Source organism: Cuculus canorus, chromosome 4, assembly GCF_017976375.1.
Source record: "Cuculus canorus isolate bCucCan1 chromosome 4, bCucCan1.pri, whole genome shotgun sequence".
NCBI classification, from domain to species: domain Eukaryota; kingdom Metazoa; phylum Chordata; class Aves; order Cuculiformes; family Cuculidae; genus Cuculus; species Cuculus canorus.
In genome coordinates this window covers 23,237,555-23,309,643 of record NC_071404.1, presented here as the reverse complement: position 1 = coordinate 23,309,643, position 72,089 = coordinate 23,237,555, and the positions used below count along the sequence as shown (strand labels likewise).

The window sequence follows — 72,089 nt, the reverse complement described above, 5'->3', positions numbered from 1 at the left end:
AAGGTGCCACAATAGTGTGTGGAGGGTTGGAGCACCTCCCATACAAGGACAGGCTGAGAAAATTCGGCTTGTTTAGCCTAGAAAAGAGAAGGATCCAGGGAGACCTTATAGCAGCCTGCTGGTATTTAAACAGGGCCTACAGGAAGGCTGTGGAGGGGCTCTTTATCAGGGGGTGTAGTGATAGGACAAAGGGTAATGCTTTTTAAGATGGAAGAGGCTAGATTTAGACAAAATATTACAAGGAAATTTTTTTACCATGAGAGTATCAAGACACTGGAACAGGTTGCACAGAGAAGTCATGAACACCCCATCCTTGGGGTGTTGAAAGCCAGGTCAGATTGGTCTTTGAGTAACCTGAGCTAGTGGAAGGTGTCCCTGCCCATGGCAGGGAGGTTAGAAATCAATGATTTTTAAGATCCCATCCATCTTAAACCACTCTATACTTCTATGATTCTTTGAAAAATAAAGAAGAGAGACATCACAATTGTTTTCACAGTGGTTCCACCAAGATCTTCCTTGCTCCAGACTTTCATTCTGACCTCAAGGGCCTCAGATTCCTGAAGACAGATCTTACCAGGAAAGATTGAGACCAAGAAAGCATGGTGTACCTTAACTTCTTCTGTGTCATTTGTTAACCATTTCCTTGCCCTTTTCCGCACTAGGCCTATGTTTTCCCTTGTTTCCCTTTTACTTTTTATGTATTTGTAGAATCCTTTCTTGTTGCCTTTCACATTCCTCACCAGATTCAACTCTGGTCAGCCTCGGCTTTCCTAAACCCATCCCTGAATAAGTGGAGAGTCTCTCTATAGTCCTGGATCACCAGCTTCTGTGTCCACCTCTTGTACACTTTCTTTGTATGTCTGAAGTAAATCAGGAGCTCTTTGCTCACCCATGCACACCGCCTCCCACCTTTAATTATTTCCTATTTTTTAGTAAGGACCTTTCTTAAGCTCCAAGGAAGTCATCCTTGAATGGTTTTCCATTTTGTTTAGATATAGATAAATGTGGCTTTATTAAGATCCAACAGATTTCTACCTTGTGGCCTTTAGCAACAAAGAAATAATGTTGCACAAAAAAGAAAACTCTATTGTTAAAAACTTGGATATGTAGATTCAGAGATTCACTCATAGTAGGGCAAATGTAATGAGGAAGCACATATAAACAATCACGGGCCATTCAATACTTTTCTTGCTCGATTTTTGTAGCCTTGAGTAAAAGCTTTGAAGATAGAATACTCTCTTGTTCTATTGGATTACTACTAAAGCTCCTCAATGAGGCAAGAAACCTGTTTTTACTATGGAAATGTGTGTTTATGCATTAATAGAAAATTCCTCATATTCTGCAGTTTTGTCATCAAAATTGTCTTCTTACATGCATACTGTATAGTTAAGTAACTAAATAACAGTCTTTTGAGGAAGAAGTGATATTATTAATAGTCACAGTTTAATTTAGAAGAAGGTATGGAATTCCTCTAATATATTCATTAGTTATTTTGTTGACGCTTAACCTGTCCACTGTAAATACTGTCAGGTATTTCACTAACAACTACAATAGGTTTTCCCCTATTCAAGATCATGGTGATAAGCCTCTCAAGTATGTTAACTTGCTCCATTGTCTTTCTTGGATAAAAACCATCTAGTCATCCCTAACTTTGCCATGCTTAGCACTTTTCTCACCACGCTGTGTTAGCAGACACAGAGATATGGAAAGCTTGAGACCTTGCCAAGAGAGATCATGGCAGAGAAAGGATTACATTATAAACGTGTGATACACTTTGAACATAATACTACATGCATTTTATATACGTATTTTCTGGCTGTATCTGATTAAACTTGCACGGTCAAGTTAAAAGCGAAAAATAATCAGTAACTTGGATAAACTATGTTATTTGACTTCAAAATTCCTAAAGTAAGACGGGCTTACTTTTCTTTAAAGGAACTGAGATAAAATGCAATATTGGGGCTAGATTGTGGAATTGTGTGATACCTTGTGATTTCAAGATAATTAAGAAATAGAATTGGGAAATATTCAGTTTTATAGTGTATGCTTATACTTTCCTTTCATTTGCATGGTTGGCTTAATTTCTTTTCTTCTGAAGTGGTTACAAAATTTAGACTTTGTGTTTAGGAGTTCTTTCTTTTTTTTCTTGACTAAAGAATTCTCTCCAGGAACTGTTTTATTTCAGTTAAATCTAGATTTTGGAAAGAGTTGCCTACTATTTGGTATGATGGTCACTCACACAAAAAGAAAATAGAAAAATAAATAACTTAGTGTCTTCTACATTAGTCTAAAAATAATATCAGATGTTTCTTTTCTTTACTTTTAAGTATCAAAATCTATAGCATAACTTTGGAGGCAGTATTAACGATGCTTCAGCCTCTCTACCCTACTTCTGTAGAACTGTAGTCTTTCGTTCTTTTTTTTTCATTTATTTAAATGACACAGCCAAGTAACCAAAGGTATAAAAGTATTGTACATTAATCTCATATTAAAAAAAAATAAAAAACTCTTGTAAAATTCTATATTTTTGAGTACATACTTACAAAAAATGTATTTTCTTCTTTCTTCTTTGCTGCTTTTCATCTAGTTACACTTTCATAGATTTCTAGACTTGTCACTTTTTTACAGTTTTTAATTTTTACTCAGAAGTATATTCGATAAATGATCTTTCTTTGAAAAAAGGATTTACTTGGGGTAAATGCTAGTCAAGAACATTTTCAAATTTTTGTCTACATCTTCACAAACAGATCTGTTATGACAGACTGATGTCACATTTGGCTCAGTGGTACGTGTAAGCAAAAAAAGCAAACCAACATGGCTTCAGACTGAGTGTTTTAATCACCAGCTGGCTAAGACTGCTAGACTATATATTTGCCAAGGAAAGATTACAGAGTAAAAAGCCCTAATCCCCATACCACCTCCAGATATTCATGAATTAATGCATTAGTTCATAAATAAATTACATACTCAAACCTCTGTTTAAACTCATGTTCAGTCATTTGCTCGTATCTCTACAGGTATATGAGCATTCACTCAGATTTCTTCAATTACTAGTCATCAACACCAGAAGGAACTCTCTTGCCCCACTCTCCTATAAACACAACACAATAATACATTTTTAGTAAACCAAATGAGTGGTTGGATAACAATGAACGGGCTACATTTTTAATATTTCCTGAAATAATATATTAATTATTGAGAAGTATATGTTAAAGGTTACATTCTAATGACAAAAAGATAATGATACTTAGGATATTAAAAATTTTTAATGGTATTTTTCACTTTTTCTATTACTTTTTAGGGGTCAGTGGTACAATATTTTCTATTAGATTTTACACTCCACGGTATCTGATAATTAAGGACAAAACCATCATTATTCAATTATTCATTTCTCTGAAAGGTATAATAGAGTAGGTGGCTTTTATATTGATGGCCAGTCATTCATTGGATATCTCTGGGAAGAGTAGCAAGCAATTATTTGTACCCGTAGGACTGTCAAAGACTGGAAAAGATTTGGTGATTCTAGCATCATTTTTATTGTCTGTCTCAGACTGAGGAGGAAATTTCAAGTCCTGGGGAGAAGCAGAATTGTAGGCGTTTCTCTTTTTTTAACATTCAATGCATGCCTTGGACATCTCTACGAGGTTAGTGCTGTTTCTAGGCATCAAACTCTTATACATTTACCAGGAAAGCTGAACAAGAAAACTAACTAAATAAAGATTCTCTCCTCTTTCCATGATTTGTCAAGAAACGTTATTAGTTTTCTTTTTAAGAAGAATAAATTAGTAGAAAAGCACTTCTAGGAGCGTAATAGGGTCAGACAATTCAGTTTCAAACCACAGATAACTAACTATATTCTACCTGATGAGGCTGAGGAAAGGAAGTTAGTAGATACTTAAAAGAAGTGTGAGGGCTTTCCAGAAAGAAAAAGAAAACAATTGGCATTAACACCTACATTCACTCTTCCAGTCCACAAAACACTGGCCAGCTAGGAAATGTGTTCTTCTGAAATGACTGCTATTATAATCTCTACACTGAGACTGCTGCCTTCTGAAGATATCTCTCCAGAACAGACTGAATGCTCTTTCAAACACAGAGGTGATTATTAATATATATTACTACATCTGCAATCTGCAGCTAACAGGTTGTATCTTCCAGTCCTATGTTACTGTCATCACAACATTGTTTGTAAAACAGGATAAAAGTATTTTTAAGGTCTGGTCTTTGCTGAAAGGAAGTAGATAATTTCGCATTTAGCAAATATGTAGTAAACATAAAACTGAAAGTTACAAAAGCACCGTGGGTTTTTTTTCTTTACTTACTTCTACTGACATTGCTGTTGTATATTATCTTCTTTCAATTTTTGCAGCAAACACCCACAGGTATCTTCTTCCTATTTCTTCACCAGTAATGTTTTGCTTTAGGCAACTGAATGTCTGCAAGAAAAGATACATAAAAGTAGTTTTTCTGATGTCTTGATGATCAGAGTGTTATGTCCAAGTATAGAAAGGTGACTAGAATAAAAAAAAAAGTGCTTTTCATAGCATGCTTTGGAAGACAAGAGGTTTACATTTCTAATACAGTATGATTTCTGGACATTTAGCCAACAGTAACAGTGAAGAACCCTTGGTACTGCCAATTTAAAAATTAACTGTGTCTTGCTAAAAATTTCGAATGAGAAGTTTAATTTCAAAATAAAAATTACACACTTCACAAAATAAAGGTACTTCCCTGGGGGGCTTTGAATAAACAGAACATTTAAGATTGTAGAGAAACAAAAATGTTGGAAATTATAAATATTTATTTTGGCCATTGGCTTCCTGAAGTAATTACAAAATTTTTATTTTGATGTGTTGATTGCTGTCACTTCAGAGAAAAAAGACTAAATTAAAAAAAAAAAGTGAGCTCCTCAGCTGTTATAAATCACCACCGCACAGTTAAAAGACCATGTATTTTACACCCAAAAAAAGAAAAGAGTGAGCTGTGCAACAAGATCATTAATCCTGTGGAGCTGGAAAATACCTCAAGTTTTTCAGTCTTAAGAATCTAAAAAAAAAGTGCCCAGCAATAAGTCAGTGCATTATGAAATTTAGCCTGCTATCTTATTATTGTAAGCCTAAAATCAGTGATGTGGGATGCTGAAATCTTTCATATACCGAAATCTTGGTTTGATCTATAAATACAGGTTTTCCTGTTACTGTTATTATATAAACCAGGAGTGACTACTGATATCAGTGGAATTACTCTGGTACAGAGTTGGTGGAGATTATAATGATCAATTTACAAGGGAAAAAAATTACTGTACATAACTATATGCATATAAATGTATATGTGTTTCCATGCATGTGTGCCATACAAATATAAATTGCATATAGGCACTTTCATATATATTAAGTATCTTTCAAGCTTATATATTTTTTTAAAATTATGAGTGAAAAAAGAGAGTTTTGTGTGATTAGGCAGACAACATACAACATTTTCAATATTAAATCTACATTCCATGGGTCCCTTTCCTGCTGTTGCCCCAGGCTGTAGCCCCTCAATGACACTTGTCACAATCTATGCCTACTAGTTTAGGCAAAAGAAAATTTCCCATTATGTTCCAGACAGCAGGACATTAATAGAGTGGGTGTATCAGTAAACGGCACTTGAAAGATCACTCATGTGCTCCATGGATATTTCATTAGCTCTTTTTTGCTGAACTCAGGTACTTAGAAATACTGTGTATTAGCCATTTCAGGTATTTAGAAATGCTGTGTATTAAAAATATACTAGTCCATCTTTTATTCCCCCACCCCCATCCACCTCCTTCTCAACACCCTAAATTAATCTCAGTATATTTACCTCTCTTTCTCACAGGTTTTGCTTTCAGTCTCATAAGGGGTACAAAACAGCCATATATTACTCATGAAATGGATATTTTAACAGTTAATTGAATTTATTTTCTCAGAATTCACAGATTTACATTTATTTATCAGAATGGAATTCTTATAGGTATAAACTTTAATATCTGGAAATTAAAGTCTAAGAAAATCTTAGGCATGACAGTAAATCAGAGACACAGTAAATCAGAGAGAGGACAGTATATGATTTTCAAAGTCTTAGTAAATTTCTGCTCCCTTTAGTGATCAACATAATTCTTAGAAGTAACACTGTAATCAAGGATATACATTAACATTACTTAGTATTCACAGTGAATCAACACAAAAAGGAAGATATTATTTTCAGCAGGAATCTTATATTCTAAATCTGCTGTAGCTGAGGCAACGTCAAAGAGCAGTTGGACTCAAAAAGCTGTTGATTGTATTAAATTCAGTAGTGCTAACTCACCCAGGGCAAGTATCACCGTCACAGATCTGAGCAACATGCACACCTTCATATTTCCTAAAAATTATAGCTTTTATTTTCAGTCAGGATGAGGTTAAAAATTCAATAGTCTCACTGTCTTTCGTGTTGCCAGAACCACTGTAGTGCTACACAACTAATTGAGACAAAACCACAGCCATTAAGATAGCAAAATACATCATGAGAAGCTGTGGGATTTGTCACACACACAAGTATGTAAGCTTCATACATACTGGAGTATTTTAGAAGCAGAGAGGCATCTAAATAAAGGAGCTTTCTAAAGGCATGTCTAGTGGGATTGCAAAAAAGAGCTATTCTAAGTGCTGTATACATAAATTGAAATTCTTTGTATGTATTTTCCATCTGGACAAGAAAAGTGAGAAATGGTGAAATCCCTTGAAAATTTATGTTTCTCCATTTCAAAAGGCCAGAAAATTCTTTTCAAAAGGAATGAAACATACTTTAGAGGCTACAATTCTGAGTTGTTTAAACACTGTAATACTGTTGAGATACAGATGATTTCTTTTTTTTTTTTTAAATGTTAGCCTCTTATTAGAGTAGGATGATTGTAGATATTCTCTCCTTTTGGGTTAGATTTAGACAATAAGAGTACTACTATATAGAACAAAACCAAGAAGTTCCAAGAAAATGAGGTAAATCTCATTCTTAGATTATTTTCATAATTATTTTGTAAAGAAATTAAGAAAAAGATGATGCAGAAGAAGACTGATAAGGCCTACAGGTAATATTCCTCAGGTCACTGTTGTTAAGTTTGCTGATCACTCTCCAGCCTGTTGGTTTTCACAGAAAAAAAAATTAAAAATTTACCACCATGCCCCTTAATTCTTAAAGGATATATCATGCTTTATTAGTGATTGTTAGTTTACAAAATACTTACAAATGAGATATTATAAAACTATTACAGAAGTGGTTGTATGTGATGAGAATAAAACAAATTTCAGAAAATATCTTACTAAAAATACCAGCTTTTGAACTGCTGGAAAGCCAACAAAAAGAAAAAGTTAAACATTAGAAAAACACAATTAAATACAGCCTGTGCTAAAGAACATGTTTCTGTTGTATACAGAAACATATAGAACAAATGGATTTATCATTTCACCATGACTGCAAATACTCCATCAATACATCTGAGGGATCTAAGATATTGCCTTTAAATATAAATATTCCTGTTTTAAATATAAATATTCCTATGGGTCCATTGAGACTTCATTAATAGTAGTGAAAAATCTCTCTACATGTCTTAATCAACTTCATCCTGGTAACAGATGTTAAGATTCTTATTAACGGTCTCCTTGCTGTTGACAGTTTTTGAATATACCACCATTTTCTCAATATTTTTTAGTCTATTGGATATACTACTATTTCCTCAACAGATTTTAGTCTGTCTAGGACTTCTAGATAATGGGCTTGAAAGAGTTTCCACGTGTGCATGGCAGATGAACTTAAACAGCTCTGACATTCATTGCTGGAAATAATGATGGTGCTGAAATACTAACTGCCATATGTTTTCCAGAACCTTTTTATTAAAAATCCATAGTGAATATAATTAATGAAATCCAGCTTTTAGTCACAAAATCACAAATTCAGTCTCATATTGTGTTAGAGATTCCCATTTGTTATACATGATCTCTGATAAAGGTACTGCAGACCAAATTTTAGTCCTAAGTTTAACTAGCATTTTCAGTTACAGATGGAGTAGATCTAGCAAAATTGATAGTAACACCGGGCTTTTTGAAAGATTGCTTTTTGCCACATAATTTGTCGGGCATGACGCAATATATACACATGCACACAAATCTATGCTATGTAGTCTCTTATCAGGGCTCAACTAATATCATGACAGATGATATTTGTGCACTTGCTTTTGACTGCCAGATATTAACTGATTAACTAAGAAGTCTGCAAAATTAGTTCTAATTTTATACATGAAAATATTTTAAACCCATGTTTTTTAATACATTAAAAAGCCACTAAAATAACTTGTATTTTAGTTATTTGCAATTTTGAAGATATCTATGTGCTGTGTTTAGAATATTGAATAAATATATCACTGAAATTTAAGCCTTGTTTAAGCCTAAATTTGAGACATCCAGTATGACTTTACCAAGGACAAGTCCTGTTTGACCAATCTAGTGGCCTTCTATGATAGAGTGACTTCATCAGTGGGCAAGGAAAGAACTATGGATGTCATCTACCTGGACTTCTGTAAGGACTTTGGCACAGTCCCTCACAACATTTCTCTCTCTAAATTGGAGAGAGATGGATTTGATGGGTGAACTATTCAGTGGATGAGGAATTGGTTGGATGGTCACATCCAGAGGGTAGTGGTTAACATCTTGATTTTCAGATGGAGATCAGTAACAAGTGGTGTCCCTCAGGGGACTGTTCTGGGACCACAAATGTATAATATTTTCATCAATAATATAGTGGAATTGACTGCACCCTAAACAAATTCAATGATGATATCAAACTGAGTGGTGTGATTGAAATACCTAAGGGACAGGATGCTGTCCAGAAGGACCTAGGTGAGTTTGAGAAGTCAGCCTGTGTGACCATCATAAGGTGAGGCAAGGTCTTGCACACAGGTTTGGACAACCCTCAGTATCAATACAGGATGGGGATAGGAAGGATTGAGAGTAGCCCTGCTGAGGAGGATTTAGGTGTACTGATGGGTAAAAAGCTGGACATGAGCTAGTAATGCACACTCACAGGCCCAAAGGCCAACCATATCCTGGGGCCGCATCAAGAAAAGCATAGCCAGCAGGTCAAAAGAGGTGATTCTGCCTCTCTGCTCCACTCTCATGACATCCCACCTAGAGTATTGTGTCCAGCTCTGGAGCCCTCATTACAGGAAAGACAGAGACAGACATGTTGGAGCAGGTCCAGAGAAGGGCCACAAAGGTGATCAGAGGGATGGAGCACCTCTCCTTTGAGGACAGGCTGAGAGAGTTGAATTTGTTCAGTTTGGAGAAGAGAAGGCTCTGGGGAGATGCTATTATAGCCTTTCAATGTATCGTGTTAAATAGATAAGATTCTGACAGGTGTCTGAGGGATGCCCTCCCATTGGCTCACAGTGTTCAAGATGGACACTCTTGCTTTTTAAGATTTTCCTCAGAGAGGAGCTTAAATGTAGCTGGATTCATCTCTAGTGCCAGAACTGGTTGATGGTTTATGACTAAACGATTATGTGTATCTATGTGCTTATACGTGTTGTAGCCTCTAGTCATAATTTCGTTCCCTGTAAGAATCTCCTCAGAGACTGACGCTGTCATGTTAAACAGATGAGATTCTGACAGGTGGCTAAGGAGGCCCTCCTGTTGAGTTACAAGGTTCAAGAAAGACCCCATTGCTTTCTAAATGCCTCTCAGAGAGGACATCTTGGTGCAGCTGGATCAGTCTCTAGTCCGAGACTTGGCCATTTGTTTATATCTAAAGGATTATGTGTGTGTGCTTACATGTGTCTTTACCACAAGTCAGAATCCAGTTACTTGTGAGACTCTCCTTAAAAACTGGTACTCACAGGGTTAATATGTATGGCTCCCAAACGGGTCATCCAGCAGCCTTGCAGCAAAGCCGGTTAGAGAGACAATTTTGCAGTGCTGTAGGCAGTAAGAAGTGTAATTCAAGTGACAGATTAAATTTCCTTGATAAATTCACTGCTTAGTGTTTAAACACTTGTAACCAGTTAACAATTATATATAAAATAAGTAACAGCTAGTTACTTACTGGAGTTAGTATTTTTTTCACAGGGAAATATCTGACAATCAGAGGTTGCCAATTCTTACCAAGACATTTCTTCTTGGTGGAGAAAGAGAGGTCCAGGTCTGTCGACCCGTCTGTCAGACAAGGTGGTCATTTTTTCTTCCCCGAAGAAAAAGAGTTTCAGGTATCAATTTTATACCCTTTGAAAATCTTTCTTGGTGGTGTGGGGACTGATTCAACTTGTATGTGTCGATTGGCCCTTGGCAAGGCAGCTTGTGTCCTCAGAAGCAGGGACTTGACTGCTCACCACACATTTGTGGGGGAGAGCTCAATACGTACTTTTGCCGGTGTCTGTGTTTTTTATCTGATTTAACACCAAGCTGTGAGCCCTTTGCCCCACCCCATGCGCCACTTAGCTGATATCAATGTCAAGCCACCTCCTGATCTATCTGTTTTACCAGATGCATTGTCTGTTGCCAGTTGCTCACTTTACCAACTGCTTTCTTTTGCAAAAATCAAGCTTATTTTGCCCCATTCCTGGAATACTCAAGGTCCGGTTGGATGGCACTCTGAGGAGCCTGATCTGGATGAAGATGTCCCTGGTCACTGCAGGCTGATTGGACTAGGTGACCTTTAAAGTTCCTTTCCAATCCAGACCATTCTATGATTCTGTGATGCTATAAGTATTTAAACTTAGGTAATGGACAATGAGAAGTAACTATATTGATTTCCACATTGTCATGTATTTATTGCCTATTACTGTCATGTAATGAGATTCCAACCTGGCCCAGAAGTTATGATGATTTAATCTATATTTGTAGCATGGGAATTCTTATATTTCGGAACAGAATATCGGAGTATTTCAAATTCTTTACGCATGGTGATTGCAATTTTATTTTCTTAATTTTCCAGTTGAATAAATTAAATCAAATTCTTGATGCTCATGGGGACACACTTGTTACATGAGATGCTGCATAATTTTATTGTCTCTTAGGTAGCAGAAATTTTTAGGTGTCTTCATTAATATTTACAAAGCCCAATAGCTTCCTGAATCCATCTCATACAAAAAGCCTAAGGAAGTTCAGAGGAAGAAACAAAGAAAATTCATTTCTTGTCAAGAAAGCAAAAAAGAATCACTGCTTCTGCATCCAGTATTCAAAATTATAGTTACAAAATACTTAGCTTTAGATTGAAAAAGTGGGCTTACAAATCATTTTAGAAAGTAATAATAAATTATTAACATTTATTACTAAACAGTCAGGAGAATACACTTCATAAACACTTTGTAATTTCCTAGAGTAGTTCACTAGATTTCATACAAAAAGTGACAATTCATTTACGGAATATTTTTATCAAATTCAAAAAGATATAAATCAGAACAGACACAAAAATATGACTTTTTGACATGGTCAAAATATTCATAGTAGCCTCTGGTGGGTTGACATTGGCTAGGTGCCATACAGTCATCCATTCACTGTCAAGTGAGTCAAGATAAGGACGGGAAGACTACTTATTGATACTGTCATAGGCAAAGCAGATTTCAGTTGGTAAAAATTAATTTCAGTTATTGCCAATTGAAAATTGGCAGATGATAAGAAATGAGGAAAAATTAAGACAGTTTCCCCATCACCTTGTTTTCTTCATCTCCAACTTTGATCTTTCATTTCCAGCTCTTTTACCTCCCACCTCAAGTAGTGCAGAGGGGTGGGGAAGAGTGGGCTGCAATTAGTCCATAACAGTACCTCTCTGCCACTCCTTCCCCTCATGTTTTTCTCCTGCTCAGGCAGGGATCCTTCCCATTAAGTGCAATCCTTCAGGATAAGCTTGCTCCAGTGTGTTCTCTCTATAGGCTCCTTTCAGAGGATATCCACTTAGTTTAGCATTGAGTCCTCCACAGACTGTAGTGTGAAGGTTTCATAGAATCATAGAATCATAGAATCATAAAATAGTTCGGATTGTAATGAACTTCAAAGATCATCATAACTGTATTCCAATACAATTTCAGAATTTATTTTTAATAAATATTTTTTCTGTTTAAAATACCCCAAATATGTGTACTTATTGTCCATACAAACTACCATGCTTGCAAATTCTGAAAGGATCCTATGACCCCTGCCAAAGATGTTTATATAGCAAAAAAAAAAAGGAAATAGAAAGAAGAATTAATGTCAGTAGTATTTCAGAACTAAATGTTAATTGCTTTTTCTCTCTTGTATTACACTGATACTTGTTGAAAGAGTGCTAAATATTCCTATTTATTTTGCACCACTGTAAAACAAACCCAGTCACTTAATTTAATAACCCAGTCATCTATTTTGAAGTTAATTCAACATCTTTTATATTCAGAAAAGAAAATGTGACTTTCTACAGAGAATTTTAAAGATAAAATATTTCATTAAAAATTTCTAAACATTTATGCAGTTTGAAATAACGCAAAATTCTGTTTTGATTACATACATGCTTTAGATCAAATATCTACCATATGTGTGCTATTCAGAATAATGAACTTGTCGTATCATGCTTGCTGAGAAAGTAAAGCATGTAACTTAGGAATTTCTGTAATTTAATCTTGAACACCTTAAAGAGGTTTTACACACTTATTTTCTCTGTAATTAACAAGGGAAAAAGTCTTCCTTACCGTTGTAATTTTTCCACTAGTTCTTTTTCTTCTCTGATTGGTGCAGGCACAAAATTTGCTAACAATTGTACTTATTTCCTCTATAAAAATATGTGTAATTAAGGAAATATCTGAAATATGAGGGGAAAAGAAGCAAATTCATATTTAAAAACGTTCTTGATACTACTCCTTGTTTAGAAACCAGTATTTCTAGAACATTACAAATAACAAAGGATAGATCTTCAGACAGGGAGAACTACTATGTTGTTAAAACCATAGAATTTTATACGGTTTGTTAAATCATTATTTCTGTTTTAGGGGCTCCTACATGTTTACACTTTCCTCTCTTCATTCAAGGATATCAAGAATATAAGGGGCAGAGTGGGATGTAGAAAATAAACAAAAGCCAGGTACACAATTGTGGGCTTCTTTCTTTAATCACATTTAAACGGTAGAACATAATGTACCCGAGATGCTAAACCTAGAGCATTACACTAGCAACAAAGAGCCTCTCTTACTTCATGGAGCTTACTAATATCTCTCACATAGCTAGAAAAACAGAACGTTAAGATGCAGCACACCATAAAAAAGGTTTTAAGTGATCTTTTTAAGGATTTTAAACTTCACCTCAGAATTAAACATGAGGATTTAGGGCTTTGCCTTACTTCCTGCCGCGAAACAATGAATCATCTGTTGACAATGAATTTCATTCATAGCAAATAAAATGTTAGGCTACTAATGAATAATCTGAAACAGAAATAGAAAAAGTATATTAAAATGTTTTGGTGACAAATATATAAAATCAGCTTTTTGCTAACGTACACATATTTTGTAATTTAACATACCCTGGATCTAAAATCTGTACCAAGCATACCATTCCTAAAGAACACTCCTGCCAATGAGGAGGACAAAAGAGATATTCTTGACACAAGTATGTCTGAAGTATTTATCTAATTACATTTGCAAATCAAAATAATGTATTACTAACTCATTAAGGTAGTGACTTAAAGAGTAAGATAGCGTTTATTGCTCAGGGTAGCTAGTCTATCCATTACCCCCATTTCACAGCAACATAATTATCATGAATCCAAAATCCTCTACTACCCTCATTTCCACGGACTGCTTTCTCCCTCAATTTAGTGCTTAGCTGCAGAATTTACCGACCCTGCCACTGATTCTCACCAAATTTTTTGGAAAAATTTGCTAACTGCTATCTTTACCCATTATAGTCTTTTCCCCTAATTTTAAGGAAAGCTTGTCTGATCTACAGGTTTTCAAATTCTGTCCCACAGAGAAATAGATTTTTTTGCAGTGCAGTAGTGTATTGCGAAAATGAAATGGACAAATTTACATTTTCATTAAAAAAGTGAAATACCCCACATCTTATAGTACAGATGAATCTCAACTGAATGTTTTTACCTTTCTATGTTGTTTTTAATCTTGAAATTGGAAATCTATCCATTTTCGGTTAACAATTTCTGGATGAAAATCTCTAGGCTGAATATGTTCTTCTGAAGGTCTTATAATTTTTTTAAAATTTTGTTATGACAGGATTCATTTCTGGCTTTATACTCTAGATTTTATATATAAAAAAAGGAAATATATACATATATGTAAGCTATACAGACAGAAAATCACTTTTGGTGAACTGCAAAACTCTACTGTAGTTTTCCCATTAATAAGGAAAGAGTAATTTCCATCATAAAACATTTTATAATCTATATATTTATTCAGAGAGTAAAAAGAGTCTAAAGAAAAATAAACAAAGCCAAACAATGCAATTTTAAAAGAATTACAGTAAGCTTTAAAATGTTTATTAGTACAATTTTTCCTTTCCTCCCATCAATAAATGAATCTGCCATATGAAATAAGTCCTTAAATGAATCCTTGTAGGAAACCTTAAAGAAAGTGAAAAGTTGTAACTAAATCAATAATAATAATAACAAAAATCTTTCAATTGACTGAAGTGGCTTTCTTTCCAAGCAATATATCACCAAGTATGGTTGTCTGAAAAGATTCCCATAATATTGCTCTCTTTTAAAAAACAAAACCAAAAGGGAAAAATTGGTTTTCTACGGGAGAAATTAATGTGCAGACACAACCTGTACTAGCTTTAATTGTTATAACTCCAGAAAAATAATGGATAAAGGGAAGAGAAAGAAGTCTGTAAATTAATTACAGGATGTCAGAGGAAATAAATTGTTAAGAGCACCTCAGAATACCGCTACTACTAGCATTACAGGTGAGGTTGAAATCATGTGGTGGGTAGTCTGATATAAAGTCTGCTAATCACTATGCCTGCCTTCAACATCAGACTGGGAAAGAACTTATTCATATTTGAGAAGTCTTGTTTACATTAGTCTTATTGGTACCTGAGCAATCAGAAGAATCTATTTCCTCTCCATTAAAAAGAAGTGTCTTTTTTGTGGCAGAAGTATCTAAATAAACTTTGAGATTTAAAAAAAAAAAAAGGGAAAGACTAAAACTGTAAATTCAATATAAAATTATATGATTATTCTGAGATTATTTGAGCTTTCCCGTGCAGTCATGTCTACTCTGACATATTTAGGAAGGAAGAATGCAAGAGAGGGAAATAAATAGAAAATCCTTTTTTATTTTCATTGGGTATCTTCTAGTTACTCAGTACAACAGAAGTAAGTTGCAAAAGGTGAATAATGCTTAAGCAGTTAATACGTAATGGAAGGAAATAAGTAGAAAATTCTTTTAAAAGTCTGTTTTTTTAAAAAGGAATCTTTAAAAATTTTGTAATTATATGCTACCTTTCTAGCTTACATGGAAATGCATTTCTAATTACCTGTTTAAGTACTTGGATAATATCTGGCTAAATTTTAATATAGTTATATAATCATCAATATTAAACCCAGAATCTGAAGATCCTTGGTTACACTGAATAACTGTCCCCATGACTACCTCCACTGAAACTAGTGTTAATTGTGGTAAACTAACATCTCATTCAACTTGAACACCTTAGTAAAAAAAAAAAAAAAAAAAAAAAAAGTAGTATGTATTAGAAAATATCATATGACAGGAATATGCAATAATCCTTCACTGTGTAATATGTTCATTTGAATATCTGGAGCTGGTTTGGTGTTTTGAATGAAGTATGCACAACTGCCGTGTTTTCATTTGGGATATCTTATTAGCTGGTCTTAGTTTATATATAAGAAATGTATCTTACCAGTTAAAAGTGACTGATCAATGCTGAAGATTTTAACTTTTATGTAAAAGACTGACCTACATTTTCTAGTGACACGGGAGGTGAGCTGAGGTGGTGAGCCAAGAGGACAAATACATTTCTCCAGGCTGAATCGATGCAAATTTCTCAACAGCTTTCTGTTCTGTGAATGGTATTTTCTATATTTTCCAAAGCAGCTAATCTTTACTGTATATATAAGAATAGGCATTAATATACATATAAAAATTCTTGTGAATCAGTATGGAACTTAAGTTGTAGGCCCTACTAAGTGGACATGCTTGATAGGTCAGTTTCTTCCTTTTCTGTTGCCCAGGAGAGCAACTGCTTGGGTGTGTTTTTTCTGAAAAAAATCTAAAACTTTGTGATATAATTGTACATGCTAGTTTCAAATATTGTAGTCGTTACAGCCTTACAAGTATTTATGTTATTGTTTGGATAAGTAATAACTTTATCTTCATGGATATTCCTGTGTTATTTTTGAATTCTGCCTGAGTGGAACCAAGGTAGAGAGTCCATAAAGCCAGGAACAAGGGGAGAACATAGCACACTTTCAAACTTCAGGAAAATTATGTTATTTTGCTCATATAAAGCAGGAAATGAATGAAGATAAGTTTGCAAATGTATTATCTATTTACTGCTAGACACAAATCACAGAAATGTGTGTAAGGAGGTAATCATAGTATTAATCACATTTAGATCCATTTGCTATACATATTTCCTTAAGAATGAGATCAGATCTCTGTTGTCCAGAGTCACATCTCAAACTAGTAAAAACCTCTCAGACAGAGTAAGAATAAGATAGGGTTTCTTTCTGTTGGTTATGCCACTTTCCTGTCTGGATTGTTTGAATTAAAGATTGTGATGTTCTTGATATAGCTGCTTTTTGGAGGGGCTGTTGTGTGTGCTCTTTCAGAGCTAAGAAAGAACCTACTGGGTCTCCTATGGAGCAGCTGACTACAACAGACCACATATATTGCAGTTCTCTATACATCCGGTGGCCTGCAGCAACTATTCATGTAAATCTAAAGATAATGACTTCTATTTAATACAGAAATTGAAAGTATATATTTTCAGCACAAATGCAGGAGACATTGATCTATATAACTGCAGAAGAGTCTCAAAAACATGTAATTGTTCCAGAGAACTGTTTTGTTAAGTATTTGTAAAACTCAATTTCTCAACGCTGTTGGTTAGCCATTCATTTGTTATTATAACAAACTGCAAAACCTCAACATTTTATCTTTGATACTGACGTTGACCATCAAGGTAAAAGAGACAGCAAATATAGTTCTGAAACACAGCTTCAAAATATATTTCAAATTATCCAATATATATTTATTTATTTATCTTGCAATTTCTTTCTTCTACTTCTGTTACTTGTTATAAATAATAACAATATATATAACAATTTTACCAATAAAAACTGCATTATATATCTGACATTTTCCAATCCAATCCTATCAGTAATAAATAAGCTTTGTTGACTGGGTAGTACTGTGTTTAGGATTAAGACATTTGTATTCTCTGCTGCAGATTTATGGGAAGATCACTTGCACATAACAAAGATTTAATAAATTATGTTCACGACTATTATTAAGTACATGTTTACTCCTGTTGAAAACAAGATGCATCTCTTTAAATTTTACATGTTATTATCTTTCTGAATGAGGTGATTTGAAAAAAGAAAATGAAGAAGGAAAAAATCTATTCATTATAAAAGAAATAAATTATTGAGAAAGTTTTATATTATGAATTATATAAGCAAGCATAACGAACTCTTTTTTCAAAGTCCACCATGATTTCAGCTTATGTGAGATGTTTCAATAAAAATGTGGTTTTAAATTACATTTTTACAAACAAGTTTTGGGCTATTGGGCTATTAATGACTGTTTCTTCTCTTAATTAACTATTCTGTTATATCTTTTAGTTGTTTTATAAAATCAATTTCTTTCCCTGTGAACAGCAAAGTAAAAACTCATATTAACTTCAAGACAGCTGACAAAAGCTTCCAAAACAAGTTCACAAAGGCATTATTTCTGCGACTACATGTAACACATCGTCTACAAGAAAAATTAAGAAAACAAGAAAGTTCAATGACACAGAAGATAATTTCTTATTTCAGGCAAGGGTTTCAAATTATGTAAATAAATTCTATTTACTATATATGTACTGATCTGTGTACATGCATTAACAGATAAGTAAAGTTGTCTCTTCTTGGTTTTGGGTCAAATATCTGTAATTTGGCTGAAGATGGAATGCAAATTACACTGAAGTCCTTCCCACCTGCATTTTTTGAAGATGCCATTCGAAATGCTGCCTTTGGCTCTGTAAAACCTCATTTGGTTTTAGGTCTTTTTTGCATTCTAACAAACATAATAATTTTACGTATTCGTTAATGCTGAAAATCCTGCTTTTTAATTTTGTCAGCTTGGAAAATATATTTGAAACAGATGCTTTAAAAACAGGCATAATATAACAAATTATTGTTAATCAAATGTTAAGAAGTTTCATATAAGTATCCAATATTTTTTAGCTTATTACTCAAATCCTTTTGCAGTCTGCTTTCAAACATTATATATTCTCAGTAAGCAATATTACAGACTGTTAGTAAATAAAAAGCAGGATGTTAAATAGTCAGAAAAACTAGTGTTAATTTGTACTGTCAAGTAATATGAGCGTACCTTAGGCAATTTTCTCATCATTACTTATTCAATAAATGCTATATTACAATGCATCATTTCAACAAAGGTTAAATCTGGTTTGAGCAGCTTTTTGTTTGTCTCTGTCAAGTGACTAATAATCTCATTTACCATTATTGCATTTATAAGGCATTATCATTGTATTTTATTTTGTGGTCAAAAATTCAGAGGAATGTATCAAAAGTCATGATCCTAATAGAATGTTCTATGCATTGAGCATAATACAAAATAAGCAGATAATGATACAAATATCATTAAATAAAACACTTGTGGATGTTTTTATTTCTTAAGTGTAATGCCTTAATTACCAGATAAGGAATCAAAATTCTAAAATAAGACATGTATGAATCAATGAAATATTAAGATAATATGTGTCTTCTGTTGAAATTAATTTGCTAATGGAAAAAAACATCTTAGTATGGTGATAGTTAAGTATATTGATTAGGAAAAGTTTCATCCTCTGCTATTATTTAATTATATTAATGTAAATAGATAGAGATCTTGGTGGAATCAATAGCTTTACAGAAAAATATTAGAAATTATTACTGTGTGTTACAAATATACTTAGACTTGAAGATAATAACTTGCCTGTGACAAGAATCTCTCCCCATTCCCGCACCCTGGGCCATTTGACCACTGAGAAAAGCTTCTTATTTATTGTAGCTGGAAGCATTTTCAAATGACCAGAAGATGGGTTGGTCAGAAACTCCTTGAAGGAAGAACACAGCAATATCTTGAGCTTACAGTTGTTTGTGATAAAGTGGCTATAAGCTACTGTGAAATCTCTAAGTCACTAATTGCAAAAAGATCGAGCCACTGAATCCATTCATTTTTCCTAGTTGAAGAAATTTTAGAAGGCAAAAATTAATTTGTAATTTATTTTCTCCATAATAGAATATTCTTTGACTTTTTTTTTTTTTGCTGTTGACTGATGAGTTTTCATATAAACATCTTTGCTGAAAAAATAGATTAGTAGTGGCACATCCTCTCAACCATAGGAGGATAACCTTAGGACAGACAGATGTTTGGGTGTTTCTGACTGGGACTCATGCTCTCAGCAAACACGTACGATGTTCATTCAGGGTTTTTTTTGGTTTCTGCAGTCTCAACCATCTGTTAAAATGGCACCTTGCCTCTTAACAAACTAGTCATGTTGCTCTAAAAAGATACAGAAATTAAGTAAACTACCTAAACAAACATCAAAGATAGCTGTTTCCACTAAAAATCTCTCGTTTAAATCTGCTTGTCACATTCATCTTTAAGAATAGTAACTGAATATAACAACTCTCTTTGTAGTCTTTATTTTATTGAAAAATATGCTGACATATTTATTATTGTATTTATATGTTGTGTTTTTGAACAATGTTTATCATTTAAACTCTCTTCAGCCAATATCATTAGCTTTCTGATATAAACCACTGTCTTCGGTGGAACTTGTGCATTTCACCTCAGCTAAGTAATATATTTAAATATTTTTTGTGTTTCAGTTTATGGACTTTTATGAGACTTTATATTTCTAGCTTTTTTTAGTATTAAAGAAAGAAAAAAAATCAGTAATAGCCTAAGACATTACTCTTTTCAACCAGTTGCTGACAAGACAATGCTTCCTTTTGTAAGATTCAGGTTTAACCGTGTTAAAATGCAATTATAACCTACAGGCTGGATTATCAACATTCTTCAAAGCTAAATATGGAAATATAAACCTAACAAAACCTGCACCTAGATTAAAACTTAGAAATTTCAGTATTTGGTTTCTCTGACAGTGTAAGTTTATCATCTGGAGATTTTCAAATGCAACTGGTCAAAGCCCTTTGTGGTATGATTTTCCTTGGAAGTTACTCCTAGAAAAAAATCCAGAAGTCCCATTCTGATTTTAATTATTCTATGAAGAACTGTTGTGTAAAGATAATGTTACAATAGCGTTGGTAGTATTAAGCTTGCTTTTCTATTATTATTTCTACTGATTAATTGTGTTTGAATATTTAATATTATCTGGTAGACACATCCTTTTATAATCACTTCACACTACGTATCAAAGCTTGGCAGTTTATTCAGGAAACTTATTAGTCCAAGGTAACATAATTGATCAATAATTACAAAATGAATAGATGTATACTTTAGACACCTATAGTCAGTAACTTTCAAACAGCTCTAAATATTAAAGTACACTTCGCTTTTTGCAGTATATGAAGATTCCATGGACAGAAAATGTAGTGACCTTCATTTTGTAGAAGCTTTTTATGAGAAGAATAATAATGATTGTGAGGAAAGATACTAAAGTTTGGTTTAATTATTAAAACTATTTTGATGTTTGAAAGGAAGGGCTCTATGTAGTTAAAAAAATCCAAGGTTGTGTGGAAACAATAAAAGGAGGAAGATTGAAAAAATATCATGTAAAGGAATAAATGGGTTGAAGAGAAGGAAACAGTATATGCATGCAATTCTGGAAAGAATAACTGTGCTGTACATCAATAGCTGAGATCCATTTTCAAATTTGCATTTTACATCAGTAATTGAAAAGAAAAGGAGTCATAGGAGTCATATAATGTATCTCCTTAATTTTTGCAATCTACTCATTCTTAGTCTCAAATGTATTTCTTCAAAAATATGCTATTATGAAAAGAACTCCTCTATCATAATATCAACCTGAAAATTATATGAGGTAATAATGATTGTAAAATTCCCTCAGAATTAACATCTACAATAGAAATATATGAAAATATGAGTTCAGCAAAGACATTAAAAGTGTTAAAGACCAGAAAATTATTTATTTAGCAAATCATTTTATTTAGATTTGTCTTAAGTAATATGTGTTTGTTGTAAGAATTTTGGGAAGCACACAGATTATGAAAGTATGTACAGATTATTAAAATTTCCAAAACCAGTTATATCCATTAACATACATTAATACCCTGAATAAATTATTCTTATAGAATTTGATATCTTTTCCTAGTAATTTTTATTCTTTCCAGCACAGAAGTGATATATTTTTTTAACATTTTGTAAAGAAAACAGGAAAAAATTTATGCAGGTGGAAATAAGTATTTCTCAGCTGAAAAGCTTTCAGGGATCTTTGATGTCTTTCAGATGAACAAAGCAAATTATTTTGAATATTGAATGCAATCTGATACATTTTACTAGAAAAGTCTGTCACCACAGGTCTTCACACTAATTTTGCATCCTGCAAACCTTTTGTCTTGCATTACTTTGACAACAGTCTGGACTTAGGAAACAGCGTATGAGAAAGGAGTAGAGTTGCCACAATGATTTGTTCTGCATTCTGTTATTCCTGAGTCTGTAATAAACCGTGTATAATGCCTTTGAATGTATTTGTCACTTGTATTTCAACTTAAAGGATGTTTTAAACTGCAAGTTTTGATTTGTATTCATGATATATATCATCAGATTGATTTTCCAAGTCAAGTGATACTGTTTTCTTCTTGCTAAAGAAATTTTGTACTAACTGACTAAATCTTACTGAAGGAAATATTACCATTCCAAAGGCTGGAAATTCTTGCAAATTTTTAGCAACACTACTTAAAAATAGCTTCAGAACCTGCCAATAAAGAACATCCAGTTCAATGCTAAAACACATTCTTAAAATATAAATTTTAAATAGAAAACAGAACTATTTCACAAAATAGATAATTTGATTTCTTTTATTAGATCCTCACGTCTTTGACATCACCCTCAATTAGATAACTACACACAGTTTTACATATAAATTATCAAAAAACTGAGACTTAATTCATCCTAAAATAAACTTAACCCAATTACAGTAAAATAAACACAATATATTTCCTTCAGATTATTTTCATATTATAGTTTGGTGGAAAATTTCTAAAGAAAGAACCCACCTGACAACTGCAGTCGAAAGGTGAAACTAAACTGCTGCTGTTGTTACACTTCTTCATTATCATCAAGGAAAAATGAACTTGAACCTAAGTCTTCTAATGGAGGTGGAAAAATGCCAACAGAAAGAAAAACGAAGTTCAACAGCAGAAGCATTCTTGACAATATGTACACTTCAATGCCAGAGGTAAAAATCAATGTATAAATTAAACATTTAAAGGTACCACGCAGGAGAATAAAAGCAGTTTTACCAAAGCTATGTGATAGAACTCTACAGCTAAACAACTTAACTTACACAATGTTTGAATATCAAGAATTAAAAGACCATTAATTTCACCAATTTTAATATATGCAGGCTACCCAAATGATACATTAATTTATCCTTTCCCGGCAGGATTCCTTTTACTGATTTGATTCTGCAAAAAAAAGTAGATTCCTGAGAGTGATAAGAATTATATAGACCTTTTATCTTTGAAATCCGTATCATTGTTCTTACATTTTCTTTCCTGTCTTGCCTCTCTCCCTGCTGCTTGCCAGGGAATTTATCCTACTGTTCTAGATGTGTCTGGTGAATGTCAGTTTGAGAGTCAAAGTCCATTACTTTGTATTAAATTGAGACAATTGCCCTGTTGTTCTGTACTAAACTGTAATGAGTGTCTTGTCTCCTTCAATACCAGGCACCACAGCTTTAGACTGATAATCTAAGAGAAAGCACATTGTGCCTTAGGTTTCCACACAGCCTTTCTGCATCTGTCTGTTTCATTGTCTTGCAATGGTTGATCGAAGCTGAGAGAGTGGCTATACGGCTTCAGACTTTTTGCAGAATGGAGTTGTGGCAGATAAAATGAATGCTGGGGGTGCTGAGGAGGATGTGGATATAGAGCTGTGCAACAATAAAGAGCAGAAGGAAGGACTCATAGGAATGTCCTGAAGAAGTTGGGCCAAAAGCACAATGAAGACTTATGTGCCCAAAATACATTTTATCTGATATAAAAGTAAACTGGTTAAATAACATGAGAAAATTTAATCACCACTATAGAGCAGTTGGCCTATATGACATATTTATTTATCTAGGAAGCTTACCTGTCTTCCACAGAGGAACTTCCAGTGGATATCCTTATCAATCATGGTCAAATCAGAAAACAATAATTATTAATCTAAGGGGAGAAGGACCGAATCTTCTGTTCAGAATTACTGCTTATCTCTATGGTAAGCTGAACAAACTGTTATTTTCCAAAGATTGTGACAAAATTCTCTAGATTTAGCAAAACTTGTGTTTAAAGAGTTGTTCACACATCCTTCTTGTCTGATTTTTTTTTTTTTTTTGAAATTTACACTCTCTTTAAAAAGGCTTAGTGTAATACTAATACTGTTATAATCACTTAAGTAGCTACTGTACAAGACTGCTCAGCTTTTGATGTTTTCTACTACTGCTGTGATGCGTAAAAGCTATGATACCTCTCATAAATTACTGTGCTTCCTAAAGCTAGAAATCAGTCAGGATCTGTCAACAATTTGTCAGTCTTGTTCTGATGAGGGGATGTCATAAAAGAAGCAGTTAAATATAGACATGGAACAAAGAGTAATTTTGTGAAGAATGACAAAAAGAACATAGGTATCTGAACCATAACTTACTAAGTTTCAACACAGCACCCTTAAATGAGCACTGAATTAGTCATACGCTATACCGGAAAAAAAAACCCCAACATTCTGTGTGGCATTTAAGTAGATATTCAACATTATTTTTTTCCTTGATTAGGGATTGACTTAAATGAATAGTTAGTATTTTCTTGAACAGTATCCCTAGACCTGCAAACAAAACTGTAGAGGATATGTAAGGAAATCTAGCATCTTTGAATATATTTAAATACTGCACAGCATTTCTCAGCACATTTTCAGGAACGTTTTTGTAATAGGGCTCTTGGTAAAAGTCAGTATCTTTGTTAATAAGGCACAAGTATTACTTCATATTAATAATAAAGGGCAGAGTAAAGGAGTGACCTGCTGGAGAGAAGAATTATAGCAGTTTGTTTGAGTATGCTACAACAGTAAGAAAACCTAGAAAAAATAATATATGTATTATATGCCACCTTAAAATCAGTGGTTGATAGCCTTTTATTTTCTTTATATTGATAGCCTTTTATGTTGTTTACCTTTTCAATTTCTAACAAAGTCATTACAATATTTTTTATATAAGGTACACTCCTCTTTCATACTTAGTGAAAGCTTATTATACACATTCAGTGAGTACCTATCAAAACCCTTCCACAATAAAATATGTTTATAAACCTCATATTTTGTTCATGTTTTAACAATATAAATTAGAAGCAAAAAGTATAAATAATACGTGTAATTATCATCCAATGATTTTTTTCCTATGTTTTAGTTATTTTTAATATTTTAAGAAAGGATGTTACTGGTTGTTTTTTTCTTTCTGATTTCTTTTGTAAAGCAACACACTCGTAAAGCAACAATGTGACTGACTAATCCACTGGAATAACTTCTGAACTCCTTGCTCCAGTCAATTTTAGTGGTCATCCTGACTGCAAAGTGTAAGCAAGATACACTCTATCACACATTTTGCACTCCATAAACTTCCTCTTATTATAGAAAACCAACCAGTGAAAACATTCTAGAGGCTTTGAGTCCCAATTCTGAGAAATTTAGATGTTCACCCATTTTACTTATTTTTAAAAGGGGTTTTTTTTTTGAGTGGAGAGGGGATCAAACTGAATTTTGAAAGTTGTTTGCATCATAATTACAGATTCTCAACAGTAATTTCATATTCTCCTATTGCTTTCTAATTACTACTTAGCAAGCAGATTAAGTTCCATTGTGTTACAAAGTAGCTTTAACTTGCTGTACTTCTTATGAATATAACCAGCTGTTCAGTGGTAGATTCAATGATGACTGCATTTTTAATTGCTTTTTTCGTTTGGCTAAGTAAATTCAGATGGTCACTAATTAGTTCTGTCACGCTGAGGTAGTTTTGTTATGAACAATGCAATCAGTGTTTCATTGAAAAGACTTTCCCAAGATCAACACTGCTTAATTATCCCTAAGAATTTGTCCCCAGTTTCTTTATTTGTCATCGCTGTCATGACTAAGGTGACATGAATTAAACTGAACTACCACTTAAAAGAAAGCTTCTACTAGTGCACATAATGATTTCTCATTTTCCTCTGCTAAAAAGCAATCAATTGAAACAGTCATAAAGACTTATTCTTTATTAAGGTCTATGCCTTGCTTTAGGGCAGCTGAAGTTATTTCAAAATTATAAGCCACTGAAGCAGTTTATGATAGTCATAACTATATTGTGTTTCTTTTACATAAAACTTCATAAGATGACAAGCTTTTTCTAAGATATTTTCAAGGAATCATAGAATAGTTTGGGTTGAAAAGGGACCATAAAGATCATCTAGTTCCACCCACCTTGCCATGGACAGGGACATCTCCCACTAGACCAGGCTGCTCAAGGCCCCATCCAAACTGGCCTTGAACAGCTCCAGGGATGGGGCAGCCACAACTTCCCTGGGCAACCTCTTCCAGTGCCTCACCACCCTCATTATGAAGAATTCTTCCTAATGTCTAATCTAAATCTTCCCCATTCCAATTTAAAGGCATTCTCTCTCATCCTATCACTACATGCCCTTGCAAACAGTCCCTCCCCAACATTGTTGTAGGCTCCCTTCAGGCACTGGAAGGTCACTATAAGGTTTCTCCAGAACTTTCTGTTTTCCAGGCTGAACAGAGCCAACTCTCTAAGCCTATCCTCATAGCAAAGGTGCTCCAGCCCTCCGAACATCTTTATGGCCCTCCTCTGGACCCATTCCAACAGTTCAATATGCTTCTTCTGTTGGAGATTCCAGAACTGGACACAATACTGTGATCTCAGCCTGTCCTCAAAGGAGAGATGTTCCATCCCTCTGATCATCTTTGTGGCCCTTCTCTGGACCTGAGTTGTGGTCAATAGTTCAAAGTCCAAGTGGAGACTGGTATCAGGACCACTGTTGTTTAACATCTTTGTTGCAGATGTGGAAAGTGGAATTGAGGGCACTGAGCAAGTCTGTTGATGGCACCAATCTGTGTGTTGCACTTGATATGCTGGAGGGATGGGATACTGTATAGAGGGATTTTGGTAGACTTGAAAGGTGAGCCTGTGCAAACCTCATGAAGTTCAACGAAGATGAGTGCAAGGTCTTACACCTAGGTCAGGGCAATCCCAAGCAAAATTACAGGCTGGGTGAAGAATTGATTGAGAGTAGCTCTGAAGAGAAATACTTGAAGTTGCTGGTGGATGAAAAGCTCAACATGAGCCAGCAATGTGCACTTGCAAACCAGAAAGCCAACCATATCCTCGGCTGCATTGAAAGAAGCGTGACTAACAGAGTGAGGGACTCTACTCCATTCTCATGAGACATTACCTGAAGTACTGTGTTCAGTTCTGGAGTCCTCAGCACAGGAAGGATATGGATCTGTTAGAAGAAGTCCAGAGAGGGCCATGAAGATGATCAAAGGACTGGACCATCTCCATACAGGGACAGGCTGAGAAAGTTGGAGTTGTTCAGCCTGGAGCTGAGAAGGCTCTGAGGAGACCTCGCAGTATCCTCCTAGAAATTTCAGTACAGTTGACCTACAAAAAAAGCTGGGGAAGGGACAAGAGACTTTCTAAGGTACTCTACCATCTGAATTTTCCTGTTACCCTATAAACAAAAAATTTTGACGTGCAGGGATTTGATGCATACGTATTCAGAAGGACTATTGGTTTGCTTATACAGCTACTGTAAAAAATAGGAATTAGTTTATTTTGCCATCCATACAGCATATTCTACTGATATTCATTTCATTCACTATACAACTGTTCTGAAATTGAAAACTGTAATTTTATCATGCTTTTCTTTGGCCTGTGACAAAACTTTAGAGAGTCATGTTTTCATGGTAGATCCAGAAATTTGCACCTGAAACTGGAAAATCATATATATAAATAGTATGCATGCAAGCATACTCCTGAAATGAAATAACAAAACTTGTGATCACACCAACTAGGATATCCTAGGTTATTTGCAAAATAAAACTTGCCCATTCTATTGCAAAAGTGTAACTTGAAAAATATTGTATTTGCTGTCATGTTTACAATGCCTAAAATAGATTCTTGTTCAGACTTTCTACTTTCTATAACATCTATGTTCCAGCATTCCTTCCAAGCTCCAAACTGATAGTCATTCAAAAGACTATGAGCCACAAAATCTATCTAAGCTATAAGGAATATCACTTTAAATTAATTCAGTTATAATTGTATCATTATGTTGTCATGTGCAGCAGGAAACAACACAAACATACTTGCTTCTTGGAAAAAAAAAGACAAATTGCGCATAAACATATAATTGCCTTTCAAGTACAAGAGCAAATACAACCAGCCATTAACTGGATTTGCATTATAGCTGGTTGTTCTTCCTTCTGTTTGCAAACTGAAAGAATTTTCAAGCAAATCATTCTGTTGTTATTAGCATTTGCTAGTACACTGTGAAATTGAGTTGGAACTGGTCATGAGATTAAAACACAGAAATTATGCACTTATGGTCTTCTAGGAGACATGACATTTAGAAATATTCCTTCTTTGTTTTCCTTTTCTAGTACCACCTACATAATACTCTGAAAGCAAGACTAAAATTCAGGTCTGATGGCAACATTCAGTGCAATTAGACACTCACTAAATTTGAGCAGATTAATAGGTATACATAATACAGAATGGAGCAAGACATGTCTTTCAGCCTTGGTAATAACATAGAAAAAATGAAAGCTAAGTTAATTAGCTCAGCCATCACACAAGCCAAACTTCTTCAGTTATCAGAGCTTGCTTCTGTAACAACAAATTCACTACCAGTATATTATCTCTTCCTGAAACAATACAGTTATGAATATATAAATATTCACTTATATCCACCATACATGGCATCTAGATACACATATGTATTCATATACGTACGTATTTGTATATGCAGTATACATATGCTTACATAAATCCTTAAACATGTCATGGTTTAACTACAATAGGCAGGTAAGCACAATATTGCCTATTGTTCACTCTGCCCCTCTAGAGAGAAGGGGGAGAGAATTGGAAGAGTAGAAGTGCAAAATTTGTGGATTGAGCTAAAGGGAGTTTGATAATTTTAAAACATAAGCAAAGAAACAAAAACTTCAAAGAAAGATAAAAACAAGTGATGCAAAACCTCACAATTGCTCACCATTAGCCAACTGATGCCCAACCAGTCCTCAAGCAATGGCAAACCTAGTAAAATCTGCACATATCCCCTCCCCCTTTTATTTATTTATTTTGGGTGTGTATGCTGAGGAAAATGTCATATGGTATAGAATAACCTTTTGGTCAGTTGAGATCAGTTGTCCTGGCTGTGTTCTCTCCTAAATTCTTGCCCATCCCCAGCCTACTTGCTGCAGGACAGTATAAGAAATGTGTACCCTTTCCAGCATTCAGGAACAACCATTTGCAATGTGATGAGGAAATGTATATATGTGTTGAGACCAAATTCCCCTATGTCCATTGTTTAGACAGTCCAAATCTGCTGAAATATGCAATATTTTAGGTGATAATTTGAAACAGCATTTATATAATAATTCAGAGAAGTAACTTCAGTACCACTGCAGATATCTCATTTACACACTAAAGACATACGGTACATATGTATACAGAACCGTTTTTACACTTCCCAGGTGTGAATTCCATAATAGGGAAAAAAAATGTTATTCAGAGGCATCAACTTGGATCCAAAAGTATAGCACCATGATTCTGAGTTTGGGATAATTAGAACTGCCTCCTGGCAAGGCTAGTTAACTCAAGGTGAGCACCATGTTAAAACATCTATGCTAGTCATTCTGGCACTAGCCTGTTTACAACTGTCCTGGGATCTCTGTATGGCATAGTACTCCAAGGAATAAATATCTCCTTATATCTCTTTGCCACCTCAAAAAGTCCTAAAAATTGAGGTCATACTCTTCTTTATTTTTTTTTTTTTTCAAATAAACTATTAAAACTCAATTTGTAGGATTTTACCTCTGGAATTTAAAATCCCCCCCCCCCCATCGCCTCCTCTCATATTAAGTGGGAATCATGATAAATCACAAGGTATTGCTGTGTATATGAAAACTGGCAGCTGGGTTTTTAACAAAAGCCACACGGAATCTAGATTCTACCAGTCCATATTTATAGATCTCCTCCTCACATTATTCTCGTAAGAATAGAAATTCAGATAATTCTTTGATGGCTTAAGTTCCTGACAATCTGCTGGATAAATATATCTAGAGAACTCAAATTGGAATGTACTCATAATTTCATCAACTACAACATGTAGCTGGATTTCTTAGCCACATTCCATAACTCCACTCCTATTTTTGAAATTATTTCATGTCATGGTCAAAAAATGAAGTAACTTCAAAGCATTACAAACTCTCGGCTCTTGGTACTTTATCTCTAATAAAGACGGTATATGTTGATACTTCATTAAACTTACTAAAGTTCATGGTAACATACTATTCTGAAAAACAAGTATATGACATAAAAGTTCACATAGAAATTTTCATACTATTATGTTGAGGTTTGGGGGTCTTTTTCTAATATTTGCGACCAGATTGTGCAACAATGACCCATAAATATTTACTAAGAATTTGAAAACTGCTTAAGCAGATCAAGAATTTGATATTCATGATTATTACTTTAAAGAGGTATTTTTCCTTACTGGCAAACCTGTTTTCCTTCCTGTCCCAATCTGGAAATCTGGGCATAAGCAAATATATTCCTGAAATTTTATTAAAGTTAATTTGCTCAGTCTATTTTTTGGTGATAGAAGTTACTCTATTTGAGAAACAATATTTACATTATCTCAACAGTACTAGCTTTTTCTTTACTTGATGAGAAAAATGTTGTTCTTTCCAGTGAAAAACACCACAGTGAGACAAGTTTCAACTCAATTGCTTCACTCAGGATGAGTGGACACGTGTTCAAATATAGATGTTGTCTTACCCTTGGTCATAAAATGTTGATGTGTAAGAGTGAACAGCAAGTTAACATCGTTCCTCGTGAAACTGAAGAAACTAATGGTGGAAACTTTTCAATTATTTACTGAGGATTACAGTGAAGAGTGCATGTCTCGTGCGCTTGTTTTTGAATGGCACAAACAATTTTTGGAAGGCAGAGAAAGCATGAAAGATGATGACCCAGACTGCCCACACATGGCAGTTATTGATGACAACACTGAAAAAGTGCAAAATGTGATTAAAATAGAAAACACCTAGAAAATTGGGTGTTTTGAGCAGTAATTGAGGAAGTTCGTTTGGACAGGGAAAGCTATTGACACATTCTAATGGGAGAATTGAACACGAAAATAGTTTGTGCAAAAATCATTCCAAAAGTGCTGTCAGATCAACAAAAAGAATGTCAGAAGGAATTGTGTTTGAACAGTTTGCCATGAACTGAGGATGAACCAGCTCTGTTGAATTTAGTAATTATTTGTGATGTAACTTCTATATTTATGTATGATCCAGAAACCAGGCAACAATCAATGCAGTGAAAGTCAGCAACATCTCCAAGGCCATAAATGGGTGTATGAGTCATTTGAAGTTCAAGGCCAAGTTAATTGTTTTCCTCAATATCCAGAGTATTGTGATGGTAGAGTAGATTCCTAGTGGCCAGATGGTAAATCATCTGTATCACAGTGAAGTGTTCACAAAACTGTGCAAATGCATGAGAAGGAAATTACCAGAATTGCGGAGAAATGGGTGGATTTTGCAGTAAGACGATGTGCCAGCCCACAACACTTTGTCTGTGAAGCATTTTTTAGGCAATATCAACATCACTGTGCTTGAGTACCCACACTGCCTGTCAGACCTGGCCCTCTGCAATTTCTGCCTCTTCCCAAAGATCAAGATGCTGCTCAAAGGAACACATTCTTTGTCAACTGAAAATGTGAAAGGACAAACAATAGAGATCCTCTACAGCCTTTCAGAAAATGATCTGCAGAATTCCTTTGAAGGTTGGTAGCAACATATGGAGTTTTGTGTCAACTCAGAAGGGAATTGTTTTGAAGGTGATAGCAGTTGATTTTCTTAATTTGTTAAATAAAAAGAGTTACAGGCATAGCATTTTTTTGTGTGTGTGTGTTGGATCTCCAGTGCTTTCAAAAATAATAAACAAGCTTCAAATTGTAATTCTGAATAGACATGTACTACTAATAGTGGCATCTCCTAGAATTCTCTTCAGCCTAAACAATTAAACACCTTTTACCAATTACTCAGAATCAATAAATATCACTACTAAGACAACAAAAAGATTACTGATACAAGATGATACAGTGCCACATTTTCAGGTTCTCAGTGGCAGTTTGCACTCATAGTCTGTGTAATTAAAAACTAGTTAGAAATACTATATTCTTCAGTCTTTAAAAGTAAGCTAGCTTGCTTTTATAACTAGGTGCCAATACAGTTCCATGGAAAGTTTTCCTTCAGCAGATGAACACATGGTAACTTCTAATATATGGTAAATTTCTGTTTTAAATTCTTTAGATACTAGTGAGTAAGAATACAGGCCATACTTGGAACATAAATACATATTTTAAAAAAAAGGGATTTTTTCATATACAGTGGAGAAGCTACTGAACATGAAACTACTGATATATTACTATGAATGAAAATAAACTAATTTAAAAAGTTGCGATAGAGGAATTTCACTTTTTACATTGGTCTTTTAGCTACTGTGCCTCTTTCTCTCATTATTCAGTCAACAGTTGAAGAGCAGAGGTTTGAGAACTATAACAAACTGAAGGAACTGAAGTCTTAGCTTTCATTGAGAAGCATAATGAGCTCCACTTCTCATTCAAGAAATTGTTACACAGAATGTAGTTATGCACCTACATATCAATGTGGGCAAAAAGGATTTCAACAGTTCACAAGACAGCACCTGGCAGGCAAAAGTATGTCTTGTTTATGCTTGGTGTTGCAGAAATTCTGACTTTGTACAAGATATCCTTCAAGGAGAAGGGAGTTGGACTTGATGATCCATATATGTTCCTTTGAACTTGAGATATTCTATTATTCTATGATATAATTTTAACACTGAAATGAGCTAACAAGTGAAGGAGATGATCCAAAATGAGTAATTTGACTATAAAAGCTGGAAGGTTTAGGGATTATTTTTTTTTCTTTACAAAATCTCCTTGATTTAATAGGAATTAGAAATTATAAATTCACTAACTTCTAATAAACTCGTGGGTTTTGCAGAAGGTCAAGATAAATCATCACAGCGATGCTTTCTGGCCCTGTAATTTACAAGTATATAAGGAATAAATATTAATAGATGTAAAATTTAAATCATGCTTCATGATTTTATGTTACAAAACATAAAACATTTATAAGTCTAGGATGGAAGTAGCTGTCTGTTCCTGAATCATGAGCACACCCTAACTTTGTGCTCCTTAAAGCATGAGAAATTTTTGGTATTGGATTTGTATTCCCTGTCCCAGATGAATGAAGAACGGAATTGTCTTAAATGTCTGTCTTTCATGCTTTCCAGCTGCTTTAACATTGCATTGGAATGACAGGAAGAGATCTACAACAGTACATAATGCAGAATTTTTATTTGACATTCACTGTAGATTGATCCTGGAGAGAGCTATGTAGACAAATACACTGGGCAGAGGGGTAATTTACTGTTGTCCTAAACTTTAAATTTAAGTCTTGTGTTTGAAAGCCTTGTCCAGATTAGTGACCAGTGATGACTTGTTATTTTGTCTTAGATTTATATAGTCCCAACATGGCCTGGGTTAAAATGTCTCCGAAGAGTTAACTTTGAAATGCGTCCCCAGGCTCTGCCATGGCGTGGACAGAGTGGGCAGTGTTACAGGTTCAGACATGCTGAAGGGAAGGTCTCAGTCTATTACCTGACCCACTACCAGACCGAGGTGAGAGGCAGGGACAATTGAAAAAAACGCATGCACACTTGTAGCCTCGTGGACACCTGTCATCTTCTTGGACACCTGCCATCTTCTTGGACCAGCAGAACAAAATAAAAACATGCTGCAACATGTGGAGCATTGAGGAGAGTGACTACATTCCATCTCTTTTATCTCCCTTGTAAATATCTCTCTATCTTCTCTTTTTATTTCTCTCTCCTTATTCTCTTTTCCTTTTAACAAGTGTGGCTGCAATAGGCTGTAGCAAGCAGTTTTTGTTTCGAATTTGACTCTGGCAACATCAGGCTTTTTTATGTTTTTCAGTTCCTCTAAGCAGATTGTTAAATAGCATTATCAGTGTTTCTAAGTTATGGATTTTTTGTGATAACATCAGCCTTTGCAGTTTATTGTCAGTGCTCTATGGTGTAGGAGTCGTTGATTATTTGTATCCAGCTTTGCAAGACGTGAACCTTTTGTAGTAAAATATTTACACTCTCCTCCTGAGTGATTTGTGTGACTCTGACACTATGCCAGTGATTCCAAAGAGCCGTCCCCAGTCGCAGCTTTAAATGGGACGGGACAATATTTTATCTTGATATAACACCAAATAACAATGATATGATTCCTAAATGTTTCCTGACTGTGTACCACAATATCTGAATAAAAACTTCCAGATCACTGCCATTTTTCCTGACATATATCTCGGCACGTTTCTACTATTTGAACAGCACTGGCCTTTTAACACAATCACTTTAAGCCAAATTAAGTTGCAGATGAGCATTTGCTTATTTTGCAAGGAAAGTGAATTAAAGAGAGGATGGGAGGTATATTTATTTATTATGAATGCTCTAGTTCTCAAAATCATACACTTCTGAGAATCAAAAACTACTAATTGCGTACTATGAACGGTTATTGCACATACATAGGAACAGAAACAGACCTGTAAGGTCAAGAAAATATACAATTGTGTTGTCAACAATAATTAAGAATTTTTGCACAAGGAATGGTGAAATATTATATATGAGAAATGGGTGAAATGTAGGAGGCTAAAATTGTGGCATAAAATATTTTACAGCATATATAATTATAGTAAGTCAGTAGTATAATATACTTATGTTTAAAATTGTATATTCATTCATGCACTAACATAGCAGCTAATACAGTCTACTCATGTTTTCTTTCTAGACTCATATAATTTTTACTTCAGCAATTAAAATTAATAAAGTAAATACATTAGTAATAAGACTGTTGTGGATTGACCTTGCCTGGCCTCCAGGTGCCCACTAAGCTGCTGTTGCACTCCCTCCCCTCAACAGGATAGAGGGGAAAATAAGATGCAAAACTCAAGGGTTGAGATAGAGATAATGGAATAAAGAAAATCAAAGGCCATACATGGCAGTAAAGGAAAACAAAAAGCCTGAGTAAAATACCCCTTTCCTTCTCCTTTCTCTTAGCTTTTGTTGCTGAACATGATATCATACTGTATTGAATATCCCTTTATTCTGTTTGGGTCAGCTGTCTTCTCCTAACCTCTCACCCACATCCACACTACTGGTCTTTGGAGGAGGATGAGGTGAGGACCAGGGAGAGAGCCTTGATGCTGGTCAGCAGTAGTCAAAACATTGTCACGCTATCAACACTGTCCTAGCTACAAAGCATAGTGTTATGACAGCTGTTTATATATAAAAATATGGCACATCCTTTTAGAAAACAAAAGTCTTCAATTTTCAATTATTTAATTAATTTAATATTATAATCACTGGGTATTTAATATTAACTAGTTTAGAAGATTACTTATAGGAAGGGCTATTCAATTTTATTTTTAATTTTCATTTTTATTTTGAACTTGAAACAATGTATTTTGCACAATTATAAAGTCACGACTACAATGAAAACATATTTTATTGCCTTCAGTGGTGCCATTCCTGTGATTGACTATAACTCTTCAACATTCTTTTTATTCTCTATCTATCTGCATCATCATTCATCTTGAGCAGTTATCTTGGCAGGTAAACTCAGTGTGAAAAGTCACTTCTTGTGAAAATAAATCAGCAATGGCAGTAGGATATAGACTCCTTATTACCATGATATTGATTTCAAATGAACATTTTTCTTGTCAACATTCTTTTAATTGGAATTAACACCATTACAGTCCTAATCAGTTACTCTGTGATGATTTCATATTTTGTTATCTCCATCTGCCCAATTACTATAAAAGGGTATGTTGTTTTGGTTTTCTAATTTTAGAATCTAAGTTGGAACAGATGCTTATTTTCTACAAAATAAGCCATCAGATGCAGAGGGAAAAATTTTGAATATGCATTATTTCACGTATCAAAATAATTTCTATTGTCTTGCAATCATGTTTTATCATGGCTTGATACTCAGTAGGAATAATTGAAAACAATTTTTAGATATGCCCAATTCCAAGATTTCTGTAGTATCTAATTTATACTTAATATTTCTATGTTCTTGATAGTCACTGCAAACCCTGCATGGGATTTGGGAACACTAAAAAGATAAACATCTATTCTAAGAAACAAAACAGGATGCGTCCTGCAGAATACAAGTTGGTGCTTTTAACATTTCAGGAACCATGCATTAAATATATCCTTGGAAGGCACCTGATTCTGTGGAGCTCTTGAGTCACACTGCATCCAGTTGTGTCATTAAAGATGTTCTCAATACAATGAGAAATGCGTATTATTAAAAGCTACATTATAATTTATAGGGTTTACAGTAGGACCATGATGTTCTGAGATATTTTTAAAATTTAGTTTTCTATTTTTCCCATTTTTTTTTTTTCACTTGTTTCATGAATACATGCTATTGATTCATAAGTCTTGTTTTCCAGATCCTTTACCAGCTCCTCTTTGGAGATGCTCCAGCACCTTAACGTCCCTCTTATAGTGAGGGGCCCCAAACTGAAGACAGTATTTGAGGTGTGGCCTCAACAGTGCTGAGCACAAGGGTACAAACACTCCCCTACTCATGCTGACCACACCATTCTTGATACAAGCCAGGATGCTGTTGTCCTTCTTGGCCAGCTGTGCACACTGCTGATGCATGTTCAGCCAGCTGTCAACCAGCACCCCTTGTCCTTTTCTGCCGCACAGCTTTCCAACCACTTTTCTGCAAGCTTGTAGCATTGCATGGGGTTTTACTTAGAATTAAACATCTGTTTGCTCTGAACATAAAGCAGAGCATAAGCCTCCTGCTTCTTGGAAATTAGAGATTTCTGTAAGTCTTTGGTCCACAGCTCTTAACTTCTGAACCTACTACAAATAGTGCTGCATTTATGTTGATATTTGAAGTTACATATATGTTTTGAAAATGTAAAAATCTCAAGCATATTTCAAGACTAATTGGAGAATAAAATAAACCTCTCATATCAAACTGTCTAAGCAACATAAAAATTCATGTAAGGAAGAGTTTTGCAAGAGTTTTCATAAAAATCTTTCAAATGGAATTCTTTGTCAGATACAGTACATTTGCTCCTTCTTAAAAGATTTTCTTTATAGTTCTTGATTAATATAAAGATCTGAATTCAGATTCTGCTGCGTCTGTCTTGAATAAAAACAACCGTGATTGTTGTGTTGTGAAAGAAAAGCACTCATTCTTTATTTCTAATCTAGGAGCAATTAAAAAGATACATAGTGAAAATTATCTTTACTTTCTTCACTATGAGGGCAGAGAGACACTGGACTAGGTTACCCAGAGAAGTTGCGAATGCCCCACCCTTGATAGTATTCAAGGCCAGGTTGAATGGGGCTTTGAGCAACCTGATATAATGGAAGGTGGACTTGCCCACGGCAGGGGGGTTGGATCTAGTGGATCTTTAAGGCCCCTTTCAACCCAAACCATTCTATGACTCTATAATCTTATTGCCTGACATTCTGTGGGAAAAAATAGTAATTCAGCATTACTGTCATGGATGAAGGACACAGAATAATGTAATGGAAAAAGAAAATGGCTACTACTATGAAATAACTCATGAAGTGGTTTCATTAGTTTGCATCTAAAAGTCACAAGACAGTAATCCAGCCTGCTCATATTTTTTTTCCTCACAAAATATAGCAAGCCTGGTATAATTAGATATTTCTGTTAAAAATATGAACTAGACAGCAAGTCTTCCTTTAAGTAGAGCTAAGGGATAAAATTGCCAAAGCAATTTCCTGGTGTAAAGAACATCTTTTCTCCACTTCTGCCACAGTCAGCTCTGAACAGGATCTTATAAAGCAATGTCTTTAAGAGTTTAAAATTGCTCCTGATATTGTCTTGTCAGTTGTACCAGACCCTGAATGATACAGACCATGAATATCTTTCAAGCATATTTTGATAAGTTGTAGAGTATTTACAAAACCAACAAGAATTTAAAATCATTATCAGAGATGTAAGGTAGCATAAAAATTACTTGTCAAACATGTTCTAAAAAATCTTTTTCCAAGGTTAAGATTTGATGACTTTGCAGTATAATGTGCATTGACAGTATAGGTTCATTCTTGCACATTCAAAAACTTAGAGAATATCCCATGGCATGTTTTAGATCAGCAGCTTTTGGTATATCTTTTCTATGCTCTTTGAGTAATAAAGCCTATTGGATGCATTCTTATATTCAAAACTATAGAATTTATTGGCTAAGTTCTGTAAAGTCTATAGATGTGTATAAATTCAAGAGGCCTGAAATGACATTTTTGAAAGTGTCACAGAAAAAATATATAAAATATATTTCTAGTCTGCTGGGGAGGGATTTTTTTAATATTTTTTTTTTTCAGGAACACAATTAAAATTAAACATGCAACAGAATTTCAACAGAAAGTATTATTCTGAAGACCACAGCAGAAAAGAGAATTTCTGGACATATTGATGAAAGTTCAAAATAATATCACTAAATTAGTCATATTCCAAAGACATAATATCAGTTTCTGTAAATTATACACTGAATTCAATAACATTATTTCAGCTTACATCAGTGGATGTTTATGATTTTACTTTTCTACTTTATGTAAATTTTGATTCGGACACTTATCAGAGAGAGAAATCCACTCATAGATTTTATTCTGTAATAGTATTTTCTTTTGCTTTTGGAAACAGAACCTACAATGAAGGACAGCACAGAAAATGAATTGCAAATGAAAAGATCTACATATATAAAGGTTTGTTAATTTAGATCTTAATTTCATACAAAAAGACAAGCTGAAAAATACGTTTCTCAGCTTGTTTTGCATTTTTGCAAGATTATTGTATGTGAAGGCAGGAAGAGATGCAATTATCAATATTAATACTGAAATAATTTGTTTGAAGAGAAGTAGTAATACACAATAATAATAACGGCCATCATTATGAATCATCATCATCTTCACCATCATATTCACAATGAAAGTTTGGAAAAAAAGTTTCCTGATCATTCTGGTTGCATAGACTTTTACACAGTTAATTTGTGCCTTAAGTTAGTATATTCAGAATCATAGTTTCAAAGGAACATATGTAATTAGTAGTCTAAAGGAAACAATACAATGTTCAGAATGTGCCTAACTTATTGAAGTGCACATCTGAAGAATGTCTTGATACAGACAATATTATGTCACAATATTATGTCATTTTATGTCCAACAATAAGATACTTTTGATAGAAGGAAAAGAAAATAAAAGGAACAAAGTTTCTTCTTTTATTCTAAATTACCACATTCCTTGTCACAAATTTCCAATTATAGTTGAAAATATAATGGAACTATTTTTTGTTTGTTTGTTTTTAGAAAGACTAAAGTGTTTCTAAGAAAAATAAGTAAAATAAAATTATTTTCTTCATCAGCCATGGAGCCATTTAATTAATTATAGGGATTTTATATAGCCAAAAGCAGGATTAAGAATGGTACATTCCCATAGCTGTATTTCTATAACCTTAGGACAGACAACCATCTGGTACTTCCTGGCTAAACTTGTGTCCTTCACAAACACATTTTGTGATTATAGATGGTATCTTAGATATTTGTACTCATGTCCATCTGTTCATATGGCATTATGCCTACAATCAAGTCAGTGTTTTCACTAAGTCAGTGGTGCTGGACATCAGTCAGTTTTCACTGGCTGTCTGGATAAAATTACAGTTGCCATATTTTTTAGCTTCACGTTCTGTTCTGCTTTGGTAAGACCAGTTTTGTGATGAACTGACTTATAAATTTGCACACAATTGCAGAGTGATGAAATTACACCTTCAAATGAGTAGATGAATATTCATTAAATTGTTATAGGAGATTTTGTTATATATTTTCTCTATGAAACAGAATAATCTGGTGATGAAAAACATGTCACATTCTTCTAGAATCCACTCAACACCTGTTATTGTTAGCTACAAATTCTGCTCTGTCTGGCTGTGATGAAGTTATGAAGTTTCTTCACACTAGTCCATACAGTGCTGCACATCGCATTTGATGCTAAAAGAGTCAAGGCTTTCTCTTTCTCCTCCTCCTTCATCAAAGTGAGTATGCTGAGCAAAAGACCGAGAGATGACTCAGATAAGACAGCTGTGAACTGATCAAAAGGATATGTATGAATATGATGTCAATAAAAACTCAGGAAAAGAAACAGAAAGAGGAGATGTTTGATGTTATGGTGGTTACCTTCCCAATTAACTGGTATGTCCTGCTTCCTAGGATGTGAGATAACTTCCCTACAATGGAAAGTAATGAATTAATTCCCAGTCTTGCATTGCTTGCCCATGCAGCTTTTGCTTTTCTTATTAAACTGCCTTTATCTCAACCCACAGGACCTTTCACCTTCCTTCTACTTTTTCTCCCCATCTGCCAGGAGAGGGGAGTGGGTGGAAGTCAAGGTGCTTTATGTCTGCTGGCCAGGGTCAACCACCACAATTCTAAAACAGCATTTATAAGCAGAAATTTTCTTTGGAAGATCTAAATTTGAAGGCTATTAAAATCCACACATGTCAATAGACTATGTCCAATTCAGAAAAGTTTCCATGTCCAATAAAACATCTTGTTTTTCAAATATCAACTTCTTTTTTGATTTGCAAGGATTCTTTTGAAACTGTGGACAAATGTCATTGGCTTTCAGCAGCAGAAGACAAATAATTAATGCAAGTATGAAAACTGCTAATGCAGAATTGTATTTTTTGATTTTCTGACTGAAGAATAATGATATTTATGTCTTGATATATAAGCAACTGACATAATGTTGGAGGTGTAATGGAGTAGATATAAATCTGAATTTACTATTTCTCTGATTATTCAGTGTATTTTTTCTTGTGAATATCTTGTGATATTTTTTGAGATGAAGTACATGCATTAAGAAAAAGAAGTTTTTTGAATAAGTCAATAAATAACATTACTAATAAAGACTAAAACAAATGGAACAGACAAAACTCGGGAGTGAACTCAATAGTCAATAAGTGCTGGAACTGAGCCCGTATTTTGGGCTCTGAATTTATCTAGCCAAGACCGAGGAAGGCATTTGGCTTAGTAAAAATCTGGGTTTGCAGCTGGCTAACAGCAATTTGTCTCCTTTTCAGAGGCTAATGCCACTTTTAACACCTCAGTCTGCTTTCTATTGGGGTAAGGGCAATGTTAGTTGTGTAAGTTTCCTTCCACGTGCAAAAAAGTTTTCTCTTTTTTCTGTTTCACTCTCCATAGTGTCTGTGTCAGAGATGCACTACAGAGGATTTGTGTTAGTTTTTGTGTATTCCATGAACAGTTAGTGGCTTGTGAGAGTCACTAGACTTGCACTCACAAGGTTTGGGATTGCCTTCAGGTAGATGGACTCTCTTTTATGAGTCTTATCAAAGGCATCCCAGCATGGTTTGCTAAACCAAGTGAAAGAGGAGTTGGGGGAGGAGGTGTTAGTACCTGTCCACCACACCACTTATTCCAAAATACCTTGGAGCCCATTCTATTCCCACAAGGGACAGTGCACACATATTTATGCAGAAGCTTTCCTGTGGCAAACCTGCTCGCTGTGCCAATTTTCTCTCATGTTAAACAGGTGAGATACTGACAAGTGGCTAAGGAGACCCTCACACTGAGTCACGAGATTAAAAATCTCGGACTTGGTCAGTGGTTTATGACAAACAAATTATGTGTGTGTGCTTATATGTGGTTTTGCCAAACCTGGTACTCACAGGGTAAATACATGTGGTTCACAGCCCAAACAGCAGCTGCTTACAGCAAAGCCTGTCACAGAAGCAATTTCGCAGTGCTGGAGGCAGTAAGTAGTTTAATTCAAGTGACAGATTAAAAACAAATACAGGATTACCATGATAAACTCACTGCCGCATTTTAGCTCTATAAACACTTATAACCACATAACAATTAGACGCAAAGCAAGTAACAGTAAAAACTTGAATTAGTAGGTTTTTTTTCCCAGGGAAACATCTGACAGACTCAGAGGTGCAAATCTTAACAAGACATTTCTTCATGGTGGAGGAAGGTAGGTGCAGGCCCACTGACCTGTCTGTCACATAAGTTGATAATTTTTTTCTTCCCCCAAAAAAGGGGTTTCCGGTGTCTACTTTTTACCTTCTGAAATCGTTTTAGCACCTTTAGGTGTGGTGTGGCTAAGTCAATTAGCATGTGTTGATTGGCCCTTGGGAAGGCTGCTTGGGTCTTCAGAGGCGGGGATTTGGCTGGTTCACCACACTTTCAAGGTGGGGAGCTCCATACGCGCTTTTAGGAGAGTTTACTGTAGAGTTTAGGAGAGTTTTCACCTGTAGTAACACCAGGCTGTGAGTCCTTTGACTCACCTCAGGTGCCACTTAGTTGATATGAATGTCAAGCCACCATCCAATCTATCTGTTTTACCACATGCATTGTCTGTTGCCAGATGCTCCATTTGCCCACTGCTCTCTTTTGTGAAAAAAAAAAAAAAAAAAAAAAAAAAGTTATTTTGCCATTCACAGGGCCTAATAGAGCTATTATATCGCAGGCTGAAACTTCCCAACATTGCAGAAAGCAGATTTCAATCTCATCAGATTATAATCTGATCCATGAACACAGCCGAGTTCACTCTGACACACACTGATACCAGTTAAGAAGACACAGTAAGATAAATGATATATATATAAAGAGAAAGAGGGAGAGAGAGAAGGGAAAAAGAAGGGATCACCATTCCAATAGGCAGCAGCAGTTCTTCAGGAATATGTGGTCTCTTTGACAGCTGCTCCAGCAGCAGCTTCTTCCAGGCCACGTGGTCTAGGCTGGATCCTATTAGAGCCATGGGTGAGTGCACCGCATGGCTCCTTGCAAGTTCTTTTAGAAGGTGAGTATAAGCCCCATCAAAACGTGGAGAGTGGTCTTGCCATGTTTGTGCAGAATGTTCTTGGGGACAGTCTGTCTGTTCTAGGGCTGACTGCCCTTACTGGCATAAGGGGAGATGGAAAGTGCAGCGCCTGCTTCCATAGCAGCCAGCTCAGGACCGTGAGCTTGGCCGGACGAAGCGGGGGAGTGGTGCTTATCCCTGCACCTCCCATCTCATTGAGCCTAGAAACACAGAGAAGGCTTTCAGGCGATATTCTTCGGGGAGCAACTGCTGCTGTACCCCCTCCACTATTCATTGCCAGCACCACAAAACAAGAACACAAATGACTAGCTTTCCGATGAATCTTTAAACCAAACAAAGAATAAAGTTGGACTTTACACATGGGCAGAGACATCATCCACTAGATCAGGTTGCTTGTAGGAAGATAATCTAAATAGCATCTAAGAGAATGTATTTAATGTCTTATTTTGTATGGAAGAGATATAATTATGATCTATAATAATTTTTCCCTTTACAGTTATATCCGGGGCTTTCTGCTGGTCTTATGCAGCTGAATATTTTGGCTCTCTACTGTTATTAATAGCATAATTGAATCAATAATGTGATCTCAAAATTTTAAATTATTTCCCTCTAAAGTAAACTAGGAGAATATCAAGAATCAAAAAAAAAAGAAAAAGAAGCAAATATGTAGAGGAAAGTCTCAAGCTTACTTATGCATAGTGAAATAACGTTTTCACATAATTGAAAAGGACTAGAAAATAAAGTTGCATCAACACTTTGTGTGCAAGTTACATAAAAAACATCCCAGTATCAATTTCTTCAGAAATCTACATCCACTTATCAATCATATATACATATGTTAAATATTTGGCCTCAATGCCCATTGGTGTAACATTCTTGTTCTCATTAGGCCTTTGCAGTCAGTACACACAAAGAATGAAATTTATACTAGCAATGGAGCTGACATGTGCAACTATACCTTTGTTGTTTGTGACAATTGACACTGAGTTATTTTATAAGTCAGGAAAACAAAAGCAATAAAATCAGTAGTTAGCCAAGTAGTCTCATATGTTTTCTAACAAAAAAAAAAAAAGCTGCAATATATACAATGCATGCAATACTGAAAGTAAAACATCTTGCTAACACTTTCGTCTTAAAGATTAGTACACATGACAAAGAAGTGAAAAGAAATAGCAGAAGTATTTGCCTTTATAGTAAATGAACTGCAAGAAATCATTCAGAAAAACTGGAGCATTTAAGATATTAATTGAAAACATTTATATTTAGAATGGGATCATTTTGAAGGGGTTTTTCTATTTATCATATTATGCAATGAAGATGCCCCCCCCCCTCATTTTTTTTTACCATCCCAGGTAGCAAGAAATTATTTGATGGCAGACTTTGATGGCAGACTGTTTAATTGTGGGAATCACAGGCTAGGATCAACATGTTATTATAGAAGCATATATTTCAGTAACGAAACATAGCAACAACATGCAAAGTTGACTAAAGACAGCTTTAAGTCACATCTGTGTTGTCTAGGACTGAAACCATTGGATACACAAATTTTACTTATCTCTTAACACCACCCTGTATGGACCTGACATGGTATGGTTTAAATGGCTCAGAGCAGGTGATTGCCCCCAGCCCCAGTGGCAAGGCTGGAAGTGCTGGAGAGCACGTCTGGGCTTGGCTGGGGAGGAGGGACACACCTGAGCCTGTTACCTGTTCTTCCCCTACTTGATCAAGGGAAGGGCAGGGACAGAGAGTTTAAAAATCCCCACAAAAGCCTGCAGCTCTCTTTATCCTCTCTGCTCTGTTTGTCTTGTCTCATGATTGTGTGTTGTGTGTGGACACCCAGCATGTTCTGGTCCTGCCTGACAAAGAAACACATGCTACCGTATGCAGAGTTCCAAAGGTGGTGACTATCTTTCATCCTTCCTATTTCTCTTGTAACTGTTTCTCTCTTTTATCTTTTCCTATCTTTTCTCCTTTTCTTTTTTCCTCCTTTTCTTCTTTTCTCCTTTTGTCTTTGCAACATGTGCAGCTGCAGTGGGCTGTAGCGGGTGATTTTTAGTTTGATTTTGGGTTTGACTCCAGGGAGCATTAGGGCTCTCCTGCTGTTTTTGCAGTTCAGTTCAGTTCAGCAGATTGTTACAGTGATGCCAAGTGCTGACGAGTGACAGACTTTCCCTACTGTGGCTTTTCCTGCCTCTGCTCTGTCCCATACATGTTATTCGATTGTTTGAATCCAGTGTCTTAAGGACATGCATCTTGTTTAGTAGAAGATATATAGTGTACACCTCTAACCTTGAGTGATTTTGAATTGCTCTGACGCAGTGGCGGGATAAAGAGCTCACTTTCTTTTAAAAAGTGAGCCATGACACACCCTTTAGAAAAAGAAGGGCCTACAGTAACTATTTTATGAATAGGAATACAGTACTTGCAAAGCAACTAATGGGACTGACTGTGATTCTTCTAAAGGTAAGGATTCTAAGAAGTAGTGTTAAAAACACCTGTGAGGGACCCATGAGGGACACTGAGTATAGTCTGTTAATCCTAATTTCCTTATGTAGTAAGCAATGAGTTCATAGAAGATTCCATAAAACATTTGCTATATTTTGCCCCTGCTCCACTAGCAGAGATAAAGCTGAGATCATCTCTCAAATCCTGTGATAGATGTATAGGTGTCTGTTCAAAAGCAGATTATTGGATATAATAATCAACCAAGAAGTTGAGAAATATCTCTAATAACATGCTTCCTTCAGTGTGGAAAATACTTTTGTATTCATAAAGACTGTCAGCCACTGAAGTCTGAAATAGGTTTTCTTGGTTGCAAAGAGGTATAACTCCATAAGCAGAGTTAAAATATCTGACATTTTGCAGCAGTAGTACTACTCAGAAACCTGTTATAGTCCACCGCTTTCTGAACAAAACAGTATCAAGCGACTAAGAATCTAGCAAGACCCTTTCAACATTGCTTTGAATCAAGCTACGCAGCAGCACTTCTGCAGTTCCATCAACTGGTAGTACAGCACTTCAGTAGCAGTTCACTCGCTTAATCATATTCCAGAAACATTCTTGGAAATCCTAGGAGTGCTTCAGAAGCATATCCTCACAGCCAATAAAAACTCAGTTAATATTTCCAAACTTCCAGTAGTCTATCTATAACATGGATGCATTTAAACTGTAATAGGTTTTGGGTGTACCTCATCTGTAGACTATTTGAGAAACATTCAAAGAAAGCAGTGAGGCTATAAAATACAAAATGTCAGTCAATTTTGAATCTTCATATGCATATTTCAGGGAATATAAAGAAAAACTAAGTACCCCCTCTGTTGTACATGACAGGGAATTATGACACTAAATATAAACATTTCAATTATCTCTTTTTTTTGCTTCAGTTCTGGAGATAATTTCAATAGAGTTGAAAAAGAGGTATAAACTTGATTTATTTATAGTTTCAGTAATATTTTTATGAATGAATTCCATGTCTTTGCTGAATTCCTTGAGCTTCTGTGGAACGAATTCCTTGAAGTTCTATTCTTTTAGACGCTATTACAACAAGAAGAAAAGTTTGTTCTTGTTTGAAAATCAGTTTTAGAAAATATTAAATGTGCCAGGAGTAAGTTTGAAACACATGAAAGAAAGGAATAAAAAAGTCGTGTTTGGGTGTCTGCTACAGCAAATACTTTTTGCAAGAAAGCGATGACATTGATGATTTCCTTCATTTTTTAATAACTATTAATATAAGTTTCTTAAAATAATATATTTTATGAAAAAAAAACCTGAATTTTTGTAGGGAATAAATTACTTACAAGAAAGTGGAATTCTGAGGTGAATATGGTAGATTGTTCTACCGTAGACTTTCTAGCTACAAAAGGAAATTAATGTAGAATCATTAAGCTATTGGAATGAAAGTCTATGACCAGAAATAAGTGAAGAAATGGTACCAAAGGAAAAAAATACATAAGCGGAGGTGGCAAGAGGATTTTGACATGCCTGCTTAGAAAGGTAGGCATTTAAAGACTTACTTTGATTATCCATACACTAATGCACAGAATTTGAATGACAAGCAAGAAATGAAAGTGCAGGGTTATGACACTGTCAGAAAAACTTTAGTAAGTTAATATCTCTTACATTTTAAGTTGCAATATATTTACTGTAAAATATTATTTCAGATTTTGCTATTCATAGTTAAAAATATCTCTGTTTCTGCAAATTATAATGTAGTAATATGACTATATTTACATGTCTATATTCTGGAAATTTTGCCAAGTAAAGGTTACTGGAAGCTTTTTATTTTCAGTTTTAGAATCATAGAATCATGACATAGTTTGGGTCGGAAGCAACCTTAAAGATTATCTAGTTCCAACCTCCCTGCCATGGGCAGGGACACCTCCCACCAGACCAGGCTGCTCAAGACCCCATCCAATCTGACCTTGAACACCTCCAGAGATGGGGCATCCATAGCTTCCCTTGGCAACCTGTAATGTAAATTTAAAATATGAAATACATGATGTATGAATGACTTTGGATTTGAGGAGTGGTTTGTTTATTTTTTTTTTAATTTTAGTATAAGTTTTAAATAGTTAAAATATAAAATTACTTTTATTATATTGCTCCTTGATTTCAGAAGTTTGCCATTACACGTCACAAGCCTGTGTCTAGCCAGAATTAAGAACACAACTTTTAAGACCAATTTTTTTCCATTGATTCACTTCTAGGTAACAAAACTATGTACAATCTTTAAGAATACATTCTGACACTAAGAATAAGAAAATCCAGGATAATTCTAATGTACGCTCTTTTCTGTAGATGATAAAATAGGCTGAAGTTCTTACCTGCACAGTCCTAGAATACAGTAGAGATCACAGTAATTTATATTTTGTCATTGTCCGATTAAAAGGTTGCAGCACATTTGAGAAGTATGGGCAGCACAGTGATGTACTTAGTCACAGAAAGCTGCTATGTAAAATGTTACTTTCACAGATTTTTTTCATGCATTCACTTCTTGGCCACATTTCTCTTAGTGCTGAGATAGCTGCTCAAATATTATGGTTTAATTGTACATATTGATTTACAAAGACTCACAAACATTGCTTGAAGAGAGCACTGATAGAAAAATGCAATTATGATTACTAATAAAAAAATGTGGTTTTGGAATGCTACTGGTAGCAATCATTTTACCTGAAAAGATTAAATATTTATAAGCACAAACCAAACAGATACTAACTTACATATATACATCTCTATGAAAATATGCATCCTTTGCAAAATGAAACAGATTCAGAAGATTCATGTCCCAGAAAGGAAGAAAACTGTTGAATCCATAGAAGTAACATTATCAAAAATACATACTAAAAAAATACATTTTTCTCCTTGTTGTGTAAAAGCAAGTCTCTTGATTTCAACATAGTCTGTATTTGCATAACATAGCAGAGAGAAGATTTCCTACATTTTTCTTTAATTAATAAAGGTGATTTAAGGATGATAATGAAAATTCTTGTGCTCATTTTCTTCTCTGTTCCTTTCTAAAACTTCTATTTGAAACATTAACTCATCTGTCTTTTTGCAGATACTAAGCTATTATTGATAAAAATCTGTACTCTAAGTAGAACTCCTGTTAAAATGGTCATTTCTGTAAGTATTCTCTTGTGGTCTTCTTATATACATGTATTTCGCTGTGGCACACAGAAAAAATATAGTTGGAAATCCTATGCTTCAGTTAGTGAGGCTTTTCTTATACATTTCTTTCATGCATCAAGTTTTCTCTGACTCAGTGATATTAATACAGAACTTGTCAGATCACGGGTTTTGTTTTCCTGTAATCCTCTTTTCTCCTTTTCTCAACGTATTTGAATGGAAAGGACAAACTTGTGTGTGCAGAGAAAACTTTTCAGAAATACTATGAAGGTACTATGCAGCTACTCCAAGTCAAGGATGAAATTCATATTTCCTAACTTAGTTGTAACCATTTCCAGAAAGTGATTTATTCAGGCTAATCTTCCTTCTAATCATCAGTGGAACTTCAAGTTAAATTACTTTAAATAAGAATTCTAGGTTACTTGTAAAATACACATACAGTTAAAGATAAGGGACACGAATCAGTCCAAGGTGCTGCAAAAGGCAGAAATTATATTTTTCTGCCCAGATATGGGAAAGGGGCCCAGATGTGTTTAAATTCTTATATAAAGTCTGGGGGACTACAGAGTTAAATATCACTCATTCTCTTCATTATCATTTCAGTCCATACTTCACTGAAGTCTTTCTTTTCCCAGGATAAAGTCTAGTACATTGAAGTAAGTAGAAACTCTCTCAGTACGGCAGAAATTTATTTACAATGTTTGTTTCCCTTCAACTATTTAAAACAGATTCATTGCTTGCCTGAAATGATTTTCTACTGAATGAAAAAATCCAAATTTTATATTTTTTTTTCCACAGTACTGCAGAAAAGTTAGTGGACAGCTTCCCACTGATGTCAGTAGTCTTTAGAGGCAATACTAAGGACCTGATTATCCAGGCCATTTCACACATGAAAGCATATTGGCTTCTGCATACAGAAATATTTGAGGATTGAGTTTGAAGATGAAAAATTGCTTCAGATTTCTAATATATCCGCTTTAATATAATGTTTTGCTGCTCTTAATCATACAGGTTTCCCCTTTGCAGTATAAGTTAATATACCTGTATGGTTTCCACAGATATGGAAGGAGCTTTTCACATGTACTTATTTATTCACCTATAGTGCCAATGACCTAGTTATGAATAACTATACAGAAAGTAATCTTTACTATCCTCTCTTGCAAACATTAAAAACCTTAAGTTGTATTTATAACCTATACTTTCATATGCATATCAATTTTACCTTGTTTTATGCATTTATTGAGAAGCAGTTACTTAAGTGAAACAGATAAGCTGAAAAAAAAGGTATAACACATTTTAAAATAATTATTCTGACCAAAACCTTCTACTTTCTTTTTCAAAGAAAATTAAAGAATCAAACTAATATGATAAAACACTACTTGTTTTAGTCATCTAGTCTTCCATGAAGACAGAGAAGTAAGAATATAAGAATTCACAAAGAATTCAATTTTTTAAACTGTGATCAATTCTGTCATGTTATTAGTAAAAACAGAAATTTGAGCAAAAAATTTACTTTTAGTCCAAAGAATTTTCCAGTGGTCTAACAGTCCAAACTATCAATACAGAAACCTAGTACCATTAATACAGAAAAACATCTTTAATAATGAAGTTAATATATTCATATAAAATCTTCCTAGCATCCTTGTTTTATACACTCTTTCAGTGTTCCTCTGGGCAGACCCTTTAACATTCCTGACGGATAGCAGGGGAGGGGCAATTTTCCAATTAATAATCACAGTATCCTGAGATCTTTGCTAGAAGGAAGATGATGTTCGTGGTGGTAGTGGAGGCTGAGGGGTCCTTCCTGCAAAGTCTTGGTTACACTTTGGAAAAAAAATAAGTTTTCTCATTCTACTTCCTTCTCACTTTTCTAAGCTTAAGTTAGAAAGTTACATGAGTCAACTCCAACCTCAACTGACATAAAGGACCGTTTCTTACTACCTCAGTTTTCCACCGGTAGCATTCACAGAGATTTACCTAAAACAGATGAGGCAGTGGTTACCCCATGGTACAATTTATCTTCTACTGGTTAATTAGGGATAGATCATGCTTAGGAGGCGAGGAGATGTGTGTATCACTTTCAATCAAACATTGTGAAGAATAGCAATTTTTGAAATTACAGTAAGTTTCTTTCTACAAAAGACCCAATTAATGATGGGAGAATCTGGAATCTTATATGTGAAGTAGTCTGTGTTCTATTTCTTATTTCAACATAGAAATATCACAGAAATAAAAGGAATATCAGCCAAAACTACTATCCCAGCATTATCAGCAAAACAAAACAAATCCAAATGAATCTGTTGACTTTACTAAATAAGGCTGCCAATAGGACGGTTGACCTACGCTGCTTGGAATGTGATTTTAGACACAACCTGTTAAAAAAATACCTTTCTGTACTTGTATGTGATGCTTTTTCGGCTTAGTATTTTAACTCAAAATTTTCATAATCGTGTTTTTTTAAAGATAACTCAGAAGACTTTAATGATCAAACACTTTCATCTTTTTTGTTTAGAATAATGAAAGACTTGGAGAGAATATTCTTAAAGTTCTGCATAGAAGAAATGCCTAACTGTTTAAAAAAGGTGTTAGCTGTGTTTCAGAAGTAGTAAAAATGTGTTTTCTTGGGAATGAGAAGGGGTAGTATGACATTAATATTCATGTCAGTTTTGTGTTATAGACCTTTCCGCGTTCTTCAGTTTTCCATATGAATTGTTTGGAAAAAAAATGCTTTTGTGAGTGGGGACAGAAAAAGAAGAAAAAGGGAAAGGGAAAGGAAAAGGGAATGGAAAAGGAAAAGGAAAGGAAAAGGAAAAGGAAAAGGAAAAGGAAAAGGAAAAGGAAAAGGAAAAACACAACCAAAGACCACCCTTGTCATTTCAGTGGTTTAAGTGCTGGAGTGATCATCATAGTAAATGGGGTAGGAGCTGTAAACCATTATGCGTTTGAATTTTATTTTTATTTTAGATATTCATGAGCATATCAGTTATTGATCCAAATTAAGCTAAAAGGAAAAGAAAGGTTTTTTAAAATACTGATGGTTAAACAGGACTCTTAATGACTGGAAACAGTTTGCGGGTCTGGGTTATGAAATTCTCTACTATTTAATTAAATTCTAGATAAATGCTTGGAAGAGTGTAAAATCAGGGGGTAACGTTAATGAAAACCAATAAAGAAAGAAAATAACAAACTAGAAAAGACAACACCTAAGAAAATTTAAAAACATTGATAAACTGTCAACATCAATCAACATCAAAATCAACTCTTCCCAAAGTTACAGTGTCCTTATTCTGGCTGATTTACGTTATATTTGTTTGGGATTAACCCAAAGACATTTTGACTAAATTGGTTTAAATTAACTCAAAGACAAACATTGAATGAAGTTTTAATTTGATACCGCTATCTCTATAAAGAGCTGCAGTATCATTTGAGTAAAGAAGACAGTTTTCAGAATTCTTATGCTTTGTTTTCAAAGGATTTTAGAAGTATTATCTCTAATTCCTACTATTTTTAAGTAATGGTCAAGAACTTTCCTTCCTGAGTTCTTTAAACAGTGCCTTTTTTGCCCTTCAATTTGCTTGCCTTTAAAAAAAAAAATATTTCAAATGTGTGTTCAGAATTCCTGACAAATTTTTCACCAAGCTAATTAAATTTAATTATATATCTGATAGTGAATATATCCCTCACTGAACTTTTTAGTTATTCTTTCCACAATGAAAATAATTGTCTGCTAGAGAATTAAATCATCTCCCCAGGACGCTTCCCAATTAACAACTTGTCCTAGACTTATGGCAGCTATTTGTCACCAGTAATATTTTAAAATTTTCTGTTTTACACACATGGCATCAATGCAGATACATATGGCAAAATGTTTCTCAGCTTGCAAGTATAGCAGGGACTCTACAGATATTTTCAGAAAAAGAATGTATAACTCAAGCTGTATGAAATTCAGTTTACTTACCTTGAAGTTTTAAAGATGAAGAATTCATGTAAACCCAGCTAGATATGGTCTTGTGGGCTCCAGGGAGACTAGAGATTTCAAGCTACTTGCTCACACTGCTAAGTCCTCACCCCCCAGAAAAGGCTAAATTCTAGACTGCTGTTGTATCTCTCCGTTCCCTCAGTTCTTTTTAAATTCACTTTTATCCTTGAAGAAAAAGCTTCCTGCTAATCATTACAAGTATCCCAGTCTTTTTCAATCCTCCTCAGTTTGATTGAGACTCCCCTGTTACTTTACCTTCTCTGTCAGAAACTAAAATGAGTATAAAGAGAAGGGCAGGTAATCCCTACTTCTGTTCTTCAAGAAATTAAATGTTTTGCATGAATTAGGATCATATAGTTCTATGTTTTTATCAACAATTATATGCTTATCTGTAACTATTGATTAAAAGCTATGACAAACAGAAAGATTTAAAACTCAGAAACAAGAAAATATTATTGTTTACTGATTTCATACAAAAATAAGAAAAATTATCTTATAGAGTCAAGTAGCCTCAAAATTTTTATGCTCACTTTCCAACTGTAACTATTCCAGAAGCAATGGAATTAAATGAACTGTAACAATAGCTGTTTATATTAATAAGGCTTTGCACATTAGGTAAGTATTTCTTTATTATTTTAAAGAAAAAAAGTGTGAAAAAGGTAAGATAAAATAAAATGCCCAAACAACTGTTTCCAAGAATAAACAATGTAGAAATCATCAAAATTTGCATGATTTATATGAAGATAAATAAAGTAGGTAACTACATAGCTAATGTTAATTTATGACTGTATTATTACAATAGCAAACTAATGATAAAGACTGAATTTTGTGGAAATAACTGATGGTACAATAAAACACGTAAAGTAAAAATTCTCAGAGGTAAGTGCTACCTGATCTAGTGGAGTAATTCATGAAGGCTTTCACTGAATATGTAGTACATATAAGCATTTTGGAATAATCTAGAGAATAATGCAAGAGGAGGCACAAAACCACCAAGAATGCTGTAATATCTGCAGTATTGTGATCATTGAGTACCATAAGTTTACTGTCTAAATATATTGTAATTTTAAGCAACATTGTTACTGATTTTCAGCCACAGTTTGCTTATTCTGTCCTTTGAAATAAGTTAATAATATAGTACAAAGAGATAGGATAGAAAAGAAAAAAAGAATATTATTTTAGTTTAAAAAAAAACCTGTAGTTAATCAGTGAAGATCTTGAAAATATATTTGTGAGTTTTTAACCAATTTATATATGTTCTTCAGAGCTGTCCTTGAACATTATGACAATTGGTAGAATTATTATAAAAAGTGACATTATAATAATCTCTATTACCACACTGTTCACATATTCACCTATTTCAAATAAGCACAAAAAGATAGGCTTCAATATTTAATTCATTAGGCTGAAAAAAGACAGTTCATAAGTCTGTGCTATATTCAGACAGAAAAATATTAAAATTAACAGCGTATAAACCAACAATAATAATGTGACAATTAAATTTGTGCTTAGGACTCTTCTTCTGTTGAAATTTACTTTTCTACAAGTTAGCAAAAAAGTTTTGAAACCTCATTTCTCTAACCCTTTTTCCTATATTCCCTGACCACAAAGCTGTATGATACACGGAGGCTTTGCAAATCACTCAAGATCTACTCTAATACTTACCACACAGTATGAAATTTAACAGACTTTAGATTATAAAACAGAAGATCACAGCAGGAAGGGTTGAGAGAACATTAGCTGAGAAAAACTCTAATCTGAAGGTTAGAAAGCTACTTTGAAAAATAGGAAGCTGAAGCTCAAATTTCTGTTCAAAAAGAAACGTTTTTTGGGTTCTCTATATTGAGGTAAAAATTTCAGCCAGAATTGTTACAATTAAGTTTCCTTCTTTGTACTAAAACAGAATGAAAAGAAATTAGAAAAGCAGAAATATTAATACAATAGTATGAAAGTTGTTTAATATGCAGACCTACCCCAGAAGAGTAAGATCTATACTAAATACATAGTTGTACTTACTTTTGATCACAAATTTCACATAATGCTTTCAATATTTCATTTTGGTTTCTTGCCTGCCTACATAATTGTTTCCTATTCTTTTAAAAGACGCAAAAATATTTGTTTCCTTTCAGTCACTGTTGAGTATTGGTGGTTACTGTTAAACTAGTTAAGCTGTACTTCAATTCAGCAGTTTATCCTGGCTAATATCTGGTTTAAAGAAGAGAAAAGCCCCAAAATGTAAGGGTTTTTTTACTATTTTTTTTCCTATAGACAGATGGAAAGTGATGGCTAATATGAAATGAGGGTCTCCACATGACTTAATTAAAAAAATACTCTCCATACATCATGGTTCTGTCTTCCTACTTATTATGCTTTGACATATTTCAGGGAGACCAGGTGGAGAATAAAGTCAGGACCCTGAGCTTCAGGAGGGTGATCTGCCCTCAGGGGATAAAGAAGCAGAAGAGAGCTAGCAGCTCTTTAAGGGCACTTTCCTTAGAGCACAAGAGCTCTTGATTTCTTTGTGGAAGAAGTCAGGCAAGGAAGGTAGGTAACTATTATGTCATAATAATAACCTCTTTGTCAAACTGAAGTGTAAGAAGGAAATGCATAGGCAGTGGAACCAGTGACAGATATCCTAGGAAGAATACAGGGTCACTACCTGAATATGCAGGGAAGGAATCAGGAAAACTAAGGCATGGTTGGAGCCGAATTTGGCAAGGAATGTGAGTAATTGCAGGAAGGGATTCTACAGGTAAGTTGCTCAGTAAAGGAAAATAGACACCCCCCCCACCACGACCCCCATAAATAAGACAGGAGAACTGGTGACAGCAAACATGGAGATGGCTGAAGAACTCAGTAGGGGACTTTTTGTCTCAGTTATCTTTGGTAAACACTCTTTCCACATCTCTCAAGTCCCTGAAGGCAAATGATGTCCCTCCCACTGTAAAAGAAGAGAAATCTGAACATGCACAAGTTCATGCAACCTGATTAGCTGCATCTCAAGGTCCTGAGGAAATTGCCTGATGTAGTTGATAAGCCACTCTCCAACATATCTGAACAATTATGGCAGTTAGATGAAGCATCCTGTGACTGAAGAAAAAGAAGTATCACACCCTAATGTATATATATCTTGAATCCCATCCAGAAATAAATAAAATGCAACAGGAAGAGCTACCGACCATTCAACCTCACCTCCATGCCTGGTAAGATCGTGGAATTGTACCTCTTAGGAGACATGTCAAAACATATGGAAGACAGAGAGTTGGTTGGAGACAGCAAGCATCACTTCACCAAAGGCAAATTCTATGCGACTAAAATGATGGCCTGTAAAACAGCAGACAATGGAAGAACTACAGTTCTCATTTACCTGGATTTCTGTAAGGCTTTTGATACAATGTCCTGCAGCATTCCTGCTGCTAAATTGGAGAGGTATGTTTTTGATGGATAGACTACTAGATGGATAAAGAATTGACTGAATGGTCACATTCAAAAAGTTAGTCAATAGCTCAATGTCAAAGTGGGAACCAGTAACAAGTGGTGTCCCTCAAGGGTGTCTACTTTGACAAATAATTATTAATATCTTCTGCAATGGCAAAGATAACAGGATTGAGTTCATCCTCAGCAAGCTTGTGGATGCCACCCAGATGAGTAGTGCAGATGATGCACTAGAGAGTAGGGATGGGATCCAGAGAGACCTTGACAAGCTTGAAAGTTGGGGCCATGTGAACCTCACAAAGTTCAACAAGGCCAAATGCAAGATCCTGAACGTGGGTCAGGGCAATCCCCAGTATCAGTACAGACTGAATGATGACTGGATTGAAGAAGTGCTATGGAGAAAAACTTGGGGACATTGGTGGATGAAAAGTTGGACATAAGCTGAGAATGTACACTTGCAGCCCAGAAAGCCAACTGTACCTCAGACTGCATAAAAAGAAGTATGACTGGCAGGTTGAGGGAGATGAATCTGCCCCTCTATTCTGTTCTCATGAGACTCTAGCTTGATTATGGCATCCGTCTTTGGGGTTGTCAGAACAAGAGAGACATGGATTTGTTAGAGTGGGTTCAGAAAGAGTCCTGACATGTCCACAAAAATTATTAGAGGGCTGGAACACCTCTCCTACGAAGAAAGACTAGGAGAGTTGAGGTTGTACAGACTGGAGAAGAGAAAGTTCTAAGGAGACCTTATTATGACTTTTCAATATATAAAGGGTGCTTATAAGATAGATGGAGAAAGGCTTTTCACCATGCCCTGTAGTGACGAGAGAAGAGGCAATATTTTTAAACTGTAAGAGGGTACATTTAGACTGGATTTAAGGATGGAAATTATTATTGTGAGGTTGGTGAGACACTGGAACAGGTTAACTAGATAACTTCTTCTTTGTCATTGGAAGTGTTGAAGGTCAGGTTGGTCAGGGCTCTGAGCAACTTGCTCTGGTGGAAGATGGGGTTTGAATAACATGATCTTTGAAGATCCCTTCCAATCCAAACTGTTCCATGATTCTATGATTCTTTGTTTACATGTTTTTAACAAAGAGTATATTATTCCTTATACATGGTACAAAAAATAATTTACAAGTAAATGATATTTCCAGTCAGTCTAAACACTGATCTTTCTGCTGTTGGATCCTTAGATGCCTTTCGCTGTGTTTATTTCTTTATATGGGCTGTTGAAACCAACGTACAGATGTCTGAAGTCCTAAAAGTATAGTGTGACTCAAAGTCTAGTGTTACTCAAAGAAAATATGAATAATTTGCATTACTGGCCTTTAATGTGTAGAGGAACAGAAAGGATTTCCCCCCCACCCCCCTTTCTTCTTGATCTGGTAATAATTTTGCTAGTAAATAAGAACTATTAATTTTTTTTGAATCATATGGGATAATTGTCCCAAGCTGTTAGTTTATACCAGCTAGTCATTTCTTGACTCTTCCTAAATTTGATTTGCTTGAAACCTATCTTGTTCTTATTTTCTTTTATCTTGAAAGATTTCTCATCTATTTCTTGAAATCATGATGTTTGCAGTAAAAAAAAAAAGAGACGAGTCAGGCACTGCAATATTACTCTTGTTAATATAGCTAACTTTCCTGTTTATAAACTGAGTAAACAGCTTTGTACTTCATAATCATACTTCACAGGTAGATTACTCCATTAGTACTACTAGAGTAGTACTAATATACCAAGTAAGTATATTAAAAAAACAAAATACCACAATAAAAATATCTTCTAAATAAGCTCATATACTTTTGCTAAAATAGCATCAAAATGAACATGAAAAACAAACTAGATTATATTTAAACAAACAAATTAAGGAAAATATTTTTTGTATTATTCTCTGTCTCTAATGACTGAAAAGCAAACTCAGTCAGTTCCTACAGAAGCCAAAAACAATACAGTTCAGTCCTTCTTCATCTTATATGACACTGTGTGTTACGGAGAGTTTTCCTCATTAAATGTGAGATTATATTCATCCCATCATGCTGTCTTTCTCCTACTTTTCCTTTAGGCATATAAAGGTGTAGATGCAAACTGGACCAAGGGGAAAATACACCAAAATATTTTATCACAAAAGCTAGAAAGAGATATGTTGCATTTCATACCAGGATTGTTCAAAAGCACAGCTGAGTCATGTAATGATTTTACTATCTATTCTCTTCAGATATGAATATTAATTGTCTTATTTGAAATATCTTTTCCTCATTTTTCTCTGTTGGTCACTGCTGTATAGGCATGAAGTTCTGACCCTGTTAAAGTGAGTGTGTGCTTCTTTAAATACTGCTTAGGCTTATACAGATCCAAGCTTTTCAAAGTTAGCAGTTTTTCCTGTGTTCTTTCATGTTACAAATCAAATATAACCAAAGAGAAAAGGTGAAGCAAATGATATTGGTGTTCAAAGAGCAGCATTCCCACCTAATGGGTAAAACAGAGGGAGAGACCAAAGTGGGAAACTAAAAAACAAAGAAAGAAACAAACAAACAAATCCCAAAACCCCCAACAATAAACAAGCCCAACCCCCTCCAAAAAAACCACAGAAGGCTTGGAAAGTCTAATATATCATAAATATACTCTAAAACATCAAAAAAGGTGAAAAGAAAGACAAGGAAGTTGATAAAATACAATATTTGCTACTGGGGAAGAAACACATTATTTGCACTACATGCTACTCATTCAACAGTTCAATCCTTCATATTTTAGCACAGTTTCATGAGGAGCCTAAAGCCCTGAAATACAGATTATTTCCCTTTCTACTAATTTAGCAGGTCAAGTTTTATCGGAAACTGAAAGCTCTATACTCACCTGCAGCCAGTGGAAGAAGTGGATAAAAAGCTGTATCTATACTTTCACACAAGAATAAACAGAATTCAGACATCATGGATTAACACATTTTCCCTCATTAAAGCATAATATTCTCTCGGTGTGACCAGAGTATCATTCTCAGCCTACCATCTCAAGGGCAGCTGCTTTACTAACATACTCTCTGTAAGTTCAGAAACGAAAACAAAGTTCATTTGCTAAGTTTGAATGAGATATATGGGCCATTTTTAACTTCTTTGACAGTAGTTTACTCAGATGTTGTTTCCTACTCTGTTTATTTGAGACTCTGAAGTGCTGGTCTCTTTTGTTAAGGGTTAATTGAATAGACCATATGGGAAATGACTGAATTAGAGACCCATTTAAATTGTTAATTATGCAGGAGTTAATTGTTCGAAGTTATGACTTTGTTTTGACATCAAGTTTTTGACATTTTTCACTAGGTGAAATTACTATTGCTTGTCCCATGGGACTTGCTATTTATAGTATTCTGCTGTGGTTGAAAAAAAGAGAACAACTTTACATTCAGAGTATGCATTCAGACTCTTTTTTTGAGGTGGATCAAGGATAAATCTTACACAGCCTGGGAAAATACTCTGAGAACTTAAAATTATCTTGGTGGGATTTTTCCTGTCCTCAGGATACAGGAGGATAGAGTTTATGACAAAATCCAGAAGATAACAAATGGCTGACAAAACAAAGACATCTATTTCCCACCTCATGCCTTGCCCAGGCATTTACCCTTAAGTCAGTAATTTTATAAGAACTCCAAGTCAGTAGCCTGGAGCAATATCCTCAGGGATATATATCTAGGAGGAAATAAAAAAAAAAAATTAAAAAAAAAGAAAGAAAAAGCTTTAACCTACTGTAAAAAAAGAAAAGGTTTAGGCTTAAGCTTTAAACTGAGAAATGACAGAAATGTCTCACAGAATTTTCAGATCCAATATAGATATGCGGCAGGTAAATGACCAGTGGATATTTCATCCAGTAAATTGGCAAGGTGGGATTAGAAACAACAGCAATGTTTTTATATTAGTTCCAGAAGCCTCAGAAGTAAAACGAAAAATGAGCAATTTTGATTGTGTTAAAGAAAAATAAGTAACAAGAATAGAATGGCAACTCTGAGAAGCGCCTATTATGTGACAGTAAAAATGTATCATTTCCAGGACAGGAAATGTTCTAGATCTCCAGCATTGGCTACAAACAATTGTATCTAAGGGACAAAGAAACAATAATGGGAAATAAATAACAATGAAAAATTTTAATTTCCTAGATACCAACTGAAAAACAACCATCTAATTTATAGATAGTTCTTGAAAACAATTATGAACAGCTTCTTCTGCAAAATAACCAACAGATCAGCTGCAAGGATTACTGTTTTAATCTGAGCAGTGAGCACTCTATGAAAGCACTAGTCACATATACCAAAGTTGAAAAAAAGTAGTGGCTGTGATTATATTGACCTTCCTATTTTAGTCCAAACAAAATCTATAGTTTATTGTTTCTGTTAGTAATGTTGTACAGAGGAAAACTTAGATTGCTCAAGGAAACATGTAGTAAGATTGATGAAAACAGAGACTGATTAAGCTGATCTCTCTTGGAAGGGGTAGAACAGGACAAATTAAGCTTCAAAAATTGTTTCTCTTTCTCAAATTAAAGGTCTTCGAGTTTTCAGTACTTTATACATTAATCATACTTTTTTTTCTATCAAATTATTTCCATTCTTCTTTCTGTCTTAATCCTTTCAAATGGCATACCTTCTTCCTCTGACATGTAGTATAGTATTGCAGCATAAAGGAAACAGGAAAATGCGTTTCTTTCTATCACTAAAAATATTTTTCAGGAGTTTGGTGATAAATCTTTCTTTAGTTTTCATCAGTTACAAACATCAGAAAGAAGTATAACATTGCCCTACCTAAGATTAGATAAAATTGCTATACATAAAAAATAAAAACAAGAAAGGATTGTAAATTGATAAAAGATAAGAAAAGCAGTTTTCTTATTTCCTAGCATCCTCCAGATACAGTTTTAGGAAATTTTCTATAAATTTAGAAGACTATGACACTAAGGAAAATATCACTAGCTTTGTTCTTTCAGGTTTTGTTTTGTTGGGTTTTTTTAGCTTTTATTTTTAAAGACTCTTCCTGTGACTTCTGTGTAGTTTGTGTTCTTTTATGTTATTTAGGCTAAAAACTATTAGTTATTTGCTTGTGATTCCACAAAATTTGGTTTCATAACCCACATGAGCTCTGTTAATCTCATGTTATATGTCCAAAGAAATGTAATCTGTTGATTGGACATCAACAGATTAATTTTTTGTTGAAAAAAACACAAAAATCACAGTCCTCAAAATAATGCAGTCTTTATGAAACAAAAGTTACACTTTATTTGATAGTAATTTATTAGTTAGATTAAAAGTTCCTGAGTTTAAGTCATCAGTAGATATAAAAGAAATTAATCTAGGAAGAAGAGCTGGTATTTTAATTCAGGTATTACTCTATCTTATTCTGAGATGTTACTTTAAAAGTATTTGGCAGAAAGGCCAAGAAAACTTACTCTCTCAGATGAAGTAGGAAGGCCAAATGCTGCAAAGTAATTGTTCACTCAATGCCATCAAAATGTAGCTAACATTGAAAGGTGAATCTTATGAAAATGCAGAGTAATTTTATTCTAGAACTTTAAAAAAAGATTGCCAGGCATGCATAAACCATGATTCTTATGAAGTATTTAAATATTAAAAAGTCAAAATCCTTCTTTTGACAGTGTCTGACCTTTAAGCTTATCTGTTCCTAAAATACATCTTACCTATCAACCAAAACTTTAATCACTTTCTCATTTCAGATATTGAAAGAAAGATTCCATTTAAATCAAGTAAAGGTCATTTTTCTTTGAAATATAGATTACTCACCTGGACTTTTTAAAGTAGTGAAGACTGAAGAACAAACTCAGGAGAAGCAACTCTCTCTCCACACTGAAAGTATTGAGTCAGCAGTGGAAAGGATTAAACGTAATTATGCATAACTCCCAGAGACTCTAAGGTCCAGCCCTGAAATGAAAGGCAATTCAGTTTCAAAATGTATGAACTTCATATACTGAAAAGGAAATGAAATGAAATGTTATATTCTTCAGTCTTTTTCAACTACTTCTTAAACTACAGTTCAGGTTAAAATGGCACCGGATGCATCAAGAGATGAGAACAAATGGGTGATTCATTGGAGACCACTTGAGATTAAGAGGAAGTTTTCCAACCTCTGTTTGTTATTTATATTTTAGAGTAAATGATCAGCTTCTATTAACTTTTACACACACATTTGTTTTACTAAAATATCATATTACATTTTACTGCTTGGCCCCAAATATCAGAAAAATTCCAAAATTTAAGACTTATTCACAATGCGATTTCTATGGGTCTCTGAGTGACTGAACATTTCATAGGGAAAAACAACTGCTGTCCAGTTTTCTAAAATAAACTATAGCAGAAGAGCTACCTCTAGGATTCACCCACATCTGAGAATCTGAGTTTTAATTCATGGAACACACATATATGAACATGAGGTTATTTTGCATAACATATAAAACTCTTGTATTAACCTATTTAGAATATTTGAAATAGTAATTTTCTTTTGTTTTGTTTGGCATTGTAAAAGCCATGGAATACAGTACAAGGAGGTACTGTAGAAGTAACTGGCTTCTCCAACTTGAAAACAGGCTCTCCATAGTGCCAATGTTACCTACAACGAACATTCATTCTACAGGCATGAGTAGCAGAGAGTCATTCCCCATGTATCCTTGATCAACACAATATGATTGGAACACTAATTTGAGAGTATATTGGACTTTTTAAAGTTGGGTACTGATGCACAAGACTGTGTTAGTCCAAAATTAGAAACACTAAATAGAAATGCTTTAGACAACTCGTACAAGATTATCTTCTATTTTTGCCCACTATACTGCTACTGTCCTCTCTAAGCACTTGGAATATCACCTCTTTCTACTTGATTCTTATATATTATTTGTTTTTTTTTTATTCTTTCTAGAATGCACAATATGGAGTCACAGATATAGCAATGAAAGAACTGAGATGTTTGCAAAATTTACTATGTAACTCAATTTGGAAATAATATTTGCAAAAATATACGTAAAAAGAGTTAGTTATTTGAAACACTTCATAAACTGATAGCTCAATGAGAAGACACATGAATTAAATACATGAATTGTAGAATAAATTCCAGACTCTAGTATTTTTTTAAGCATGAAAGCTAGCAAGTGTTTGTGGAAGTACATCTAATAAGAAATAACATTGTGTAGCTTTAAAGTATAATATTTTTTCTTAGAAAAAGACATGTTTTCTGACAGATTTTACAACTCTGTTAACACCCACTATTTTTTTAGATAGAATAGACTGGATTTTTACAGGGGGCACAAAAATAAAAACCCAATATGTCTTTATATTTGTAGGTTTTCTATTTCACGTAAAAGATTATATCTCTCCTGAATTCCATGAGAAGACATGTGTTGTTACTTTGCAAGTGGAATAAAAAGTTCTAGTTTTAAAGAATGCTGGTGGTTACAAACTCTATAAAAAATCATATACAAAGTAGAAATCACAATAATTAAAAAAAATGAATAAATAGTTGAGAGATAGAAATCTTAAAAGACTTTTTGGTACTTTTATGATATTTTTTCCTGTTCGGGGGGTAAAACCTCTGATGCTGTGGTCTTCATCTTATCATTGTTACATGAATTATTAAATACATAGGTAATTAATTAAAATTCATTAAATAAAATACACCTGAGCAGTATTAAACTCTCCAGGTTTATCACAGGTAAATAAAAAAAAGACAAAAACAGTAACAAAATCTCTTTAAAATTAATAAAGCCATCAGCAATAGAATAATAATGGACATTTTTAAAGAATTGAGGCTTTTTATTAGTTATTTTTGCATAAGTAATAGAATTCCACAAACCACAAGCAATATAAGACAATATATACCTTGGTCTAACTTTCATAGATTAAATCAGCACCCACAAAAACTTCCTGTTTTCAAGGCACAGTGAAAAAAACTCATAAAAATATGTATTTCCACAGAAAAGTTTATCTTTCCTATAGTGACTAATAGACGTTTTCTGCGACTGTTGTCCTCCTATCAGAATGACTTGAAATTTATGCTATGTTAATCTTATGCTATGAGTTAATCTTTATCTATCCAACTATATTTGCATTATTTTTGTAATGCTAACTAAAGTTTATTAGGTCAAACATCAGTTTAGACTCCATACTATAAACCACTCTCATCACACTTCAGAACAGGAGATGATCCAAGTACTAAATATATTACTCTAGTAAATCTGAACAATCTAAAGCTTCCCAGTCTTAGTCCAAATTATTAGATCACCGTGTTTCCCTGTGAGTCAGCATTGGTTATTAAATGAGTAACGCTGAGTACAACACAGTCCAGTCATGGTCTACGACCCCAGACATAAATTATGATGAAGTAACTGGCTTCAGAAGGTTTTTACCAGGCAGAGGCACAGAATATCAGCAAAATGTTTTATATAGGCATCTCAAAAAGACTGATAAAATGTAAATAATCTTTTCCCATGACAAATTAGAATCTGGCAGTAACATGTTTCATAGTCAGTAAACCTGAGTTCTGATTATACTGATGTTAACTTTCTAAGACTAATTTTGTGAATCATTGGTTGAGGCATTAAATTCAGAATCTAAATTCCTGGGCTAACTCATGCAAAATATAACCTCATAGTAAGAAAATTATGATTTATGGAAGCCAAAATCATAATTATCTAAGGTATTTTTGGTATAATATTAAAAATGGCTACCTTGGATAATTATTTTACATATAGACATATATAAAATAATTTATACACACATATAACATAATTTATATTTTACATATCCTATATAATATATAGTAAATATACCATACTTATTAATATATAAAATACTTAAAATTAATAGCATTATCTTGAGCTATACATGTATAAATCAAATTATATATATGATCTGTATTTGATAATATTTTCAGTGAATTCGGTGTCTTTCTTTCTAAGGACTGCTATACTCAGTTATCCTGTGAAGAGAGTAAATAAGAACCCTTGAATAGTTCTGAAATACACACCTGTATTTCTTTTTTTTTTCCATCCATACGCATGAACATCTCTACGTTTTGTTTAATCACAACTTTATGTTTGTATTTTTTTTCATATCTGATTTGGTTGTATTCTGCTTTTTTTCCTCCACATTGGCTTTATACCAGTATTTAAAAGCAAAGTGACTATATCAAAGTAATAAAACATAATATAGAAATTCCAATAAAAAATGTATGTTCATATAAGTTCATATAAATAATGTTATCTGATTGTAGATGAAAATAGGATACATCTGTGAAAAAAACCTCAAACCACTTAGACTATATGTTTCTAAAATAGAGACATTTTCTTACCTTTGCTTGGAAAATGATGTTATGTAGCATTAAGCAAGGAATTGACATCAAGTTTCTTGTGAAACTGAAGAAATCCATGATGGAAAACTTTCAATTATTGATTGATGCTTACAATGAAGAAAACCCAAAGATCAAGTCAGTGCTCAAAGGAATCCATTTTTTGTCAGTGGAAGATGTGAAAGCAAAAATGACAGAGATTCTCAATAGTCTTTCAGAAAATGAACTGTGAAATTGCTTTGAACGTTGGCAGCATTGTACACAGCTGTGTGTCAACTCAGTAGGGAACTGTTTTAAAGGTGATCATAGTTAATTTTCTTAATTTGTTATATAAGAGAAGTTACAGGCACGTTTTCATTTTTGTTATGTTGGACCTTGTATATCATATATAGCACATTGTATACAAGACATTTTCTATACACTAGAATCATAGAATTGTAGAATCATAGAATCATAAAGTGGTGTGGGTTGGAAGGTACCTTGAAGATCATACAATTCCAAGGCCCCTGCCATGGGCAGGGATGCCTCCCACTTGACCGGGTTGTTATATATGGTAGTATATACTGCCCTCTTGAGAGTAGTGTGCTGACTGGTTATTTTCTTTTTGAAATATGAGGTGAATCAGTTCCCTTGCACACTCTAAAGATCACAGTGTGGCTTCCATGTTGAGATGTGACAAACGCAAAAGATGTATATGGTGTGTCAGCATGAGAAAGAGACCCTGAAGCCAAACAGAGACTGTAGTTGATTTTCTGACTGACTCAGTGGCTTTAACATTGAGAGAGATTAAAACATGCTGAAATCTTTAGCTATGGAATGAAAAGATATCCAAGAGTGTATCATTATGGTGAGCTGTCTAGATTCTTTGCTATTAGTTTGATATTATGAGAAAATCTAGTCAATGTATGCTATTCTAAAAGTACAAACTAGAGTATTTATTATTCTTCTGACTTTAGATGACTATATATAGATGTGACAATATACATTCTTTGTCTGCCACTGCAGAGGGATCTAGCATTGCAGCCAATATGAATGTAAAAAGGAATAATACATTGCTTTTACTCCACTATTTCAAAAAACGGTCAATCCAATATTGTATTTGTCACATCCATTGCAAAAGTCTACTTTTTTTCCTGTCTGAACAACTGATGACTGCACAGATAGTCAATGAAAGTTTTAGAATACAGACTGAAGAATAGTCCTGCTACAAGTGAGATAAATTTACTCTGCTAGCAAATACAGAGATCTTTATCAACGAGCTTGTGCACATTGAAATGTTTACCCTTCCAAATCAAATTTATTGTCTAATGTCTGAAACAATCCCCAAACAAATTACAAGTTGAGCTACATAGTCCCACTTTTCTTAGCTTAGAATCAACATAAATAACAAATGAACATAACTTGCAGCACGGGATGAGGTAGGGGAGTGTTTTCTTTCATATTTGTTAATATTCCACCTAAACTACTTTTGTTCTGAGTAATACCTCACGTTGTTGCTGGACCTTTTCTGTTGCTCTTATCTTTTATCATCCTTTTTTTTAAAACAGAAAGTTTCTTAGCTATTTTATTAAAAGTACAGGGAACCCAAATGTTTCTGTTTCAAAAATTACATTCTTTATTACAAAACCAGATAAGGAACTCAGAAAAACATAATTGGAAGAAAACTTAGTTCTGCAGCCAAGTTTCTAGAGGACTACTAACTGAAGAGCAGACCAGTCAAAATATTTGAGGGCGGGGCTGTCATCCGGAGGGACCTAGACAGGGTGGTGGAATGAACCACCAGAATCTCAAGTGGATTAGCAGCTGGGCATGAGCCAGCAACACGCCCTGATAGTAAAGAAGGCCAAGAACAACCCAGGCTGCAGTAATAGGAACATGTATAGTAGATCAAGGGCAGAGTTCATTCGTCTGTCTTCAGAGCACTTATAAGACAACATTTAGACTCCTGCAGCCGGTTTTGGGGGTTCCTGATAGAGAAAAGTGCTGATGAACATGTGTCAACTTAGTGGAGGTCCACCAAGCTGTTCAGGGATTGGAGCACTTGCACTGTGAAGAGAAACTGATCACTCTGGGCTAGTTCAGTGTGGAGAAAAGATAGTTTTGGGTGGATCTAACATCAGCCTTCCAGCTGGGAAGAATCTTTTAAAGAAGGCATTATCGAGAAGACAGAGAGAGGGTCTGTACTTTGATGCATGGTAAGAAGATGAGAAATAACAGTCATAAATTGAAATGAGAGAAACTGACACTGGGTACAAAAAGAAACTTCTCTATGAGGACAGTCAGGTATTAGAACAAACTTCCAGAACATTTTTGTACTCCCCGTCCTTGAAGGTTTTTGAGCCAGATCAGATCCTGATCTGACCTCGCAGATTACTGTGTTTCGGGAATTCTGAGGTCCCTCCCAAAATGAATTTTCCTATTTGCCTTAGAATGCATTGAAGGAACAGACCCTCCTACTACTATTTTAAGAGGAAAAGGAAATGTGATCGAAAATGATTGTGCGCTTCCTCTCAATGAGTTGAATTGCAATAACATTTCAGAATAAATTGCAGCACTTCATCATGTTTTGAAGTCCTAGATTGTATGAAAGATCTTTCTTGTTTCTGACTGGTAGAACTAAAGCAGAAATGAATCTGAGCCACAGAGCCTGGACAAATTTCTAGGGCATGGAAAGGTAATAGTGAATTGCTCATTCACTTCAATGAAATTATTTTCTACTTTCCACATATAATTGCTATAATTCAAATATTATTGTTTTTGACAAAATGTGTATTTTCAGAAGCTTATCAGTGAGAACATGAATTGACTAAACAGTAACAGTTCCTGATTTGCATTCATAGTTTCAAGCTCTGACCTATCTTAAAAAAAATTAAGATGATTTTAACTGCAGTTGTTTTTGACAAATATAGCACTGGATATTTAGTGCTTTTGTAAAACGCTTATGCCTCTGAATAAATCTAAATGTTGATAATAGCTATTCCTTTTTTTACTTTGTTCTGTTTGAGAATGATGAAAGTAAGCAATTTTTAAAAATATCTAAATGCAATTAAAAAATTATAAATAATAAACAAAAAAATAACGTTATGTCATCAATATTACAGAAATTTAAACCAGTTAAGAAGATTTAAATGTGTTTTGGAAGAAAAGAACCCAACCAACCAACAAAAATTCTGCATTGTGTCTCCCCTCATCCTCTCCTTGTACATAGTTACATCTTTATTTGTTGTCTGATATCATCATTGGGATGCAATGATCTGATTCCTGATACCAGCAAAAAAGGCATTAAAAAGTGTAAGTCTCCTTTTGCATCCATCAGTCCAGGGACTGTTCTTATATTAAGTGATAAATTTCCTAGCTAAGTAGCATCTTCTTTCAGATTAATGTTGCACCTGTCTCTAGATGCATTGGATTGAATTATTTTTGCTTTACATAATTTTGTCACATACACATAATAAACGTCTTTATTTTTATAGCAATTATCGCAAATATTGTGATATCACAGATACACTGCAATCCAAATATATCATCATAGATCATTAAAATCACATCAAAGTTTTTTGTGAATTTGCAGTAGAAAGATAAAATAAAAGAAAGAAAAGAAAAATACACTCCTCCACATCCCCATCCTCTTCCTTTAAGCACAAAGTAAAAAAACATGTAATTTGAGTTTGTTAGTTTTCACTCTGAAAATCTGCAGGGTATTCTTCATTTCTTTCCTTTTTATGAATCTTTTTCCAAGCACTCCACCAGGTAATTACGACTCCAGAGGACTGATGTTATTTTAGGACTCAGCTCTTAAGAATATATTCTAAGGATTTATGGATCTTTAAACAGCAGTAGGGTACAGATAAGATAAGAGAATCATAAAGAAGAAAAGCACAAACTTAGCCAAATGCTTTCAGTCTCTTGGAAGGGCCTTCAGAAATCAAATTTGAGAATAAAACAACAGAAACAAATGAAAACATTCTTTATTAGAGTAACCGTTTTAGACCATCAGAAAGAAATGGAAAGAATTAATTATAGAATGCATGCACAAATTTTCTTGATTTTAAAAAGGTTCTGTACTATTTCCAAGTACATAATCCTTAAATTGATAATAAAAAAATATGTGGACGAAAATAAAGAAATGCACACTCCAAGGCAGATCTACCTTACACCAAAGTATCATTCATTTTAGCAGCCTAACGGTTAGACATGCTGTTTAGCCAAGGCTGTGGGTGGCCATCTTGTGATGTAGTTTTGTCTGTATTTTTTGAAAAAAAGGAGTGAAGGAAGAAGAATATGCTCTCAAAGAGCCATCTCAGCTTCCCGAGATATCTATCTTACCATATAATAAAAGATGTAAAAATTGTATTTTTTATACTGATGTAATGCATATCCAATATACACACATACATAGACATAGAGTTCAGTATGCCATTTCTGTTACTAAGTAAACCTCTATTTCACAGCTGGAGACTGACATCATGTAAAGCAATCATATCATTTCCATTTCTCTGCATAGACTTTTATCTGTAAAAAGATATTTTCCATAGATGCCTATTATATTACCGCCTCCAGATGCATCAGGGAGAAATACACACATAGGCAAACGAGTCTCTCAATTGACTCAAGATGCATGTTTAGCAAAATCTTTCTATTCCATCTCAACTTGTTTATTTGTCATTTATAGTATCAGGTAAAACTCACTATTTTTAACAAGGCGTTTCCCTGTTTGCTAGGTACTAAGTTTCAAATGTTCTACTATTTTTTTTCATCTTTATTATCTTTTTGCAGGAAAGTACCATGTACGTTTTTCCTTCAGCAGAGCTACCAAGAATGTCTGTGACAAAGAATTGCAAAAATTTACCTATGACCTTACTTTGTAGAAAAAGACAGTAAGTGGCCAAAAGACAGTTGTTTAGGAGGGAACAGCTTTGAAGGTATACTGAGACAAAATTTCCTACAGCAGTAAGTACTTGATAATCTCTTTTATAGAACACTACAGAGAACAGAAAATTATTTTCTTTTCCCATTGATCAGAATGCCACACAAAACATTTCAAATGCAGTGCACCTCAATAGTTCAGGAAACTTCAAGCTGGTACTAAGGGGTTGAAACCAGTCCAAGATTAGGTCTCTTCACTATTGATGTCAGCCACTGAACTATGCAGAACTGAAGTATTTTAGCTGTCCAGTGAGAACATTTGTGTGTGCTTTCCTATCCTGAAGGAACAAATATAAAATGTAATTGACTCCAAAAACAATTGTAAGACAACTCAGCAAACAGTTTTAGAACGTATATAGGATTTACAGTTCAAAGTGTGATTTTATCTTTTTTTTTTTCCTGTTGTAGTTTTGTTCTGTTGCTAGTGGAAGACCTAGAAAAATACAGGTTTTCTACTGTTTCTGTAAACAAGAATAATACTGCATTAATACATCTTAAGAACTGAAATGTGAGATAAAATATATCACTAGCAGATGTTAGTCTCATCTTTATAAAAAAAGAATAGTTTATACTAGTTTATACCTGAAAAACTATTTACTTAGCAAGGTTCTTTGCCCGTGGCTGTTATTTTATGTTTTGAATGATAGAAGTTTATAATAACAAAAGCTGATCTGTCACAATTTTGTTAATACAGATGTTTATTTGTTTCTTCTATTTGTATAACAACTAGATTTGTAAGGAAAGAAAAAACCTAACAGGCAAAGAGCTAATTATTTCTGACAGAAAGTTGCTTGTAGGCATAGATAATTTCAGAAACTGAAGCAGTCCTTGACCAGTGCCATATAATGTTTTCTTGAAAGAAGTAAGGTGTGTATATATTTAGCACAGGTATGCTACAAAGGGAAAAGCAAAACAAAAAAGCTAAATTCAACATACATCAGGCTACAATGTTCCAATCCCTAACTCTTTTAGTTATTTTTATATTGCTTCTCTTTAACTTTTGCTTGTCTCGTTCTAAATTTGAAGTCTTTTTATCTTTTATTTTTAAGCTGTTTTGCCTATGGTATCTCTCCCAGTCTCTGTCTTTTATTCATAACAAAATTTCTGCACATTAATGTTTTGTTTGTTTGTTGTTGTTTTTTATTTGTAGGGTACGTGGGTTAAACAAAGGTAAATAGTTAGATTTTCCAGTATCTGCATAGAAAATACTTTGGATTGTATTTATTATTACTCATTTGACTCCTGAATACTGGTTATCTCCTTACAAAACTTTCCGCAGACTGTCAGACATATAGACCACATGACTGGATTTGAAACCACTGCAAAACAGAAAAAAGATTTGATTCCTGACTTTCAGAGCTTTTCATTGCTTTCTTAGTTGAATATTTTGTAGCTCCTTACTTAGGGAAAAGAAAAAATCTGAAAACAGCTAAGATGTTATGGAAGTTTACCAAAGTTTTGTTGTTTTCAGACATGCATCAGAATAATTTAAGACGGATTTTAATCCACTGTAGGTTTTAACACACTGATTGGAGTGATGAGTTCATAATTCAGTATATTATTCCACATTGTCATACAAGGTAATTAGTTGTAAGTCTGAAACAATGAGAAAAAATCCCTACTCAAATGAAATGTATCTAGGGATCTGAACTTGATGAACCAAACTGATTCTAAGCAGGTACAAGCTAACATTATACAGTCACTCAATACAAATAATAGTAAGAGGAGAAACTGGAATAGCAGCATTAAGAAGTGCTTAAGCTGACATTGCACATTCAGAAATCTATGACTAGCTGCAACTCTGATAATTTAATTCTATTGTTTTAATATGCCCTCTCCAATTTTTATAGCTCCTGTGCATATTTCATATTATTTCATCATTTGCAGTTGTAATGGATAAATGTTTAAACTGCTGTAACCCATATCTAGACTTGTATGTTACACAAAATATTATATCAGGACCTCCTCAGACCAAAGGAGGATGAGCTTTGCAGCAGACCAGGCAAGTTCAGTGATGACTCAACCTGAGCTGTCTTTGACACTCAGCAACTCAGCACAGTACGCTGCTTCTGTCCTGAGTGACCACTGTAACT

At 34.3% G+C, this 72,089-nt stretch overlaps 1 long non-coding RNA gene across 1 annotated transcript; it reads right to left on the bottom strand.

The window, feature by feature from the left end:
• Nucleotides 1-40,449: 40,449 nt before the first annotated feature.
• Nucleotides 40,450-65,220, bottom strand: LOC128851961 (uncharacterized). The gene is made up of 3 exons (XR_008449487.1): nt 65,074-65,220; nt 61,518-61,655; nt 40,450-42,265 (listed from the first exon to the last, which is right to left on the bottom strand). It is a non-coding gene; the product is annotated as an uncharacterized LOC128851961 (long non-coding RNA).
• Nucleotides 65,221-72,089: the final 6,869 nt, after the last annotated feature.